Source organism: Lithobates pipiens, unplaced genomic scaffold (assembly GCF_037356315.1).
Source record: "Lithobates pipiens isolate NorthernLeopardFrog02 unplaced genomic scaffold, aLitPip1_a1.2 Scaffold_8, whole genome shotgun sequence".
Lineage (NCBI taxonomy): Eukaryota > Metazoa > Chordata > Amphibia > Anura > Ranidae > Lithobates > Lithobates pipiens.
This window is the reverse complement of record NW_027507903.1, coordinates 614,706,234-614,778,322: the sequence shown is the minus strand read 5'-3', so window position 1 is coordinate 614,778,322 and position 72,089 is coordinate 614,706,234. Positions and strand designations below refer to the sequence as shown.

The 72,089-nt window shown below is 45.1% G+C and overlaps 1 protein-coding gene across 1 annotated transcript; it reads left to right on the top strand.

Moving 5' to 3' along the window:
* The first annotated feature begins 25,480 nt into the window (after window positions 1-25,480).
* Window positions 25,481-64,259, top strand: LOC143961394 (protein mono-ADP-ribosyltransferase TIPARP-like). Its single transcript, XM_077470662.1, has 5 exons — window positions 25,481-26,322; window positions 33,414-33,588; window positions 37,831-38,018; window positions 60,378-60,632; window positions 62,915-64,259. Exons 1-5 carry the CDS (start codon window positions 25,910-25,912, stop codon window positions 63,363-63,365), a joined length of 1,482 nt encoding a protein of 493 aa, XP_077326788.1. The 5' UTR covers window positions 25,481-25,909; the 3' UTR covers window positions 63,366-64,259.
* The last annotated feature ends 7,830 nt before the right edge of the window (window positions 64,260-72,089 follow it).

The following is a 72,089-nucleotide window of genomic DNA, read 5'->3' as shown; positions in this document are numbered from 1 at the left end:
AAGCCGAATTGAATCGACGATCCTACAAGGCCGAGCAGAGGGTACCCCACAGGGACCAAGTGGCTTGGGTAGATCAAAATGCCTATCAACGTCCTAGCTGGGAAACAGGGACACCCTTAAGGGCTAAAGTCGATGTGACACTTGATCATGGTCAAAAGGCCGAGAAGCAATAATGCTGAAATGGAAAAAGATGTAAGTAGGGTGGATCGCATTCTCGTTCCATGTGGGGACTAAGCCTCTAACCCAATAGCAGCAAGTAGGTGAAGCCGAATTGAATCGACGATCCTACAAGGCCGAGCAGAGGGTACCCCACAGGGACCAAGTGACTTGGGTAGATCAAAATGCCTATCAACGTCCCAGCTGGGAAACAGGGACACCCCTAAGGGCTAAAGTCAATGTGACACTTGATCATGGTCAAAAGGCCGAGAAGCAATAATGCTGAAATGGAAAAAGATGTAAGTAGGGTGGATCGCATTCTCGTTCCATGTGGGGCCTAAGCCTCTAACCCAATAGCAGCAAGTAGGTGAAGCCGAATTGAATCGACGATCCTACAAGGCCGAGCAGAGGGTACCCCACAGGGACCAAGTGACTTGGGTAGATCAAAATGCCTATCAACGTCCCAGCTGGGAAATAGGGACACCCCTAAGGGCTAAAGTCGATGTGACACTTGATCATGGTCAAAAGGCCGAGAAGCAATAATGCTGAAATGGAAAAAGATTTAAGAAGGGTGGATCGCATTCTCGTTCCATATGGGGACTAAGCCTCTAACCCAATAGCAGCAAGTAGGTGAAGCCGAATTGAATCGACGATCCTACAAGGCCGAGCAGAGGGTACCCCACAGGGACCAAGTGGCTTGGGTAGATCAAAATGCCTATCAACGTCCTAGCTGGGAAACAGGGACACCCCTAAGGGCTAAAGTCGATGTGACACTTGATCATGGTCAAAAGGCCGAGAAGCAATAATGCTGAAATGGAAAAAGATTTAAGTAGGGTGGATCGCATTCTCGTTCCTTATGGGGACTAAGCCTCTAACCCAATAGCAGCAAGTAGGTGAAGCCGAATTGAATCGACGATCCTACAAGGCCGAGCAGAGGGTACCCCACAGGGACCAAGTGACTTGGGTAGATCAAAATGCCTATCAACGTCCCAGCTGGGAAACAGGGACACCCCTAAGGGCTAAAGTCGATGTGACACTTGATCATGGTCAAAAGGCCGAGAAGCAATAATGCTGAAATGGAAAAAGATGTAAGTAGGGTGGATCGCATTCTCGTTCCATGTGGGGACTAAGCCTCTAACCCAATAGCAGCAAGTAGGTGAAGCCGAATTGAATCGACGATCCTACAAGGCCGAGCAGAGGGTACCCCACAGGGACCAAGTGACTTGGGTAGATCAAAATGCCTATCAACGTCCCAGCTGGGAATCAGGGACACCCCTAAGGGCTAAAGTCGATGTGACACTTGATCATGGTCAAAAGGCCGAGAAGCAATAATGCTGAAATGGAAAAAGATTTAAGTAGGGTGGATCGCATTCTCGTTCCATGTGGGGACTAAGCCTCTAACCCAATAGCAGCAAGTAGGTGAAGCCGAAATGAATCGACGATCCTACAAGGCCGAGCAGAGGGTACCCCACAGGGACCAAGTGACTTGGGTAGATCAAAATGCCTATCAACGTCCCAGCTGGGAAACAGGGACACCCCTAAGGGCTAAAGTCGATGTGACACTTGATCATGGTCAAAAGGCCGAGAAGCAATAATGCTGAAATGGAAAAATATGTAAGTAGGGTGGATCGCATTCTCGTTCCATGTGGGGACTAAGCCTCTAACCCAATAGCAGCAAGTAGGTGAAGCCGAATTGAATCGACGATCCTACAAGGCCGAGCAGAGGGTACCCCACAGGGACCAAGTGACTTGGGTAGATCAAAATGTCTATCAACGTCCTAGCTGGGAAACAGGGACACCCCTAAGGGCTAAAGTCGATGTGACACTTGATCATGGTCAAAATGCCGAGAAGCAATAATGCTGAAATGGAAAAAGATTTAAGTAGGGTGGATCGCATTCTCGTTCCATGTGGGGACTAAGCCTCTAACCCAATAGCAGCAAGTAGGTGAAGCCGAATTGAATCGACGATCCTACAAGGCCGAGCAGAGGGTACCCCACAGGGACCAAGTGACTTGGGTAGATCAAAATGCCTATCAACGTCCCAGCTGGGAAACAGGGACACCCCTCAGGGCTAAAGTCGATGTGACACTTGATCATGGTCAAAAGGCCGAGAAGCAATAATGCTGAAATGGAAAAAGATGTAAGTAGGGTGGATCGCATTCTCGTTCCATGTGGGGCCTAAGCCTCTAACCCAATAGCAGCAAGTAGGTGAAGCCGAATTGAATCGACGATCCTACAAGGCCGAGCAGAGGGTACCCCACAGGGACCAAGTGGCTTGGGTAGATCAAAATGCCTATCAACGTCCTAGCTGGGAAACAGGGACACCCTTAAGGGCTAAAGTCGATGTGACACTTGATCATGGTCAAAAGGCCGAGAAGCAATAATGCTGAAATGGAAAAAGATTTAAGTAGGGTGGATCGCATTCTCGTTCCATATGGGGACTAAGCCTCTAACCCAATAGCAGCAAGTAGGTGAAGCCGAATTGAATCAACGATCCTACAAGGCCGAGCAGAGGGTACCCCACAGGGACCAAGTGACTTGGGTAGATCAAAATGCCTATCAACGTCCCAGCTGGGAAATAGGGACCCCCCTAAGGGCTAAAGTCGATGTGACACTTGATCATGGTCAAAAGGCCGATAAACAATAATGCTGAAATGGAAAAAGATTTAAGTAGGGTGGATCGCATTCTCGTTCCATATGGGGACTAAGCCTCTAACCCAATAGCAGCAAGTAGGTGAAGCCGAATTGAATCAACGATCCTACAAGGCCGAGCAGAGGGTACCCCACAGGGACCAAGTGGCTTGGGTAGATCAAAATGCCTATCAACGTCCCAGCTGGGAAACAGGGACACCCCTAAGGGCTAAAGTCGATGTGACACTTGATCATGGTCAAAAGGCCGAGAAGCAATAATGCTGAAATGGAAAAAGATGTAAGTAGGGTGGATCGCATTCTCGTTCCATGTGGGGACTAAGCCTCTAACCCAATAGCAGCAAGTAGGTGAAGCCGAATTGAATTGACGATCCCATAAGGCCGAGCAGAGGGTACCCCACAGGGACCAAGTGACTTGGGTAGATCAAAATGCCTATCAACGTCCCAGCTGGGAAACAGGGACACCCTTAAGGCCTAAAGTCGATGTGACACTTGATCATGGTCAAAAGGCCGAGAAGCAATAATGCTGAAATGGAAAAAGATTTAAGTAGGGTGGATCGCATTCTCGTTCCATATGGGGACTAAGCCTCTAACCCAATAGCAGCAAGTAGGTGAAGCCGAGCTGAATCAACGATCCTACAAGGCCGAGCAGAGGGTACCCCACAGGGACCAAGTGACTTGGGTAGATCAAAATGCCTATCAACGTCCCAGCTGGGAAATAGGGACACCCCTAAGGGCTAAAGTCGATGTGACACTTGATCATGGTCAAAAGGCCGAGAAGCAATAATGCTGAAATGGAAAAAGATTTAAGTAGGGTGGATCGCATTCTCGTTCCATATGGGGACTAAGCCTCTAACCCAATAGCAGCAAGTAGGTGAAGCCGAATTGAATCAACGATCCTACAAGGCCGAGCAGAGGGTACCCCACAGGGACCAAGTGGCTTGGGTAGATCAAAATGCCTATCAACGTCCCAGCTGGGAAACAGGGACACCCCTAAGGGCTAAAGTCGATGTGACACTTGATCATGGTCAAAAGGCCGAGAAGCAATAATGCTGAAATGGAAAAAGATGTAAGTAGGGTGGATCGCATTCTCGTTCCATGTGGGGACTAAGCCTCTAACCCAATAGCAGCAAGTAGGTGAAGCCGAATTGAATTGACGATCCCATAAGGCCGAGCAGAGGGTACCCCACAGGGACCAAGTGACTTGGGTAGATCAAAATGCCTATCAACGTCCCAGCTGGGAAACAGGGACACCCCTAAGGGCTAAAGTCGATGTGACACTTGATCATGGTCAAAAGGCCGAGAAGCAATAATGCTGAAATGGAAAAAGATTTAAGTAGGGTGGATCGCATTCTCGTTCCATATGGGGACTAAGCCTCTAACCCAATAGCAGCAAGTAGGTGAAGCCGAATTTAATCGACAATCCTACAAGGCCGAGCAGAGGGTACCCCACAGGGACCAAGTGACTTGGGTAGATCAAAATGCCTATCAACGTCCCAGCTGGGAAACAGGGACACCCCTAAGGGCTAAAGTCGATGTGACACTTGATCATGGTCAAAAGGCCGAGAAGCAATAATGCTGAAATGGAAAAAGATTTAAGTAGGGTGGATCGCATTCTCGTTCCATATGGGGACTAAGCCTCTAACCCAATAGCAGCAAGTAGGTGAAGCCGAATTGTATCGACGATCCCATAAGGCCGAGCAGAGGGTACCCCACAGGGACCAAGTGACTTGGGTATATCAAAATGCCTATCAACGTCCCAGCTGGGAAACAGGGACACCCCTAAGGGCTAAAGTCGATGTGACACTTGATCATGGTCAAAAGGCCGAGAAGCAATAATGCTGAAATGGAAAAAGATTTAAGTAGGGTGGATCACATTTTCGTTCCATGTGGGGACTAAGCCTCTAACCCAATAGCAGCAAGTAGGTGAAGCCGAATTGAATCGACGATCCTACAAGGCCGAGCAGAGGGTACCCCACAGGGACCAAGTGACTTGGGTAGATCAAAATGCCTATCAACGTCCCAGCTGGGAAACAGGGACACCCCTAAGGGCTAAAGTCGATGTGACACTTGATCATGGTCAAAAGGCCGAGAAGCAATAATGCTGAAATGGAAAAAGATGTAAGTAGGGTGGATCGCATTCTCGTTCCATGTGGGGACTAAGCCTCTAACCCAATAGCAGCAAGTAGGTGAAGCCGAATTGAATCGACGATCCTACAAGGCCGAGCAGAGGGTACCCCACAGGGACCAAGTGACTTGGGTAGATCAAAATGCCTATCAACGTCCCAGCTGGGAAATAGGGACACCCCTAAGGGCTAAAGTCGATGTGACACTTGATCATGGTCAAAAGGCCGAGAAACAATAATGCTGAAATGGAAAAAGATTTAAGAAGGGTGGATCACATTCTCGTTCCATATGGGGACTAAGCCTCTAACCCAATAGCAGCAAGTAGGTGAAGCCGAATTGAATCGACGATCCTACAAGGCCGAGCAGAGGGTACCCCACAGGGACCAAGTGGCTTGGGTAGATCAAAATGCCTATCAACGTCCCAGCTGGGAAACAGGGACACCCCTAAGGGCTAAAGTCGATGTGACACTTGATTATGGTCAAAAGGCCGAGAAGCAATAATGCTGAAATGGAAAAAGATTTAAGTAGGGTGGATCACATTTTCGTTCCATGTGGGGACTAAGCCTCTAACCCAATAGCAGCAAGTAGGTGAAGCCGAATTGAATCGACGATCCTACAAGGCCGAGCAGAGGGTACCCCACAGGGACCAAGTGACTTGGGTAGATCAAAATGCCTATCAACGTCCCAGCTGGGAAACATGGACACCCCTAAGGGCTAAAGTCGATGTGACACTTGATCATGGTCAAAAGGCCGAGAAGCAATAATGCTGAAATGGAAAAAGATGTAAGTAGGGTGGATCGCATTCTCGTTCCATGTGGGGACTAAGCCTCTAACCCAATAGCAGCAAGTAGGTGAAGCCGAATTGAATCGACGATCCTACAAGGCCGAGCAGAGGGTACCCCACAGGGACCAAGTGACTTGGGTAGATCAAAATGCCTATCAACGTCCCAGCTGGGAAATAGGGACACCCCTAAGGGCTAAAGTCGATGTGACACTTGATCATGGTCAAAAGGCCGAGAAGCAATAATGCTGAAATGGAAAAAGATTTAAGTAGGGTGGATTGCATTCTCGTTCCATATGGGGACTAAGCCTCTAACCCAATAGCAGCAAGTAGGTGAAGCCGAATTGAATCGACGATCCTACAAGGCCGAGCAGAGGGTACCCCACAGGGACCAAGTGACTTGGGTAGATCAAAATGCCTATCAACGTCCCAGCTGGGAAACAGGGACACCCCTAAGGGCTAAAGTCGATGTGACACTTGATCATGGTCAAAAGGCCGAGAAGCAATAATGCTGAAATGGAAAAAGATTTAAGTAGGGTGGATCGCATTCTCGTTCCATGTGGGGACTAAGCCTCTAACCCAATAGCAGCAAGTAGGTGAAGCCGAATTGAATCGACGATCCTACAAGGCCGAGCAGAGGGTACCCCACAGGGACCAAGTGACTTGGGTAGATCAAAATGTCTATCAACGTCCTAGCTGGGAAACAGGGACACCCCTAAGGGCTAAAGTCGATGTGACACTTGATCATGGTCAAAAGGCCGAGAAGCAATAATGCTGAAATGGAAAAAGATGTAAGTAGGGTGGATCGCATTCTCGTTCCATATGGGGACTAAGCCTCTAACCCAATAGCAGCAAGTAGGTGAAGCCGAATTGAATCAACGATCCTACAAGGCCGAGCAGAGGGTACCCCACAGGGACCAAGTGACTTGGGTAGATCAAAATGTCTATCAACGTCCCAGCTGGGAAACAGGGACACCCTTAAGGGCTAAAGTCGATGTGACACTTGATCATGGTCAAAAGGCCGAGAAGCAATAATGCTGAAATGGAAAAAGATTTAAGTAGGGTGGATCGCATTCTCGTTCCATATGGGGACTAAGCCTCTAACCCAATAGCAGCAAGTAGGTGAAGCCGAATTGAATCAACGATCCTACAAGGCCGAGCAGAGGGTACCCCACAGGGACCAAGTGACTTGGGTAGATCAAAATGCCTATCAACGTCCCAGCTGGGAAATTGGGACACCCCTAAGGGCTAAAGTCGATGTGACACTTGATCATGGTCAAAAGGCCGAGAAGCAATAATGCTGAAATGGAAAAAGATTTAAGTAGGGTGGATCGCATTCTCGTTCCATATGGGGACTAAGCCTCTAACCCAATAGCAGCAAGTAGGTGAAGCCGAATTGAATCAACGATCCTACAAGGCCGAGCAGAGGGTACCCCACAGGGACCAAGTGCCTTGGGTAGATCAAAATGCCTATCAACGTCCCAGCTGGGAAACAGGGACACCCCTAAGGGCTAAAGTCGATGTGACACTTGATCATGGTCAAAAGGCCGAGAAGCAATAATGCTGAAATGGAAAAAGATGTAAGTAGGGTGGATCGCATTCTCGTTCCATGTGGGGACTAAGCCTCTAACCCAATAGCAGCAAGTAGGTGAAGCCGAATTGAATTGACGATCCCATAAGGCCGAGCAGAGGGTACCCCACAGGGACCAAGTGACTTGGGTAGATCAAAATGCCTATCAACGTCCCAGCTGGGAAACAGGGACACCCCTAAGGGCTAAAGTCGATGTGACACTTGATCATGGTCAAAAGGCCGAGAAGCAATAAAGCTGAAATGGAAAAAGATTTAAGTAGGGTGGATCGCATTCTCGTTCCATATGGGGACTAAGCCTCTAACCCAATAGCAGCAAGTAGGTGAAGCCGAATTTAATCGACAATCCTACAAGGCCGAGCAGAGGGTACCCCACAGGGACCAAGTGACTTGGGTAGATCAAAATGCCTATCAACGTCCCAGCTGGGAAACAGGGACACCCCTAAGGGCTAAAGTCGATGTGACACTTGATCATGGTCAAAAGGCCGAGAAGCAATAATGCTGAAATGGAAAAAGATTTAAGTAGGGTGGATCGCATTCTCGTTCCATATGGGGACTAAGCCTCTAACCCAATAGCAGCAAGTAGGTGAAGCCGAATTGTATCGACGATCCCATAAGGCCGAGCAGAGGGTACCCCACAGGGACCAAGTGACTTGGGTATATCAAAATGCCTATCAACGTCCCAGCTGGGAAACAGGGACACTCCTAAGGGCTAAAGTCGATGTGACACTTGATCATGGTCAAAAGGCCGAGAAGCAATAATGCTGAAATGGAAAAAGATTTAAGTAGGGTGGATCGCATTCTCGTTCCATATGGGGACTAAGCCTCTAACCCAATAGCAGCAAGTAGGTGAAGCCGAATTGAATTGACGATCCTACAAGGCCGAGCAGAGGGTACCCCGCAGGGACCAAGTGGCTTGGGTAGATCAAAATTCCTATCAACGTCCCAGCTGGGAAACAGGGACACCCCTAAGGGCTAAAGTCGATGTGACACTTGATCATGGTCAAAAGGCCGAGAAGCAATAATGCTGAAATGGAAAAAGATTTAAGTAGGGTGGATCGCATTCTCGTTCCATGTGGGGACTAAGCCTCTAACCCAATAGCAGCAAGTAGGTGAAGCCGAATTGAATCGACGATCCTACAAGGCCGAGCAGAGGGTACCCCACAGGGACCAAGTGGCTTGGGTAGATCAAAATGCCTATCAACGTCCCAGCTGGGAAACAGGGACACCCCTAAGGGCTAAAGTCGATGTGACACTTGATCATGGTCAAAAGGCCGAGAAGCAATAATGCTGCAATGGATAAAGATGTTAGTAGGGTGGATCGCAGTCTCGTTTCATGTGTGGAATAAACCTCTAACCCAATAGCAGCAAGTAGGGGAAGCTGAATTTAATCGACGATCCTACAAGGCCGAGCAGAGGGTACCCCAAAGGGACCAAGTGGCTTGGGTAGATCAAAATGCCTATCAACGTCCCAGCTGGTAAACAGGGACACCCCTAAGGGCTAAAGTTGACGTGACACCTGAGCATGGCTAAAAGGCCGAGAAGCGATTATGCTGGAATGGAAAAAGATGTTAGTATGGTGGATCTCAGTCTCGTTCCATGTGCGGACTAAGCCTCTAACCCAATAGCAGCAAGTAGGTGAAGCCAAATTTAATCGACGATCCTACAAGGCCGAGCAGAGGGTACCCCACAAGGACCAAGTGGCTTGGGTAGATCAAAATGCCTATCAACGTCCCAGCTGGGAAACAGGGATACCCCTAAGGGCTAAAGTCGATGTGACACTTGATCATGGTCAAAAGGCCGAGAATCAATAATGCTGAAATGAAAAAAGATTTAAGTAGGGTGGATCACATTCTTGTTCCATGTGGGGACTAAGCCTCTAACCCAATAGCAGCAAGTAGGTGAAGCCGAATTGAATCGACGATCCTACAAGGCCGAGCATAGGGTACCCCAAAGGGACCAAGTGGCTTGGGTAGATCAAAATGCCTATCAACGTCCCAGCTGGGAAACAGGGACACCCCTAAGGGCTAAAGTCGAAGTAACACTTGATCATGGTCAAAAGGCTGAGAAGCAATAATGCTGAAATGGAAAAAGATTTAAGTAGGGTGGATCGCATTCTCGTTTTATGTGGGGACTAAGCCTCTAACCCAATAGCAGCAAGTAGGTGAAGCCGAATTGAATCGACGATCCTACAAGGCCGAGCAGAGGGTACCCCACAGGGACCAAGTGGCTTGGGTAGATCAAAATGCCTATCAACGTCACAGCTGGGAAACAGGGACACCCCTACGGGCTAAAGTCAATGTGACACTTGATCATGGTCAAAAGGCTGAGAAGCAATAATGCTGAAATGGATAAAGATTTAAGAAGGGTGGATCGCATTCTCGTTCCATGTGGGGACTAAGCCTCTAACCTAATAGCAGCAAGTAGGTGAAGCCGAATTGAATCGATGATCCTACAAAGCTGAGCAGAGGGTACCCCACAGGGACCAAGTGGTTTGGGTAGATCAAAATGCCTATCAACGTCCCAGCTGGGAAATAGGGACACCCCTAAGGGCTAAAGGCAATGTGACACTTAATCATGGCCAGAAGGTTGAGAAGCGATAATGCTGAAATGGAAAAAGATTAAAGTAGGGTGGATAGGATTCTCGTTCCATGTGGGGACAAAGCCTCTAACCCAATAGCAGCAAATAGATGAAGCCAAATTTAATCGACGATCCTACAAGGCAGAGGGTACCCCACAGGGACCAAATGTCTTGGGTAGATCAAAATGCCCATCAACGTCCCAGCTGGGAAACAGGGACACCCCTAAGGGCTAAAGTCGACGTGACACCTGAGCATGGCTAAAAGGCCGAGAAGCGATTAGGCTGGAATTGAAAAAGATGTTAGTAGGGTGGATCTCAGTCTCGTTCCATGTGCGTACTAAGCCTCTAACCCAATAGCAGCAAGTAGGTGAAGCCAAATTTAGATGACAATCCTACAAGGCCGAGCATAGTGTACTAGGGCTGCAATTAACGATTATTTTCATAATCGATTCGTTGGCCGATTATTGTTTCGATTAATCGATTAATCGGTTAATAACCTTTAAAAAAAAAAGTGGGTCAAATCGATGTTCATTTTCAATCACAGTGACAGGAAAATTTAGAAATAATAGAAAACTTCTTAGTCAAAGGAATTTCCAGACAGTGTTTGTGGTTTTCGTTCAGAAATTACATTCATTTTAAAAACAGAATGTTAAAAACAAGTGAAAATTTCAAACAAAATTCTTTCATTTAGCGAATGTACAAAGATTTTTCGTCTGAATATTTTCATCTGAAAACTGATCTGTGTGGTCAGCATAAAGCTCGGTACACATTTTGCTTTTGATCTGTGTCTGCAGTGCTTTTTGCTGTGCATTTTGATTTTTGCGCACGTGATTTTACGGCAGTTTGCAATTTTGCCTTTTCTTTGGGCAGATTAAAAAACACAAATTGCAGCAAAAACGCATTACATGCATTTCTGCAGTTTCTCCATTGAAATATATTGAACCAATAAAGCACCATTTTGCGTTAAAAGTCCCTGACCCTTTCAGATGTGAACGTCTCCCATAGGAAACCATGTAAATGAAATGTAGTGCATTTCTGAAAAAAGCACCAATAAACACAGAGGTGTGAACCAGGTCTAAGAGGTTTAGTAACATAATGGGGTTAAAAAAAAATAGCCCTTTATAGTAGAAAAAAGTAGATACTACTGTAAGGGGTTAATTTTTTTACTGTAGAACAGTGAAAGTAATATTTGCATTAGCGATTATTTGCTCTTTTTCTACTATAAAGGGCTCATTTTAGTTTTTTTTTTAACCCCATTATGTTACTGGCCGATTAATCGATTATGAAAATAGTAATCGATTAATTTCATAATAGATTAGTTGTCGATTAATCGATTAGTTGTTTCAGCCCTAGAGTGTACTATACTATTGTTTGGTTGAACTATATAATCTGATGTATACCTGCCTTTAACATGCTAACGTGCTCCACTTTGAGTGTGAATACTTCCTGACATAGAGACAAACGATTATTGCTCTTACTCAATGCTCTCCTAATTTTTTTTTTCCTCCGGCTAAATGTATTTTTTTTTTTTTTTTTTTTATTACAAATTTCACATTTAAAAAAAAAAGACAGAAAACATATACAGTCCGATTTCCAATCAGTACATGTTATCCCTTTTTCACCCTCCCCTCTTCCCCTCCTACCTCTCGTCATATTAAATTCTATATGTTTTTCTTCTTTAATAGCTTATTAACTCTTCTCTTTTTAAATTATTATTTCAACATACCTCCACATCTTCTTAAATTCTTGCCAGCGTTCTCATTTATCCATCGCTTCTTCCTTTCCCTCTTCTCCGCTAAATCTTAAACTTTCCAAATAATATGTTTCTTCAATAGCCAGGACCCAGTCTATCATTTTGTGGCTTTCTTCTTCCTGCCATCTTTTAAGGATAAGGCTTTTTGCTGCATTGAGCATATAGGGTACTAATGTTTTGTTGTATTGTTTTACGGAGCCCTCTATTCCGTGGAATAAACATCCATGTATTTTGTGGGGAGTTGAAACCCCTCACATTATGGGAAATAATTTGTAGACCCATGCTATCCGGTAAGTATATATGATCCTCTGAAAAAGTAACCAGAGAAGTGCTTTACCCTATGCCAGAGTCCAGTACCCAGGGAGCTACTCCTACTCATGTTATGGCATAGCATTATCAGGATGTGGTCAGAGCCAGGCCTCCACCAGTTAGAAAAGTTATAAGCAGTAAGCATATCTATCCACATTCCAGGGCAATCATTAAGGTCAGTATAACATAAAAACAAATAAACAGCAACAAAAACAAAATAACTGTGGGGTCGGGGTGGAAAACCCATCCGGACCAATAAAGCGTACACATAGGGCCCTACGGCCCCTACATCCACCTGCTCCATCCACTCCCCACTAAAAGACAGTAAAAAATTAAAAAAAAATAACCCCGGTCAAAAGAGGGGCAGAGCAGGGAGTGGAGGACCAGTATGGAGGGGGGGGAACGCGAGGTCGAGAAAAAGATGAGAAAAAAAAAGAGGAAGAACAGGTAAAAAGAGAACATCTCCGGGGACAGGGAGACTCCTGGACATCTTTGTAGACATGCCCGATTGGCTAAAGTGTAGGGGGGGGAAGGAGGTGGGAGAAGAAAAAAAAAAGGGGCGGGGGGGTCAAGGGATCCAGGTAAGTCAACTGAATAAATCTGACTGGATGTCCCAATGATGACAACTGAAATCCCTGTGCATATGTCTGGACATCGGCGAGAAGTCCGGGCAGTCCATTGTGCAATCATATTTCGGGTAGTGGTTGTAGTCTTCGGGAACGTCTATCCCTGTGAGGCGAAGGGGTGGCCCAAATGGGTGACGGGCGAGGTGTTGGTGGGTGCCTGGGCGTTTGTTGTCTCTCCAGTAGTCCTAATTTCATTAAAACTTCTTTACCCTCCGCAACTGTGGTGGCAACCTGTGTGGATCCATTATGTGGAACGATAAGCTTAAATGGAAAGCCCCAACAATAACGTATTTGAGCTGTCTGTAACGCAGAGGTGATTTCTCTCATTTGTCGCCGCTTCTCCAGAGTAGCGGGTGCTATGTCAGGGAAGATTTGAACAGCAATCCCATCCAGATGAATACGCGGGGTATTACGGGAAGCTCTGAGGATTTCCTCCTTAATAAGGAAATCTTTAAGACACATAACAATGTCCCGGTGGGGTTTCTCCGGGGGGGGGCTTAGGTCTCAGAGCCCTATGCCGGCGATCGCAGATAAATGATTCCTTTGGCTGGTTAGGAAGGAGGAGTTGGAACAACTTTATGATCGTAGCTGGGAGGTCGGTCACCGATTCAGGGACCCCCACACTCTAACATTGTTCCTTCTGTTGCGGTTGTCCAGGTCTTCCAAATGATTCTGGAGCTGGACAACCGTGTCTCCCAACACCTTGTGGTCCCTCCGGAGGTCCGCATAAGCTAATTGAAGCTCATCATGTTTCACTTCTAAGAGATCCGTCCTGTTTCCCAGGGCTGCTAACTCTTGAGACAGTGTACTAGTTGATTTTTGTAATTCCGCCTGGAATCTCCTAGCTAGCCTGTCATACATGTTAGCTAGACTGTCTTCCAAGTCTGCTTTCGTTAGTTGGGCATCCCCCGTACCTGTATGAGAGCTCGCCGTACGTAGGGCCTCCGCGTCTGTGGAGGCCTGGGCGCCATCTTGGGACATCTCTTGTCTCTCAGTGACCCGCAGCAGATAGTTCGTAAGAGAGCGTTGAGCGGTTTTCCGCTTGCCCTTCTTAGATGTCGGCATGCACGAATGATCCCTCGGGATGAAGAGGTTAGTTTGGGGTTGATAGGAGAGCAGAATCGTCCCGGGGAGTGTTGTAGAATCTCCGCTGTCTCCGGAGCTCTTGGATTTAGCGTCCTGCCTGTTCCGCGCCGTGCATGCGCCCCCTGGTTTAATTGCTTTTAGAGCTACGTCCCCTGTACATGGGACGTACTGTCCCCTTGTCCCCTGTACATGGGACGTACTGTCTATTCTAGGGTCCATACAGAAGTTTAAAGCGGGAGTCCGCCGGGAGTTCCGCCGTTTTTTTTTTTTTTTTTTAAGCCAGCAGCTACAAATACTGCAGCTGCTGACTTTTAAAATAAGAAAACTTACCCGCCCAGCGCGCCCGCGATGTCGGCACCCGAAGCCGATCTCTCGATCGTCTCTCGGGTGCTGCCGCCGCCATCTTGGGCATGGGAATCAGGAAGTGGAGCCTTTCGGCTTCATTTCCCAGTTCCCTACTGCGCATGCTCGAGTCGCGCTGCGCAATAAGGATGGTCCCGCTGTCTCTGGGATGGGTGTGTTTCCCAGCAGGCAGCGGGGGACTTTCGGAAAGGGGCGTAGATTCTGCAGAATCTACGCCCCTTTCCGCAAATAGCTATGCCGGAAGTGGGTGCAGATACCTGTACTGTACAGGTACCTGCACCCCCCCCCCCCCCGAAAGGTGCCAATTGTGGCGCCGGAGGGGGGGGGGATTCCAATGAGCGGAAGGTCCACTTTAGGGTGGACCTCCGCTTTAAGTCTCTAGCCAGAATAACATTGCATTCCCCTCAGGTAATTTATTGGGTTCTTATTAGGGGCGTATATATTTGCCAATGTACATTCCATTTCCCCTAAGCTGCCCCTCAGAAAGAGGTATCTGCCATCAGGGTCCGTCACACTTTCCTCTAATTTAAACCATATCCCTGCAGCAAATCCATTCGCCACCCCTTTAGCTTTCTTTGTGGCGAGTCCGCGTAGTATCATAATGGAAAATCCCTAGAGAGTAATTTAACATTTGTATCCTGTAGGAGATGTGTCTCCTGTAGGAATACTACTTCTGCCCCATAGCGCTTTAACTCTCTAAGGATTTTATGTCGCTTAGCAGGTGTATTCAATCCGCGGACTTTATATGTCCTCCCTTTTCCGTACCCTCCCCTATTCCTCCTCATCCTTTTTCATCTCCACCCTGTCATCTGAAATGATTCAGTGTGTGTGTCTGCTAGCAATCGTAAGTGAAAGTAAGTTGGCTGTACTTGTGTATTTAGTTTTAGCTATTTTACTGCTCCTCCTCTTTGGTTACAATCAGACAATGAGACAATCAGTCATCATCATCATCACAATCATTTTTATTTTACTTCCTCCACCCAAATCCAGCAGCGATCTTTTCTCCCTATGTCAAATCTTTTCTCCCTATGTCGAATCTTTTTTCCCTATGTCGAATAATCCTGGAATAATAGAGTTAAGGTTAGTCACATTTGATCACAGGTTTGATAGGCACAGATTGTTATTATCAGCATCATGTTGAATCTCCTATTCTATATCGAACTATTGTCATAACGAAAATAAAGCATTTATGTCAGATCTTTCGTTTTACGGATTCTGCACTTTCGTTATCGTTTGTTAAAACGATAACAAAAATACCTGAAATTCGGACAACAATGCATTCGGACGAAAACGAATGCACATGTCCATCAAATAGATTATCAAATAGATGTCCTGCAAATATATATATATATATATAGTGCACTATGGATACTCCTCTTTTCTATATGGATTAACCTGATGAGGTGTCACATGCTGAAATACGAATAAAAATGCCATAAAACTATCCCCTATTTTGTAGACGCTATAACTTTTGCGCAAACCAATCAATAAACACTTATTGCATTTTTTTTTACCAAAAATATGTAGAAGAATACGTATCGGTCTAAACTGAGAAAAAAAAAATTTTTAATTTATTTTTTGGGGATATTTATTATAGCAAAAAGTAAGAAATATTGCATTTTTTTTCAAAATTGACGCTCTATTTTTGTTTATAGTACAAACAAATTAAAACCGCAGAAGTGATCAAATACCGCCAAAAGAGAGCTCTATTTGTGGGAAAAAAAGGACATCAATTTTGTATGGGAGCTACGTCGCACAACCGCGCAATTGTCAGTTAAAGCGATGCAGTGCCGAATCACAAAAAGGGGCCTGGTCCTTTAGCTGGAAAATGGTCCAGGGCTTAAGTGGCTAAAATACAAACAAATTGTTTTTATAATTTTTTTTTTCTTGCAATTTAATGTCATTTCTAGTTACAAACACATCTACACAACAAACTTCCTTTGACTAGAAATAGGACTGAACAAATGTAGTTAACGGCAACTTTCCAAAACATCAATTTAAAGTGGGCGACGAACGATGTTTACTATGAACGAATGAACCCATGAACATGAAAGTGCCCATTTTAAACTGTACAACACTAAATCAAAGCACATGGAGCAGTATGCAAGCAATAATAATAATAATAATAATAATAATAATAATATGAACACATGACAACTACTTACTTTTTTGAAGAATTCGCTTGATTTTTCTGTACTGATCGTTCTCCCTCAGTTTCAGGTCTGACCATCGTTTCCTCAGTTGATCCATGGATCGTCGTACCCCAAAATTCTTCTGAAGACTCTTCACAACTTTAACCATGATCTTGGCCTTTCTGATATTTGGGTAAGGTCCACATCTCTCTCATATATATATATATATTTATGTGAGGGGTGTACTCACTTTTGTAAGATACTGTGTATATATACATATATAAATAAAAGGGTGTTCTATGAGGTTCCCCTCTGTTATAAATATATAAAAGGGTGTTCTATGAGGTGTGTGTGTGTATACAGTATATATATATTTATTCTCTATCAGGGTAGATAGATAGATTCTCTCTCTCTATCATATATATATATATATATATATATATATATATATATATATATATATATATATATATATATATATATATATATATATATATCTTATATCTATTTTTCTTAGATAGATAGATATAAGATAGAGAGATATAAGCTAGATAGATATAAGATAGATAGATATATCTATCTAATATCCATCTATCTTATATCTATTTATCTTAGATAGATCTATCTATCTTTCTATCATATCTATCTCTCTATAGCGAGAAAACTCATAGAATATCACATGTAAGAACACAGAGACAGCTCATTCTCTCTATCATAATAACTACAATACAGAGGAGTCCCTTCATGCAACATACACAGGACCCAATGAACACCGATCACCTCGCCTGGGATCGGCCCTGTGTGTGTGTGTGTGTGTATATATATATATGTATATATATATATATATATATATATATATATATATATATATATATATATATATATATGTATATATGTATATATATATATATATATATATATTTATATATGTATATATGTATATATATATATATATATATTTATATATATATATATATATTTATATATGTATATATATATATATATATATATATTTATATATATATATATACACGGGAGGGGGGCCTCACAGAACACCACGTGATCAGGGATAGCGGTGGATACGACTTGCAACACAGCCTGGAGCTAACCGAGAGAGGTGTTCGGCCCTGTGTGTGTGTGTGTGTATATATATATATGTATATATATATGTATATATATATATATATATATATATATATATATATTTATATATGTATATATGTATATATATATATATATATATATTTATATATGTATATATGTATATATATATATATATATATTTATATATATATATATATATATATACACGGGAGGGGGGCCTCACAGAACACCACGTGATCAGGGATAGCGGTGGATACGACTTGCAACACAGCCTGGAGCTAACCGAGAGAGGTGTTCAACGATAAAGAGCCAGGGAAAGACTGAGTGTGCCGTTAGCTGGTGTCTCTATTTATATCCCTGCGGGCCCTTGTGACTCCTCCTACTATCGTGACATCACGTGTAACTGTCCGCTGAGTTGTAGCTGGTCACCATGGCGATGCTGGCTGAACGTGAGTGCGGGGTGACCGTTGTTCATTGGGTCCTGTGTATGTTGGATGAAGGGACTCCTCCTACTATTTTGACGTCACGTGTAACGGTCCGCTGAGTTGTAGCTGGTCACCATGGCGATGCTGGCTGTGAGTGCGGGGTGACCATTGTTCATTGGGTCCTGTTTATGTTGGGTGAAGGGACTCCTCTGTATTGTAGTTATTATGACGGAGAGAATAAGCTGTCCCTGCGTTCTTATATGTGATATTCTATGACTTCTCTCACTATATATATATATATATATATATATATATATATATATATATATATATATAAATAAAATAGTGTCCTATAAGGTCTCCCCCCCCCACCCCCCCTCTCTGATAGAGAATATATATATCTATAGATATATATATATATGTATGTACATTATTATTATTATTATTCAGGATTTATATAGCGCCAACAGTTTGCGCCGAGCTTTACACTATGAGGGCAGAGGGTACACTTACAATACAAATCAATACAGGAGGGATCGGAGGGCCCTGCTCCTTAGAGCTTACAATCTAGAAGGGAGGGTTAGAAGGTCAGAATGTTTGTTTTGGATGGAAGACAAATACTAAACAATGCTGCGTGGGAAACTTATGCTATGATGTTTTTTTCTGAATTGTCTTTTAATAAAATTGGGTAAGAAAAGCCCTTTAAAAGGAGAAGTAAGGCTCGGTTCACACAGGGGCGACTTGTCCAGGCGACTTCGCCGCCTGACAAGTCGCCCCCGTTCTGTACAACGGAACCGTTCTAATAGGAGCGACTCGAGACGCTCCGACTTAGAAAAAAGGTTCCTGTACTACTTTTGCGGCGACTTCGGGCGACTTGCATTGACTTCTATACAGAAGTCGTTTTGCAAGTCGCCGCTGAGGTCGCGGCAGGTCGCGGCGCTGCAAGTCGTGCCACGTCCTGTGTGAACCGAGCCTAAGTGGCTGAGTCCTTAAAGCTTTATCTTTGATGCTAGTTCTCATACTGGATATAGGAGGGTGGTTTAGAGCTGGTCACTGTCTGCACTAGGTGCTTGCAACCTGATAATTCTGAAGAGCCCATTCACATTTGTGCGTTGTGGCAATGCACACTTAAACACACACCACAGTAAGATGGCAAAACAGCTGCTCCATGCGCGGGACCATTCTTTGTGACCATTCTTTCTAGACCCCAATGAACAATGCACTGCAGCACGCCACAACATGTATACAGCTCGCTGTGTTGTTAAAAAGAGTCATGCATGTTTTTTGTTCCATTGTGATGTGTCACCAGCTCACTCTTAGTGGATAGGAAGCCTAATGGAAACACGTGTACAGGCTGAGCTTTCCAACAAAAGTGACAGTTGGAGGGGTTCAGGATAACAAAAAGTGCCTCCTCTGATTCTCATCTGTCAATGAAGGGTAACAGACAAGTTACCTCCAAGTCCCTCTTTCCTTGCCCCATGGGCCTTGCCATATTTTAAGAAAATGAGAGAGGGGAGTTCATAGTTCTGGTCAGCTGGATTCTAGGATTTGTCAGGGATGCAATCCAAGAAGTTCATCTCTGGTACCAGAGAAGCATCTCCTAAAATGATTTCTCTTTATACTGTACATACTAGTATATTACTACCCCTGCAGGAGCTGCCGTATTTCTGGTCCCCCTATTCCTGCACAGCCAGGCAACATGCATTTTTGACTCCCATTCAAAGACAAGAAAACAGTCCAAGAACTTGTTTCTGTTGTTTTATTGGGGAAAACAACTTGGATAGGGTATGGGATTTATGATGCCCAACTTGACTTGATCAACAACGATGAGGGCAACTTCCTTCTCTATGGAATCCAAAAACGTAACATACACTTGACTATATTCCCTCTGGAACCGCAACAGTGTCTAAGAACTTGCTTAGTGAAATGTCCCAGAACAAGAGATTAGGTCATAGCTTGCTAGCAAAGCCCCAGAAAGCTTGCTTGATATTACATCTGGCAGCTTTAACCCTTTCTGGCCTTGGGAAAATCAGGAGTATTCACATTGTCCTTGGAAATCCTGTTACCCAGAACAGACGAATGTTCGGGCCTTCTACTGTAAGGTCCTTCTCCGCAAGCCAGGGTGTCACCCAACCAAGACCATGGGATAGTGCGGATCCCTCAGTACTTCCTTCTCTCTCAGCTGCCAGCCTGGAGGCAGAGTCCCCCTCAGCCTGGAGTCCCCACCTAGGCCACACGACACAGCTTCCTCACTCCATCTTCCACCCGATATATATATATATATATACACTGCATCCAGTGTAGCCTATATCTGACTGCAGGCCATTGGTATACTTTTTCTAATATACTTCTGGTGGTGTACACAGTACACAATACAGTGCACCCCTAGTGCAGTTGCTATTACTTTTCTGGTGGTGTACATAGGGTTATCACCTGTCCAGGATTCACCCGGACAGTTCGGGTTTGAAATCATGTGTCCAGGTTTCGGACTGTCTGAAACCCGGACACATTATTTAGACTGGACTATGGCTTCCCAGCAGGGTTGCTGGCTGCAGTTGTTGCAGCTGAGAGTGTCTGTTACACTCTCTTTCACACTGCCCAAAGCCAGCACTAACAAACCATACCCCCCCCCCCAAATACATACAGGTGGGAGAGGAGAAAGGGCCTGATCTGCACCTCTTCCCCTCATCCCTACCCCTCTGTGTCTGCCCACACTCCAATCCCTGGTGCTGTGCCTCAGAATAGGAAGTGGGGGCTGAAAATTTGAAGCCTTAGATCCATCTGAATGAGAGGTGCTGACTGCCAAGGGGTGAGTGAGCTCACCATCCATCCCTATTTCTGACTGAAGTTCTCCCCCTTCCCCCTCCTGCCTCTGAGTGAGTACACTAAGGCAAATCCAGGGTTCTCAGAGTATCCCTTACATCAGAGTTACCCTTTACAGCAGAGGCCACAGTGTTTCCCCTTACAGCAGAGTCCTCTCCGTACATCAGAGTTCTCAGTGTTCCCCCATAAATCAGGGTTCCCAGAGCATCCCTTATGTCAGACTCCCCAGAGTTCTCCCTTATATCAGAGCCCCCCCTTACAGTGAAAGAGAACTCTGCGAGTTCAGATGTAAAGGAGGAACTCTGTGAACTCTGATGTAAAGGGGGACTCTTGTTATTAAGTTCATATGATTAGAAATGTTATTTAGTAGCAAAATATATGTATACCGTATATACTCGAGTATAAGCCGAGATTTTCAGCCTCTTTTTTGAGGCTGAAAGTGCCCCCCTCGGCTTATACTCGAGTCATCGCTGTCTGCCCGCTCGATCAGCGTGTCGAGCAGACAGACAGCGGCCATTCTATAATTCAAAAGCCGCGCCTCCGGCTCCGCCTTCGCCTGTGATAGGCGGAACACTGAATTTCCCAGCAGCCTGTGTTCCGCCTATCACGGACATCGTATCATCCTCGTACTACGGACGAGGATGATACGATGTACGTGATAGGCGGAACACAGGCTGCTGGGAAATTCAGTGTTCCGCCTATCACAGGCGAAGGCGGCGGCGCAGCTTTTGAATTTTACAATGGCCGCCGAGGCGCCGACGAAGAGGGCACGGGACGGAGGCAAGGCAAGGCACGGCACGGGACGGGACGGGACGGGACGGAGGCAAGGCACGGCGGCGAGGCACGGAGGCAAGGAGGCAAGGCACGGGACGGAGGCTCGGGACAAAGGCTCGGGACACAGGTAGGCTGGACACACACACACACACACACACACACACACACACACACACACACACACACACGGATGGATACACACACACACAGGGATGGATGGATGGATGGAGACACACACACACAGGGATGGATGGATGGATGGATGGAGACACACACACACAGGGATGGATGGATGGATGGACACACACACACACAGGGATGGATGGACGGACACACAGGGATGGACGGACACACAGGGATGGACGGACACACAGGGATGGACGGACACACACACAGGGATGGACAGGCATGTCTTACCCTCGGCTTATACACGAGTCAATAAGTTTGCCAGTTTTTTTGGGGGTAAATTGGGGGCCTCGGCTTATATTCGGGTCGGCCTATACTCGAGTATATACGGTAGTTTATACTATAAAAAAAAATTGCTGTGCGCCGCAAAACTGTTCGGGTTTGACTTGAAGAAAAGGTGGCAACCCTAGGTGTACACAGTACACAATACAGTGCAGCCCTAGTGCAGTTGCTATTACTTTTCTGGTGGTGTACACAGTACACAATACAGTGCAGCCCTAGTGCAGTTGCTATTACTTTTCTGGTGGTGTACACAGTACACAATACAGTGCAGCCCTAGTTGCTATTACCCTTCCGGTGGTGTACACAATAACGTGCAACCATAGTGCAGTTTCTACTACTTTTCTGATGGTGTACACAATACAGTGCAGTGTGGTTTTGCTAAACAAAATTTACATCATGTCCGGAAGGTCACCAAGGAGAGGCAAACACTCACAGGCCACTAAAAGAGGGCAAGCAGGCTCTGTGTCTACAGTCAACAGTGCTGGTCGTGGACACGGTGCATCCTCTGCACGTGGCCGTGAGGCACGCTTGTCCTTTTTTTCTGTAGCTGGCCGTGTTATTGAGTCACAACATACAGAAGAGTTGGTGGAATGAATAACAAAGCCATCCTCATCCTCTGTCACCCAGGCTCAGAGTAGTTTGCCTGCCAATGCAGATACCAAAGTGGCCTATTCCATCGGCTCCTTGTCAAAAGTCAGTCCTTCCCTAGCCCCACCATCATGCACAGAAGAGTCCCCCGAATTATTCGACCACCACCAAAGGCCCAATTTTTCTGCCCCTGTTTAATAGGGGTGTGTAATTACAATTTTTGTTCTAATATTTCACAGCAGGGCCCGTTCCTGTGCCCACCAAGAGTAACTTTGAGGCTTTACAGTGTTGTGTCACCACCACCACCTAAGACCCAATTTTTCTGCCCCTGTTTAACAGTGACATGTAATTAAAATTTTTGGTCTAATATTTCACAGCAGGGCACATCCCTGCACCCACCAAGAGTAACTATGAGGCTTTACAGTGTTGTGCCACCACCACCACTGCCTAAGGCACAATTTTTCTGCCCCTGTTTAACAGGGGTGTGTAATTACAATTTTTAATTTAATATTTCACAGCAGGGGCCGTTCCTGCACTCAACAAGAATATCTGTGAGGGTTTACAGTGTTGTGGCACCACCACCACTGCCTAAGACCCAATTCTTCTGCCCCTGTTTAACAGGGGCATGTAATTATGATTTTTGATCTAATAGTTCTGAGCAGGGCCTATTCCAGCGCCCACCAAGAGTAACTGTGAGGGCTTACAGTGTTCTGGTACCACCAACACCTAAGACAACATTTTCTGCAGAGTATATAGGGCAGGCCATATAGTATATACAGGCAGTCCCCTACTTTCATACCTCCGGCTTACAAACGACTCCTACTTATAAACGGAGGGAGACAACAGAAAGTGAGAGAAAATGTACCCGTAGGAAGGGAAATTCTCTTCTGTAAGGGTTAGTATGGGAAAAATGTATCTCCACTCATGTTTTATCATCAATCCTTGTTTCCCTGATAACCCAAAATTTTCAAAATCAAATTGTCATTGTGACAGAAAGCCAGGTGAAATCTTCTGAGCAGGGGCACAGACAGCAAAACAAATGTTACCGGGATGATAACCCTTCCCTATGCTATCCAAAAAGCATAAAAATAAATTTTTTGGCTGGAGCTACACTTAAAAAATGTACCTGTTCCAAATTACAAGCATATTCAACCTAAGAGCAAACCTAAAGTCTCTATCTTGTTTGTAACCCGGGGACCGCCTGTATACTGCTATTCAGAGTATATAGGGCCTGGGGGCCCCACGCCTTTTTTTTTTTAAACGGGTAATTTTTGTCCACCATTGATGTACGCTGATAAGGTGGCACTGATGGGCACCGATGGGTGGCAGTGATGGGCACTGATCGGTTACATTGATAGGTGGTACTTGTGGGCATCGATAGGTGGCACTTGTGGGCACTGTTACTGTTATAAATGAGGCAGAATTGCCTCCTCCTTTTCGAGACTGATGTCCCTTTAAGATAAGCCGGTGATTGGCTTTTTTTTTTCCTCCTCCGCTGTCAGCATGAGAAAAAAAAACGATCACCGAGCTTTTGTTTACATCATGTGATCAGCTGTCATTGGCTGACAGCTGATCACATGGTAAGGGGCCGGGACCGGCCCTTTACTCGGATCGGTGATCACCTGAGTCTCAGTGACTCGGTGATCACAGCGCGCTCCGCGCGTGCCCTGCATGGGGCGTGTGCAGTGGAGGCTGTCATATGACGGCCTCCCGGAAATTCACATCCGCTCTGTGGCCGTCATTCACCCATAGCGCGCATGCCAGGAGGTTAAACTTGCTTGCGGCTGTAATGTATTGTCGACTCCCGGCAATACAGATTGGTGGGATTCTTTGGTAGAGACAAGGGCCTCTTCCCGACAACCCTGGCCTGCAGGTGGGGCGCTTATGGGAATCTGGAAGCCCACTTTAACAAGGGGACCCCCAGATACTGGCCCCCCTATGTGAATGGGTATCGGGTACTTCGTATCCCTACCCATTTACCAAAAAATGCCAGAGACAGTTTTTGACAAATCCTTTATAAAAAAAAAAAAAAGTGTCCCTCAATGTAAATCCACTGTCAATCACGACGCCCGACGGACCCGAAAAATAGAAAACTGTCAAAAATGCTCCGCCTCCATAGGAGGCTGCCCGCCATAAGTGCTCTTTGAGCTTTGACGGCTCTTATACAGGGAAGGGTGGGGCCACCCAGTTACGTCACACGGTGGCCCCGCCCCCCTGACAGCAAGTGATGTCATGTGGCCAATGTACCCGATAACCATTCACATGGGAGGGGGCCCGACAACCACAGCCCGTTTAGTCGGTAAGAGGGCTTTGTTCCCATCAACATGAGGACAAGGTGCTTTGGGGTGGGGTGGCACAGAGCCCCCCTGCCCCAAAGCACCCACCCCCCCATGTTGAGGGCATATGGCCTGTTATTGTTCAGGGGGACGGCGCTCGATCGCCCCTCCTTTCCTGGCTTTTCAGGCTGCATGCTCGGATAAGGGTCTGGTATGGATTTTGGGGAGGACTCCATAACATTTTCCCCCTTAAAATCCATACCAGACCCTATGCCGTTTTTTTCAAATCTGTATTACCTAAAGCCAGGAATACATAACAGCTGCAAGCAAGTCTAGATTCAATTTTTTCGTTTAGGAATGTCACTATTGCTGCGGCAATGTTCTACACATCGCACAGATGCGCCACTTTACAGGCAGACTAAGGAGACCCACCACGCACTGTATTTAAAGGAATTTTTCATTTTTATTGTTTCACTTTAAGGAAAAAATATAAATTGTTTCACTTTAAGCAAAAAATATATTTTTTTATAAAAAAAAATGTATTCATACATGTCCCCCAGGGCAGTACCCAGACCCCCATACCTTTTTTATGGCCTATTAGTTGCATATAAGCCTTCAAAATGGGTACTTCATTTGGGTTCGCTGTGCGGGTAAGAACACTTGCCCTGTTTGAAGTTCTTCTGCGAACTGAACGGGACGTGTTTGGTCCATCCCTGCTCCCCATCACTAAACAAGGTCTATTTTCTTATTAGTCCCCTTTTTCATAAGATTCCCTTAGTGAAGAAAATAATGTTTGTTACAAAAAGGCCAAGACCAACTAATCACTTATGTTACCAAATTGACCAAAGTCTTTTTCTTTTTCACAGAAATCAAAGCTCACCCAGCAAGACCCTGCAGCTGATCCAAAGACGCATGGACTTCAGCCTGAAGACTGAGTTATGGTAGAAAAAAAAAAACAGAACCCCAAGAACTCATCTTCTCAAGTGGAAAGAGCCATACCAGATGCTCATTGTCACATCCACTGTGTCCAAGCTTGCTAGCAAAGGTTTCTGGATAAATGGTATCCGCTAAAAGTGATTGTGATAGAGCCAAAGGACAACCCCTCTGCCCTTAAAGATCTACCCCACCAAACTTAGGAGCATTAAAAAGAAACGCTCTATGCAACTAGCTCACCACAACATTTCCAGAAAAGTTTCTTGGATATGTATCAATATACAATCAAGAGGATGCATCACCCTCTATATATTTAACTCAGAATAAATAGTAGTTCCAAAGTAGGCCACCAGCTGTTCAATGGGACATGGATCTAATTAAAGGGAAGAGGAGGAAGATATCATCATCAGAAGAGATCATTGGACTGGATCCCATAGAAGAAGAAATAGCTTTAGAAAAATTGGAATTTTGCACTGAGAATACTTTTAGAACAGTTAACTTGCCCAGTGAGGTCACACTGTATAATGGAGAACTGGTGCCATTAAATTATAATAACTACAATATCCACCTAGACGATGACATAGATATATGTTCAAACTTTTTGATTGGTCAATGCTTTCAGGGTTTGTTGTGCCCAAAGCACCACACTGCATGGCCCTATGTATGGCAGCTGAGGTATAAAGCCACAGTGGGTTGGTTTAACATTGACCTAGGAGCTCAACTGGTCCTGGAGAGGCTATACAGTGACCCAGCTACGTGCCAAGTCACCGGATTCCACCAGTAAGTAGGAGAAGCAAAGAAAAGCAATACATTTTTACATTAATACTGCAAACTTTATTGTCAATTCTACGTAAAAAACTTAGGTACAGTGTTTTCTTATCCAGATCTCAAGTATTTGTGCCAAAAGCCTTTTTAAAATACTGATAGTCTTTACACTGGTACAACATACGCTCCGACTTTGGGAGCACATGACGTGTATAAATGAATGGTTCCCTACGAGAGCCGTCTTAACTGGTCTGACACAAGTCGGTCCGACGTTAAAAAAAGATTCCTGCACTTCTTTGGTCCAACTTCAGCCCATTCAATATCATTGAAGTCAGATCATCATCCTAACTTTGGCAAACGACTTGTGCGCTGAGGATCTTAAAGGGGGACATCACGCTAAAATTAAATTAAAAAAACGTTATTCAGCCCCTCCTCTCCAATTCCATACCAGGCCCTTTGGGTCTAGTATGGATCTTGAGGGGAAACCCCACGCCAAAATAAAAAAAAAATTGCGTGTGGCCCACACCAAAATCGATATCAGACCCATATCTGAGCATCCAGCCCCGCAGGTCAGGAAAGGGGGGGGGGGGAGGAGGAGCAAGCGTCCCACCTTCCTGGACCCTACCAGGCCACATGCCCTCAACATGGGGTGGTGGGTGCTTTGGGGCAGGGGGGGCTTTGCGCACCACACCCACCCCCAAAGCACCGTGTCCCCATGTGGATGGGGACAAGGGCTCTTCCTGAAAAACCCTGGGTGGTGTTTAGATACAGTGCCAATGTATAAGCAGTAAAAAGGGAGTACATACGTCCTATCAAAATGGAAAGGTTTGTATTTGAGGCTGACTGAGTGAGGTTGACCAAATCTCAATTATGCTGACATGCTCGACATGTTATGTGGAAATCCACCGCTTCTTCAGGAGCTTTCGTTTGCATTATACGCTGTCTCTGTTCCTTTAATACATTATTATGCAAACAAAAGTTCCTGAAGAAGCAGTGAATTTCCTCAAAACATGTCGAGCTTGTCAGCATAATTGAGATTTGGTAAACTGGAATTACCACCTCTTTCAGTTGCACCTCTTCTGTTTAGATAGACAGAGCTGCTCTCTTAAATTTGTTTGTTTTAAATTTGTTGATGTAAATTCAATAAAACATTATTTGTTTATATACGTGTATCGTAATTGTTACAGCACCATTAAAGTCCACCAGCCTTAAATACAAACCTTTCCAACCTTGGGTGGTGGTTGTGGGGGTCTACGTGCGGGTGGCTTATTGGAATCTGAAAGCCCCTTTAACAAGGGCTCCCCCATATCCTGGCCCTCTCACCCTATGTGAAAGAGTATGGGGTACATAGTACCCCTACTCATTCACCCCAAAAAAGAAAGTGTCAGAAATAAATCAAACCAGTACACAGGTTTTTGACAAAGTCCTTTATTAAAGTAACTCCAACGTGTCTTCTCCCTCCGATCATGTCTTCATCCTTTAGTTCTTCTCGCTGCGCTGCTGTCTTCTTCTGCTGTTTTTTCCTCTGGTGCTTCTCTCTCCGCAGTCTTCTTCCTCTGCTGGTTCTTCCTCCAGTATGTGCCATTACTTATATAGCCATGGGGCATGGCCACCTGGTGACGTAATCAGATGGTCCCACCTCTTGTGACTTCCCATGATGGGGCAGTGATGTCACAAGAGGTGGGGTCACAAGGTGCCATCACCGGATGGCCACATCCCATGGCTATGTAAGTAATGGCACACGGCGGAGCTAACACTACAGCGGGAGCTAGTGTTGGGAGAAGAACTGGAGGAAGAACCGCAGAGGAAGAAGACAGCGGAGAGAGAAGAACCAGGAGGAAGAACCAATGGAAGAAGACATCAGTGCAGCAAGAAAGAACTGGGGGAAGAATCAGAAGAAGAAGACATCAGTGCAGTGAGAAGACCTGGAGGATGAAGACATCACCGGAGAGAGAACTGGAAGGATAATTAATCGGAGGGAGAGACACATTGGAGCTACTTTAATAAAGGACCTTGTGTACTGGTTTTATTTATTATTGACACATTTTTGGCACCCAACAATGTTGAGGGCATGTGACCTGGTATTGTCCAGGAGGAGGGCGCTTGTCCATGTTGGATCAGTGTGAACCCGGCCTTAAACCGTTGAGATGACTACAATTTAAAAACAAGAAACACAAACAGACTAATGGGCATAACACATCATGCATTTGAGACTGTCCTTGCCAATTCAGTTTAACTACCTTCCGACCACACACAGTAAATATACTGCGAGTAGGCAGCAGGTACAGGCACCAGGTCTGCTGTTAGAAATTGTGGAGCCCCATGATTTCTAACATACATTTGGTGGAGGGGGGATTATGGGTTGGGGTTGTTTTTCAAGGGTTGGCCTTGGCCCCTTTGTTCCAGTGAAGGGAACTCTTAAAGTATGTCAGCATACCAAGCCATTTTGGACTATTTCATGCTCCCAACTTTGTGGGAACGGTTTGGGGATGGCCCCTTCCTGTTTCAACATGACTGCGCACCAGTGCACAAAGCAAAGTCCATAAGGACATGGATGAGCGAGTTTGGGGTGGAGCAACTTGACTGGCCTGCACAGAGTCCTAACTTCAACCTGATAGAACACCTTTGGGATGAATTAGAGAGGAGACTGCGAGCCAGGCCTTCTTGTCCACATTAGTGTCTGAACTCAAAAATACGCTTCTGGAAGAATGGCCAAACATTCCCATAGACACACTCCTAAACCTTGTGGACAGCCTTCCCAGAAGAGTTGAAACTGTTATAGCTGCAAAGGGTGGGCCAACTCAATTTTGAACCCTACGGACGCCATTAAAGTTCATATGCGTGTAAAGGCAGGCATCCCAATATTTTTGACAATACAGTATACCAAGGGTGGCCAACCAGACAAAGACCAAGAGCCACATTTTTTACCGAGTTACCGCAGAGAGCCACATCATACGCATGGGCACACATGAACATCACCCCATCCCTTCCTCATACACACATACTTTTGCTCAGCTGGATTTATTGTAAATGTCACACACTGTTTTAACACTACAAAGACCACAGGCCAGTCATTTTCATCAAGTCAGTAATCTTCCTTTGAAAGTACATCCATGTGACAGAAGACAGCAGCTCATCTAATTTCCAAAATACAAATTGTCTTATGCCGCGTACACACGGGCGGACTGTATGGCCTACTTAGTCCGCTCGTGTGTGGGCTTCAGCTGACTTTTTCAGCGTGCAGTCTGGCGTACTAAGTATTTCGGATTTTTCGAAATTCTGTCCGTCATACTTTGGTTTCAGCGGACAATCCACTCGTCAGTAGGCTAGTTCGACAGACTAAGAATGGCGCATGCTCAGAAAGGATTTACACGGCGGAAGGGTGCATTGCTGTGTATTGGACTTCCTATTTCTAGTCCCGTCGTACGTGCTGTACACGTCATCGCGCAAGCTTTCGACGGACTGTTTGTGCATCCGTGTGTGGTCAAGTCCGTTCATTCGAAAGTATGACGGACTGTCCGTCGGATTGTATGACGGACTAAGTAGGCCATACAGTCCGCCCGTGTGTACGCGGCTTTACAAACAGTGAACTGGTCAGGATAACAATAAACAGTTAATGGGTCTTCTAGCCTGAACTAGCAGTAAATTCTTCAAAAAAACATCACAGAAAGCATGCAGCACACACAGAGCGTAGCGTTTTCAAGCAGAAAATCACGCAATTTTGCTGCGTTTTTTACCGCGATTCATTTTTTGTGCAGGGCAAAAGGTCAATGTTAAAAGAAGAAAAACGCCCAAATCTGCTCAATTCGAGCGACAAAAAAGGGTACGGAACTTGTCTGAGCGTCAGGCGTTTGGCTTCAGGCGACATGGAGTGGAGATGTGAACCATCTCCATTGAGAATACATTTTTTCCCCTCCAGCGTTTTGTAGCTTCAGGCTTCAAGCTACAAAACGCTCAGGTGTGAATGGGGTCTAAGAGCCACATGGAACCGGGCAAAGAGCCGCATGCGGCTCGAGAGCCACGGGTTGGCCACCCCTGCAGTATACACTTATTGTGATTTTTTTTTTTTTTTACCAAAAACATGTAGCAGAATACATTTTTGCCTTAATGTATAAAGAAATTAGATGTTTTTATTTTATTGGATATGTTTTATAACAGAATGTAGAAAATATCCTTTTTTTTTTTCAAGATCTTTGGTCTTTTTTCCTTTAGATGATAAAAAAATAAAACAGTGATCAAATTTCCACAAAAGAAAGCTCTATCTGTGTGAACAAAATGATAAGATCGATTTGGGTACAGTGTTGCATAAAAAAGAAAATAAGCTGCGCTAAAGTGCACTATATAATAAGGCAAAAGCCTACTATGTGAATATGAATAGTGTAACAATACAAACGATTCTATTGTATCTCCAACCAAATGGAAAAAATAAACCAAAATGCATAAACAAATAATGTAAAATTCTTTCTATCCTACCCTCAAGTGGGCAGGAGACCACCTAAGTGAAGAGTGATACAAACAGCGTGTTTTAATTAATTCAATTGGGAAAACACCCCGTGAAACACAAAAAAGTCTCTATAAAAAAATTGATAAACAGAAAAATTGATGAACAGAAAAAAAGTCCTGCTGTAATAGATTACACAAAATCCTCCATAGAGGAACAATATTCAATCCACCACCATATATCTGAATTCACTTCTTACCAGAAATTAATGACCCCCCCAATACAGAGGGTCACAATGAGCATCTAGGTATGTGATTGTCCCCCACTCCAAAGGAATACTTTATTGATCGTCTGGATCACCATTTTCAGGTATAAAAGGCTGGATACATTATCTGCACCCACTTCCGGCGTAAATTTTGCAGAAGGTACGCCCCTTTCCGCAGAATCTACGCCCCTTTCCGAAAGTCCCCCGCTGCCTGCTGGGAAACACACGGATCCCAGAGACAGCGGGGACCATCCTTATTGCGCAGCGCGACTCGCGCATGCGCAGTAGGGAACCGGGAAATGAAGCCGAAAGGCTCCACTTCCTGATTCCCATACCCAAGATGGCGGCGGCAGCACCCGAGAGACGATTGAGAGATCGGCTTCGGGTGCTGACATCGCGGGCGTGCTGGGTGGGTAAGTGTCACTATTTTAAAAGTAAGCAGCTGCAGTATTTGTAGCTGCTGGCTTTTAAAAAAAACAAAAAACGGCGGAACTCCCGGCGGACTCCCGCTTTAAGGGTTTTTTACATTATTTGTTTATGCATTTTGGTTTATTTTTTCCATTTGGTTGGAGATACAATAGAATCGTTTGTATTGTTACACTATTCATATTCACATAGTAGGCTTTTGCCTTGAGGTCTCTGGTCTTCTGATGACTCTGCTGTACCCCCTCTTTTTCTTCCTCCTCATCCTCCTCTCCTTGTTTCTTAGCAATTTCGTTTATACCACTGGTTTTCCCACTTTTAGATTTCTTACTATTTGAGGTCTCATTGCTGCCTTTCTTTGTACTGCCTTTAGGGCAACCACCTGGACGTTTTGTGTGGTGGTGGAAAAACCACTTGGCTGTTGCATTAGTTTGTGCTTGTGGCCTCTTCCATAGACGACCTCTACCGTACTTCTCAGTCTCCTCTGTGGAAGCCCTCTTTGCTGCTGCCTTATCTTTTGAGTCACTCATTTTGAAATAACCCCTCATTTTTTTCCTGTAGGAAAGGACAATTACCCCCTTCCCTTTCCCGCTGCTATATTTTTACTACCAGCCCAGGCTAAAGGCTTGGGGGGGCGTATTTGTATTCCACAGATGTCATCTGGTGGGAGGGGACTACAATTAATAGGGAACAAAGGCGTGGCCACTTAACCCTTCCAGCCCAGCATATTGTTAGCGCCCTGTTCTCCCTTTCCGTGAGCTACATCCAGGGCTGGTGCAAGAATTTTTGGCACCCTAATCGAAAACCTAATTTTGCCGCCCCCCCCCCCCCCCCCCCCCCACTGGCTCCACCCCTGACTCCACTCTCTTTGACCTGCCCATGTATACCCCACCTTTTTAATGAAGTGCCCATCAAATTCAGCCTCACCAGTGCCCATCAAATGCAGCCTCACCAGCACCCCTCAATTCAGCCTCACCAGTGTCCATCAAATGCAGCCTACCAGCGTTCCTCAATGCAGTCTCACCAGTGTCCATCAAATGCAGCCTCACTAGCACACATCAAATGCAGCCTACCAGCGCCCCTCAATTCAGCATCACCAGTGTCCATAAAATGCAGCCTCACCAGCACCCCTTAATGCAGCCTACCAGCGCCCCTCAATGCAGCCTCACCAGTTTCCATCAAATGCAGCCTCACCAACACACATCAAATGCAGCCTACCAGCGCCCCTCAATGCAGCCTCAACAGTGTTCATCAAATGCAGCCTCACCAGTGCCCATCAAATGCAGTCTCGCCAGCGCCCATCAATGCAGCCTCACCAACACCCATCAATGAATGTTTGCTGGCTTCCATTCATTTAGGAGTCGGGACCCAGACACAGTCCTCCGCTGCGCCTCTGACACTATGTGTGAATGGAGCGGCGGCTGCCTGCTGATGCTGAGACTTAGTTGCTTGCTGCAGAGAGAAGAGAGTAGGAACACCAGTGTCCGGGCACCCTAGGAAGCAGTGCGCCCTAGGCGGCTGCCTATTTTTTCTCGTGGAAGCACCGGCCCTCAGCTACATCCTCCTATGATAGAGGCCAGACTGCTTGCAATTTCTTTTTAATGCTGTTTGCGTATATCTACTGGGGAGATTTACCTTCACTTCCTGACTTATTGACCACCATCAGTGGGACAGAAAGTGAGGGTCATTCAATAGGGGCATAGAAGATGAACAAAAAAAAATATTTTATTGCGGCCTGTGTCCTTGTTGGGATGATGCACAGTCTTTACGTGACATCAATGGGCCTAAAATAAAAAAAATAAAAATTTGCTCATTGAGGGAGGGGAAGGAAAGCACGGAAGGCAAAAAAAGAAGCAGATGAAATTTCAGTTTTATAGCTTTTATATGATTATACGATTGGGATCACATCTACTTTTTACTTTGATTTCATTTTTGTCTGCTCTCTTGTCAATCTCACGCTGATCTTCTTTCTCCTAGCAATGGTTTTGAAATGCCAATTCGAATTGACGTCACCACCATGTCCATCCAAGAGAGCCAAGTGTTTGATCGTATCCGACGTCTCTCTACCTCAGCCTGTCCCACCACCGAGTTCCACACTAACTACAAATATTACTATGAAGAAGGAGAGAACAAATGGGTGGAATATAGTCCGGTAAGGGAGACTGGAAAATGGTTAAAAATGGTTGTAAAGGCTGAAGGTTTTTTTTACCTACATGCATTCTATGTACCTACTGTGTGCAGCATCAACCCCAGACTCCCCCAATACTTACCCGAGACCCATCTCTATCCAGCAATGTACACAAGAGCAATTTCTCTCCTGGGTCTCTCCCTCCTAATTGGCTGAGACACAGCAGTGGGTGCCATTGGATTTTGCTACTGTCAATTGTGGCCAGTGAGAAGGGAGTGGGGGCGGGCGGAGACGCTCTTTGTGTGTCTTATGGACTCCCAGAGCCCGTTCTGTAGTGAGCTGCGCACTTAAGTGCTCCCATAGCAAGCAGCTTGCTATGGGGCCACTCGTTAACAAGGAGGGGCCAGGAGCGCCTGCGGGGGACACGAGAAGAGGAGGATTGGGGCTGCTCTGTGCAAAAACCATTACAAAGAGCAGGTGAGTATAAAATTTTTGTTATTTAAAAAAAACAATAACCCCCAGCACTGATGTCAGTGGATACAGCAATAATAACCCCCAGCACTGATGTCAGTGGATACAGTAATAATAACCCCCAGCACTGATGTCAGTGGATACAGTAATAATAACCCCCAGCACTGATGTCAGTGGATACAGTAATAATAACCCCCAGCACTGATGTCAGTGGATACACTAATAATAACCCTCAGCACTGATGTCAGTGGATACACTAATAATAACCCCCAGCACTGATGTCAGTGGATACAGTAATAATAACCCCCAGCACTGATGTCAGTGGATACAGTAATAATAACCCCCAGCACTGATGTCAGTGGATACACTAATAATAACCCTCAGCACTGATGTCAGTGGATACACTAATAATAACCCCCAGCACTGATGTCAGTGGATACAGTAATAATAACCCCCAGCACTGATGTCAGTGGATACAGTAATAATAACCCCCAGCACTGATGTCAGTAGATACAGTAATAATAACCCCCAGCACTGATGTCAGTGGATACAGTAATAATAACCCCCAGCACTGATGTCAGTGGATACACTAATAATAACCCTCAGCACTGATGTCAGTGGATACACTAATAATAACCCCCAGCACTGATGTCAGTGGATACAGTAATAATAACCCCCAGCACTGATGTCAGTGGATACAGTAATAATAACACTCAGCACTGATGTCAGTGGATACAGTAATAATAACACTCAGCACTGATGTCAGTGGATACAGTAATAATAACCCCCAGCACTGATGTCAGTGGATACAGTAATAATAACCCCCAGCACCGATGTCAGTGGATACAGTAATAATAACCCCCAGCACCGATGTCAGTGGATACAGTAATAATAACCCCCAGCACCGATGTCAGTGGATACAGTAATAATAACCCCCAGCACCGATGTCAGTGGATACAGTAATAATAACCCCCAGCACCGATGTCAGTGGATACAGTAATAATAACCCCCAGCACTGATGTCAGTGGATACAGTAATACTAACCCCCAGCACCGATGTCAGTGGATACAGTAATAATAACCCCCAGCACCGATGTCAGTGGATACAGTAATAATAACCCCCAGCACCGATGTCAGTGGATACAGTAATAATAACCCCCAGCACTGATGTCAGTGGATACAGTAATAATAACCCCCAGCACTGATGTCAGTGGATACAGTAATAATAACACTCAGCACTGATGTCAGTGGATACAGTAATAATAACACTCAGCACTGATGTCAGTGGATACAGTAATAATAACACTCAGAACTGATGTCAGTGGATACAGTAATAATAACCCCCAGCACCGATGTCAGTGGATACAGTAATAATAACCCCCAGCACCGATGTCAGTGGATACAGTAATAATAACCCCCAGCACTGATGTCAGTGGATACAGTAATACTAACCCCCAGCACCGATGTCAGTGGATACAGTAATAATAACCCCCAGCACCGATGTCAGTGGATACAGTAATAATAACCCCCAGCATTGGTGTCAGTACTAATAAAATGACCACACATTGGTTGTCAGTGGCAGTGAAAGGTACACCCCCCATCCCTATCCTGCATTGGTGGTCAGTGACAGTGAAATTTAACCACACTCACCCTAAATTGATAGTCAATGGCAGTGAAACTTAAGCCTCCCCCACACTGGTGGTCATGGCAGTTAACCCTCCCATTCCCCCTATATTTTTGGTCATGGCGGTCAAAATGTTAACCCCCCCCCCCTGTATTGGTGGTCGTGACAGTGAAAGTGTTAACCCCCCTCTCCCATCCTCCCTGTATTCATGTTCAAGACAGTAATATTTTACCACCTTTACTTTGGTGGTCCTAGCAGGGTAAGTTAACCCCCCCCATTTTGGTGGTCATGCCAGTGACAGTGTTACCACTCCCCATCCTCTATTATGGCGGTCATGGCAATTAAAGTGTTAGCCCCTCCATCCCTTCCCAGTATTGGTGGCCATGGCAGTGAAAGTGTTAACCCCACCTCCCATCTCTGTATTGGTGGTCATGGCAGTATAGGTTTTAACAACCACCCCCATATTGGTGGTCATGGCTGAAAAAGGTGTTAACCCCCCCCCCCCCCCTCCTGTATTGAAAATGTTAATGCCTACTCCATTGGTGATCAGTTAACCCTCACATGCTCCCATGCCACTATCTCTCCCTCTTCCCAGGACGGGGCTTTACCCAGCTTCATATGCATCGCTGTATTGTTCTAAGATGTACTCCATCGGCACCCCCAGAACAGGGACCAAGCTGTCACCTTTAACTCACAGTTAACTTTTGATGATGGGAAGCTGGTAGCAATAGGCTCCCGATGACATCAGCACTCTTCAGCCAATAACAGTCCTGCATGATCAGAAGCCCCTGCTAACGGCATCTGGCATTACAGCCCAATTAAAGGCCCACGATTTTTCGAAACCTTCTATCAATGAGTTTCCAAGTTTACCCTGTTGCTGCCTGTGTAACACATATGTGCAGCAGAAAAGGGGCCGGCTTTAATGTCCAAACGCCAAAAGGTGGCTGATGTTTCTGTGCTGAGAATGTGTTTAATGTGCGTTCCCAGCACAGAGACCTTGCTCTCAAAGACAGCTGATGACCCCACTAAACATTAGTAGCCAGTGTCAGAAATATTGAGACACTTGCCTTTACACATACACATGAACTTTAATGGCATCCCAGTCTTAGTCCGTAGGGTTCAATATTGAGTTGGCCCACCCTTTGCAGCTAAAACAGCTTCAACTCTTCTGGGAAGGCTGTCCACAAGGTTTAGGAGTATCTATGGGAATGTTTGACCATTCTTCCAGAACCGCATTTGTGAAGTCAGGCACTGATGTGGACAAGAAGGCCTGGCTCGCAGTCTCCACTCTAATTCATCCCAAAGATGTTCTATCGGGTTGAGGTTAGGACTCTGTGCAGGCCAGTCAAGTTTCACCACCCCAAACCCGCTCATCCATGTCTTTATGAACCTTGCTTTGTGCACTGGTGCGCAGTCATGTTTGAACAGGAAGGGGCCGTCCCCAAACTGTTACCACAAGGTTGGGAGCATGAAATAGTCCAAAAATGTCTTGGTATGCTGACGTCTTAAGAGTTCCTTTCACTGGAACTAAGGGGTCAAGCCCAACTCCTGAAAAAACAACCCCACACCATAATCCCCCCCTCCACCAAATGTTTTGGACCAGTGCACAAAGCAAAACCTTGTGGACAGCCTTCCCAGAAGAGTTGAAGCTGTTATAGCTGTAAAGGGTGGGCCAACTCAATATTGAACCCTATGGACTAAGACTGGGATGCCATTAAAGTTCATGTGTGTGTAAAGGCAGGCGTCACAATACTTTTGGTAATCTAGTGTATATACAATGCTGCGTTGTTCTAGAATGTGCTCCATCAGCACTCCTAGAACCATGACCAACTTGTCTCCAACTTGCAGACAACTTTCAACAATGAGGAGGACACAGGATGGGCTACCGATGATGTCAGCACTAATCAAAAGACCCTGCTACTGGCCTTGGGCATCACAACAAACTTGAATGCCCAGCTTCAGACGTCTACAACTGGTTAAGGTGGCTAATGTTTAATGCTTACATTTTGGTACAGCAAATCGTTAAATAAGAAGTGCAATTGTGAAAATTAAAAATATTATTAAAAGATTATATTAAATAAAAGAATGAATAGCTCATTTAAATATCGTGAACATAAAAAAATTACTGGGATTTGGTTGAGCGTTTTTTTTTTTTTCACTGTTTCCATGCAGGAGTTTGTGAAATGCATAGAAGAAGGCCTCCGGGAGCATCAAGAAGAGGTCTTTTGCAAAAACGCCCAGTTTGTTTACTCCCTTCACCTGGTCAACATGGTGCAAACTAACATGGATACCAAAACCAAGAGGAGGATGAGAAAACGGCCAGTGTTCCAATCTCCCATCGTAATCGGTCATAAGCTGCGGTAAGAGGATCACACATGATGTAGCAGACTTCAGTAAAGTATATAGTGGTGATGAACAACAAAGAGAAATATTAAATTCTCAATAGCATTGCCAGCTAGGGATGAGCCAAACACCCCCTTGGTTCGGTTCGCACCAGAACTTTTGTGCGAACTTTAGAACCCCATTAAAGTCTATGGGACTCAAACGTTCAAAATAAAAAGTGCTAATTTTAATGGCTAATATGCAAGATATTGTCCTAAAAAGTGTTTGCGGACCTGGCTCCTGCCCCAGGGGACATGGGTCAATGCCTACATTGTTTTTTAAACTTCTGTTTTTTCAGGAGCACTGATTTTAATGACGATTAAAGTGAAAAAAAGTGAAATATTCCTTTAAATATCGTGCCTGGGGGTGTCTATAGTATGCCTGTGAAGTGCTACGTGTTTCCCATGTTTAGAATAATCCCTACACAAAATGACATTTAACGTAAAAAAAAGTAATTTAAAACTGCTTGCGGTTTTAATGTAATATCTGGTTCTGGCAATACAGATGAAAATCATTGAGAAAAATGGCATGGGTAGCCCCCCCCTGCCCATTACCAGCCCCTTTGGGTCTTGTACGGATATTAAGGGGAACCCCGTACCCAAATTAAAAAAAAGAAAGGCGTGGGGCTCCCAGGCCCTATATACTCAGAACAGCAGTATACAGGCGTTGCAAACAAGACAGGGACTGTGTAGGTTTGTTGTGTTAAGTAGAATCTGTTTGTAATTTTGAACTGGTACATTTTTAAAGTGTAGCTCCAGTCAAAAAATCTTTTTTTAAGCTTTTTGGGAAACATAGGGAAGGGTTATCACCCCTGTATAATTTTTTTGGCCGTCCGTCTTTTTTCATCTCACTTCCTGTTGTCTCCTTCTGTTTGCAAGCAGGAGACGTTTGTAAGTTGGATTTTTGAAAGTAGGGGCCCGCCCTATATGCTCTGCGCTCTGCTGTGAACGATTATATCAAGAATTGTAATTACATGCCATTGTTGAACAGTGGTAGAAATATTGGGCCTTTGGTGGTTGCGGTATTGGTGCTGGTGCCACAACACTATAACTCCTCACAGTTACTCTCGGTGGGCGCAGGAACGGGCCCTGCTGTGAAATATTATATCAAGAATTGTAATTACATGCCCCTGTGAAACAAGGTCAGAAAAATTGGGCTTTAGACACTGGTGCTGGTGCCACGACACTGCAATCTCTCCCATATACTGTAGTTGGAGTGCAGGAATGAGCCCTGCTGCAAAGCATTGCATCAAAAATTGTATTAGATGCCCCTGATAAACAGGGGCTGAAAAATTGGGCTGGTGGCATCACCCAGAACCAAAAATGTTCTTCCAAGATATCAGCAGGATCATTGAGGAGGAAGAGGATAGTCAGTCAACATAACAGGACAGTCACTCAGCATCAGCATAGGCAGTCTTGAAGGGATGTGACATTTCCAAAAAAATTATTCAGCTTCAGATGCTTGGTAGCTGGTGGTGATCCAAGACTGATTCATCTTTATGAAGGTCAGTCGATCAACCAAGTCGGTGGACAGATGCACCAGCAGCACTGAAGGTGCGTTCCCATAGAACGCTGGATGCAGGACAGGCCGGTAGCTCAATTGCATACTGTGCAAGCTCTGGCCAGTGATCCATCCTCAAGACCCAGTAAGCCAGAGGATTTTCGGTGGGAAAGGTGTCCAAGTCTGACCTTGTCCCTATGTATTCCTGCACTATGTGAATCAGACGCTGGCGATGGTTGCTGTAACCGATCATACCTTGGGGCTGCTGACTAAAAAAATTTCTGAATGCATCGGTCAGATGGCCACCTTCTCCACCGCTTCTTGTGTGACTGACCAAAGCCTCAGCAAAACGTTGTCCAGGACCAGGAGTTTGTAACCTCCCAGTCTCTGGGAAAACTTTGCACAGACTAGACATGTGCAGAGTAAAATATTTCGTTTCGGAATTTCGTTTTCGTCCATTCAAAAAAAAAAAAAAAAAAGCGTGGGGGTTCCCCTAAATTCAATTACCAGGCCCTTCAGGTCTGCTATGAATATTAAGGGGAACCCTGTGTCAATTTTTTTCAAAAAATTGACGTGGGGGTCCCCCTAAATATCCATACCAGACCCTTTATTCGAGCACGCAACCTGGCAGGCTGCAGGAAAAGAGGGGGGGACGAGAGAGCGGCCCCCCCTCCTTCCTGAACCGTACCAGGCCACATACCCTCAACATTGGGAGGATGCTTTGGGGGTCTGTGACCCCCTCAAAGCACCTTGTCCCCATGTTGATGAGGACAAGGGCCTCATCCTCACAACCCTGGCCGGTGGTTGTGAGGGTCTGCGGGCGGGGGGCTTATCAGAATCTGGAAGCCCCCTTTAACAAGGGGACCCCCAGATCCCGGCCCCCCCCTGTTTGAAATGATAAGGGGGTACAAAAGTACCCCTATCATTTCCCAAAGAAAGTGTAAAAATGGTTAAATAAGACAAACACACTTTTGAAAAATTCCTTTATTAAAAATAAAAAAAATAAAAAAAGATTCCAGCGATGTAATCCACTCTTGCTATCCAGCGATGGATGATCATATCCAACGACGGGGGATCTCTCAGTCCAGCGCTGTCCATACATCCGTCTTCTGTCTCCACTCCGGAGACACTGCATGGATCCCAGCGCTGACGTTTCTTATATTAGGAGGGCGGGGCCACCCATCACCTGACCCCGCCACCTCTGACGCTGGTGAGGGGAGCCAGGGGTTCCCCAGTGACGTATGGGTGACCCCGCCCCCTCTGATGTAACGCAGGTTTCCGTTACATCAGAGGGGGCGGGGTCACCCATACGTCACTGGGGAACCCTTGGCTCCCCTCACCAGCGTCAGAGGGGGCGGGGTCAGGTGACGCCCTTGGGGTCCCCTTGTTAAAGGGGGCTTCCAGATTCTGATAAGCCCCCCGCCCGCAGACCTTCAAAACCACCGGCCAGGGTTGTGAGGATGAGGCCCTTGTCCTCATCAACATGGGGACAAGGTGCTTTGAGGGGTCACAGACCCCCAAAGCATCCTCCCAATGTTGAGGGTATGTGGCCTGGTACGGTTCAGGAAGGAGGGGGGCGCTCTCTCGTCCCCCCTTCTTTTCCTGCGGCCGGCCAGGTTGCGTGCTCGGATAAAGGGTCTGGTATGGATATTTAGGGGGATCCCACGTCAAATTTTTTTTAAAATTTGACACGGGGTTCCCCTTAATATCCATAGCAGACCTGAAGGGCCTGGTAATTGAATTTAGGGGAATCCCCACACTTTTTTTTTTTTTTTTTTATCAATGAATGAATGAATTGTCGGCTAATACAGAGAACACTCATTGAGTGTTCTCTGTATTACGGGAGCCGACAATTTAGCCGCAAGTGATTTTAAAAGACTTTTTTTCCTGCACAAATGACACTTTGTGCAGGGACAGTTCTAAGCACCAGAAACATGCGCCCCTTTACAGGCATACTATAGATACCCCCAGGTACCACATTTAAAGGAATATTACACTTTTATTGTTTCACTTTAATCATTATTAACCCTTTCATGACTAAGCCTATTTTTGGAATTTGGTGTTTACAAGTTAAAATCCATATTTTTTGCTAGGAAATTACTTGGAACCCCCAAACATTATATATATTTTTTTAGCAGAGGCTCTAGAGAATAAAACGGCGACCGTTGCAATATTTTATGTCACACGGTATTTGCGCAGTGGTGTTTTAAACGCAACTTTTTGGGAAAAGGGACACTTTCATGAATAAAAAAAAAACAAAACAGTAAAATTAGCCCAATTTTTTTGCGAAATGTGAAAGATAATGTTACGCCGAGTAAATAGATACCAAACATGTCACACTTTATAATTGCACGCACTTGTAGATTGACGACAAAGTACGGTACCTAAAAATCTCAATAGGCGACGCTTTAAAATTTTTTTACGGTTACCAGGTTAGCGTTACAGAGGAGGTCTACTGCTAGAATTATTGCTCTCGCTCTGACGATCGCGGCGATACCTCACATGTGTGACTTGAACACCGTTTACGTACGCGGGCGCGACTTCCGTATGCGTTTTCTTTGCTTCGCGAGCTCGCGGGGACGGCGGGCGCTTTGAAATTTTTTTTTTTATTTTTTTATTTATTTTATTTATTTTTAAATGACTAAATTGTTTAAAAAAAAAAAATAAAATTTGATCACTTTTATTGCTGTCACAAGGAATGTAAACATCCCTTGTGACAGTAATAGGTGGTGACAGGTACTCTTTATGGAGGGATCGGGGGTCTAAAAGACCCCCCACCCCTCCTTTACACTTCAATGTATTCAGATCGCCGAAAACGGCGATTCTGAATACCGGATATTTTTTTAAAACCGGCGCCATTGGCAGCCGAGTAAACGGGAAGTGATGTCATGACGTCGCTTCCGTGTTTACGATGAGGAGACTGGAACGAAGCCGATTACGGCTTCGTTCCAGTTCCTCCCCAGCAGCCAGAGCCGACGGATGTTTAATCGGTGCTCCCGATCGAGCGGGAGCACCGGTAACAGCGGCGAGAGGCGGCGGGAGGGGGGGACGTCCCCTCCCGCTCCTCCGGCATAACAGCCGAGCGGCTTTTAGCCGCATCGGTTGTTATGCCTGGATAGCCAATCGCCTGCTGTAAAAAACGGTACCGGGATGATGCCTGCAGGTGCGGGCATCATCCCGGTATAACCCCCGGAAGCCGAGTACGCAGATGTGCGTACGCTCGGCGGGAAAGGGTTAAAATCACTGCTCCTGAAAAAACGGCCGTTTTTAAAACTTTTTTTTGCATTGATCCATGTCCCCTGGGGCAGGACCCGGGTCCCCAAACACTTTTTAGGACAGTAACCTGCATATTACCCTTTAAAATTAGCACTTTAATTTTCTCCCATAGACTTGTACAGGGTGTTCCCGGCTTTTCGAATTTGCCGCGAACAGCCCAAATTGTTCACTGTTCGCTGAACAGGCGAACAGACAATGTTCGAGTCGAACATGAGTTCGACTCGAACTCGAAGCTCATCCCTACTTGGGGCTGCTGACTAAAAAATTGTCTGAATGCATCGGTCAGATGGCCACCTTCTCCACCGCTCCTTGTGTGACTGACCGAAGCCTCAGCAAAACGTTGTCCAGGACCAGGAGTTTGTAACTCTCAGTCTCTGGGAAAACTTTGCACAGACCTTTCTGCAAGGCCTCCTGGAGATGTCTCATCCTCTGCTCCCTCTGTGGCTGCAAGATATGGTCGGCAACCTTACCCTTGTACCGTGGATCAAGGAGAGTGGCCAGCCAGTAATGGTCCCTCTCCTTGATCCAAAGAATACGAGGATCCTTCCGCAGGCTTTGCAGGATCAGGGAGACCATGCAGCGTAGGTTAGCTGAGGCATTCGGTCCAGAGTCCTCTGGGTCACTAAGGACAACATGATCCACAGCCACGTCCTCCCAGCCATGTACAAGTCCACGGGTTTCTTGGGACTGTAAATCATCCCTAAAAGACTGCTGCTGCTGATGCTGAGTGCCAGGCTCCACCTCCATGCTGACACAAGCCTCCTCCTCCTCCTTCTCTTCTTGTGTGATGGGTGGGACAGCAGGAACACTGTCTGGATAAAGGGGGCCTTGAGAGGCAAGGAAGTCCTCCTCTTCCTGCCTCTGTTCTGCCTCAGGTGCCCTGTCAATTATTCCACACAGCGTATGCTCCAACAGGTGGACAAGAGGTACAGTGTCACTGACGCATGCACTGTCACTACTCACCATCCTCGTGGCCTCCTCAAATGGTGACAATACAGTGCATGCATCCCTGATCATGCCCCACTGGCGTGGTGAAACGAAAACAAGCTCCCCTGACCCTGTTCTGGTGCCATAGTCGCACAGGAACTCATTGATGGCCCTCTGCTGCATGTGCAGCCGCTGCAGCATGGCCAATGTTGAGTTCCACCTGGTGGGCATGTCACATATAAGGCTCCACCTCCATGCTGACACAAGCCTCCTCCTCCTCCTTATCCCCTTGCTGTGTGATGGGTGGGACAGCAGGAACACTGTCTGGATAAAGGGGACCTTGAGAGGCAAGGAAGTCCTCCTCTTCCTGCCTCTGTTCTGCCTCAAGTGCCCTGTCTATTATTCCACGCAGCGTATGCTCCAAGAGGTGGACAAGAGGTACAGTGTCACTGATGCATACACTGTCACTGCTCACCATCCTCGTGGCTTCCTGAAATGGTGACAATACAGTGCATGGATCCCTGATCATGCCCCACTGGTGTGGTGAAAAAAAATGAGCTCCCCTGACCTTGTCCTGGTGCCGTAGTCGCACAGGTACTCATTGATGGCCCTCTGCTGCATGTGCAGCCGCTGCAGCATGGCCAACGTTGAGTTCCACCTGGTGGGCATGTCACATATAAGGAGGTTCTTGGGCAGGTTCAACTCCTTTTGGAGCTCAGCCAGTCGAGCACTGCCATTAAATGATCGGCGGAAATGCACGCAGACTTTCCTGGCCTGTCTCAGGACATCCTGTAAGCCCAGGTACCTGCCCAAGAACCGCTGCACCACCAGGTTAAGGACGTGAGCCACACAGGGCACATGAGTCATTTGAAGAGAAGGGGAAATTGAGAAAAGGGACTGGAGGGTAACCAACCCCCGGGACTTTTACGATGGCACCAAATATATTTAAACGGTAAGTAAAATCAATAAAGTTTTATTTAGTGTACAGAGAACATTTTTCAGACAAAAAAGACAATTTCATCCATTTACATACAGAATAAAAAATGCGGGTATTCAAAAGTTGGTATATAAGCCTACAAGACTCCAAAGATTACCACATTCATATACGACTTAAACTGCATTGTTTCTTTCCTACATGTTTCGCTCTTCTGAGCTTCCTCAGGACAATTGCAGCATACAGCAATCAATAAAAAACTGAAATTATACAAAAAGATTTTTTTTTTTTTTTTTAAATACATATACACAAATGGTTCTGTACATACAAAACCCCTGGGGGGCACAGAAAGTATCCACCCACACAGGTTGACACAACCAGTTAAGTAAGTCTGGTGGTAGATTCATTCGGGTCCAACGTATTGGTCAGAGAGGAATGAAACAACTATCTTTAAAGTATTGAAACACAAGGACATAATTTTCATATCAGTATTCAATAGCAAATTAATTCCCTAGAAGGGAGCAACCGACTCATTCACATGAGTGGCATCCCAAAAAACAATTAAATACACAAAATATAGAATATAATTCTTCATCATGGAGATTGCAGATAGAATTATAAACAAAAAAAAAAAAAACAAGATAAAAAGACAAAAAAATAAAACAAACAAAAACGAGAAAAACATCTTACCCCAAATAACTGATGAATTTATATAAATGTATATCGTTGTTTCCAAATATTATACCCATCAATTTGTGCTTAGGCGAGGATAAATTATCTTCTCCTTCTTTACCATCAAACAGGCGGACTGCGGCGAGAGCACCATTAGGGATCCCCCATTCCTACCCCCATGAATCTGCAGAGGCATGAGAGACATATATATAGTGTATCTGGGCCATTTAAATGTAATCTTAACATGGCACAATCAATGTTATACAGTGGTGTGAAAAAGTGTTATCCCCCTTCCTCATTTCCTGTTCCTTTGCATGTTTGTCACACTTAAGTGTTTCGGAACATCAAACCAATTTAAACAATAGTCAAGGACAACACAAGTAAACACAAAATGCAATTTGTAAATGAAGGTGTTTATTATTAAAGGTGAAAGAAAATCCAAACCATCATGGCCCTGTGTGAAAAAGTGATTGCCCCCTAAACCTAATAACTGGTTGGGCCACCCTTAGCAGCAACAACTGCAACCAAGCGTTTGCGATAATGTGCAATGAGGCTTTTACAGCGTCCTGGAGGAATTTTGGCCCACTCATCTTTGCAGAATTGTCCTAATTCAGTTACATTAGAGGGTTTTCGAGCATGAACGGCCTTTTTAAGGTCATACCACAACATCTCAATAGGATTCAGGTCAGGACTTTGGCTAGGCCACTCCAAAGTCTTCATTTTGTTTTTCTTCAGCCATTCGGTGGTGGACTTGCTGGTGTGTTTAGGATCATTGTCCTCCTGCAGAACCCAAGTTCGTTTCAGCTTGAGTACACGAACAGATGGTCGGACATTCTCCTTCAGGATCTCTTGGTAGACAGCAGAATTCATAGTTCCTTTTATCACGGCAAGTCTTCCAGGTCCTGAAGCAGCAAAACAGCCCCAGACCATCACACTACCACCACCATATTTTACTGTTGGTATAATGTTCTTTTTATGAAATGCAGTGTTCCTTCTACGCCAGATATACTTGGACACACACCTTCCAAAGAGTTCCACTTTTGTCTCATCGGTCCACAGAATGTTGTCCCAAAAGTCTTGGGGATCATCAAGATGTGTTGTGGAGAAATTGAGACGAGCTTTGATGTTCTTTTTGCTCAGCAGTGGTTTTCTCCTTGGAACTCTGCCATGCAGGCCATTTTTGCCCAGTCTTTTCCTGATGGTGGAGGCATGAACGCTGACCTTAACTGAGGCAAGTGAGGCCTGCAGTTCCTTGGACGTTGTTGTGGGGTCTTTTGTGACCTCTTGGATGAGTCGTCGCTGCGCTCTTGGGGTAATTTTGGGCGGCCGGCCACTCCTGGGAAGGTTCACCACTGTTCCATGTCTTCGCCATTTGTGGATAATGGCTCTCACTGTGATTCGCTGGATTCCCAAAGCTTTGGAAATGGCTTTATAACCCTTTCCAGACTGATAGATCTCAATTACTTTCTTTCTCAATTGTTCCTGAATTTCTTTGAGTCTCGGCATGATGTGTAGCTTTTAAGGATCTTCTGGTGGACCTTACTGTGTCAAGCAGCTCCTATTTAAGTGATGCCTTGATTGTGAACAGGTGTGGCAATAATCAGGCCTGGGTGTGGCTATAGAAATTGAACTCAGGTGTGGACAACCACAGTTATAGTATGTTTTAACAAGGGGGGCAATCACTTTTTCACACAGGGCCATGATGGTTTGGATTTTTTTTCACCTTTAATAATAAACACCTTCATTTACAAATTGCATTTTGTGTTTACTTGTGTTGTCCTTGACTATTGTTTAAATTGGTTTGATGTTCCGAAACACTTAAGTGACAAACATGCAAAGGAACAGGAAATGAGGAAGGGGGCAAACACTTTTTCACACCACTGTAGACATACCTGGTGATACCAAGAAGGTGACTAAACTAGAACCAGTTGAACGTGCCCGGTAACAGCGAACCCCATATATTGTCAGATGGAAATTGAACAGAATATGTTTTTGAACACGAGAAATTTCTCTGTGCTAATCTATGAAACGAAAGAGTAAAAAGAAGAAAAGCCATATCCCCATCAGTATTATGTATCCATCTCAAGAGTATAGAATGCATAGTTCTGATTTGGACTTCAGGAACATCCGTCAAGTCCCATCAAAGCCATTCTATTCCTACCTGTTTAGTAGAGCAGTAGTAGTGTAGTCAGGAAGATTTAAGTGCTTCTCCGTCTGTGAGCGGCTCCACGTGTCTGCTTCTGTCACCTGTTTGGGTGACACTGCCGGGACCCGCGTTTTTAACTCGTGCCTCCAGCCCGGCGGCATCTGACCTCACCGCCGGGCTGCGGGCACACCTGTAGGGAGGCACACCTGTAGGGAGGCACTCCTGCGTGCGCGTGCGGATCTCAACTGCGCATGCGTGGAGGACGTACATCACGTCCATACAGAGCATCGGCCATTTTGGATTCTGGCCAAAGTCAGGAAGTTTGCCAGTAACGATCTGTCGATACCTGCACTCCGACTTAACCTGACATTTAGTCAAAGGCAGGCGACCATGATGGTTAAGGGCAATATGCCCTGGTCTTCCTCTCAGACAGATCGAGGTGCAAATAAACAGGGATGGAAATGGCGCGACACGAATGCCACTCACCATACATCCCTGGTTTCAAAAGATGGTAAGAAAGAATTATTTGCAGCAAACAAGCAAAAAAAGAGGGGGATCTGATGCACTGGTCTCAAAAAAGGCCCACACCAAAGAACTTTTGGAATAACGAGCAGAGGCAGCGCCCTGCACAGGCAGAGCTCTGTGGTGTGATTCAGTCGGTGTGCTGCCCCTAAGCTGGCCCCCGGAGGGCATCCTGCCTCGTTGGAGATGTGCCTCCTCCTCCTCTCTCCTATCAGGCACCGACGTGGAGTTAGTGACCTCATCATCCCCTCCCTCTTCATCAATGGAGCAAACCTGGCAGTATATTGCAGCTGGTGGAACATGACTGCCAGACTGCTGTCCTTCTTGAGCATCCCCTCTCTCTGCACTCACGCTACGGCCTTCCTCTAGCTGGGTATCATCATCAGAGCCTTCAAAACGCTGGGCATCCGCCTGGAGCATGTACCCAACACTGTGCTCAAACAATTTGGGGGACTCCTCAGGAGGACATGGTGGGTATAGGGAAGGAGTGACTGATGACATTGAGACGAGGGAAGAGGACACGATGGCAGCTGCTTTGCTAGTACCCTGAGCCTGGGTGAGAGAGGATGAGGAGGGCTTGGTCATCCACTCTACCAAGTCTTCGGCTTGATGTGGCTCAACATGTCCAGCTGCCGAAAATAAGGACAAGCGTGTCCCATGGCCACGTGCTGATGACGATGCACCGCGTCCACGACCAGCACTGATGTCTCTTGACACAGAGCCTGCTTGCCCTCTTTTATTGGCTCGTGACTGTCTGCCTCTCCTTGTTGGCCTTCCAGACATAGTAATGGCCTTCAGGGAGATAGGAAAACCAGCAATTGGGTAGTATAAATTGTGCTGAAGGCACACAACACCCACTGTAAAGGCTGCAGATGCCTGTATTAGAGAACACCAGCAAAAAAGGGTAGATACAGGTGTATACTGTGCTTGAGGCACGCAACACCCACTAACTCCTGCAGATGTCTGTATTAGAGAACACCAGCAATAAAGGGTAGATACAGGTGTATACTGTGCTGGAGGCACACAACACCCACTAACTCCTGCAGATGCCTGTATTAGAGAACACTAGCAATAAAGGATAGATACAGGTGTATACTGTGCTGTGCTGGAGGCACACAACACCCACTAACTCCTGCAGATGCCTGTATTAGAGAACACCAGCAATAAAGGGTAGATACGGGTGTATACTGTGCTGGAGGCACACAACACCCACTAACTCCTGCAGATGCCTGTATTAGAGAACACCAGCAATAAAGGGTAGATACAGGTGAATACTGTGCTGTGCTGGAGGCACACAACACCTACTAACTCCTGCAGATGCCTGTATTAGAGAACATCAGCAATAAAGGGTAGATACAGGTGTATACTGTGCTGTGCTGGAGGCATGCAACACCCACTAACTCCTGCAGATGCCTGTATTAGAGAACACCAGCAATAAAGGGTAGATACAGGTGTATAGTGTGCTGGAGGCACAGAACACCCACTAACTCCTGCAGATGCCTGTATTAGAGAACACCTGCAATAAAGGGTAGATACAGGTGTATACTGTGCTGTACTGGAGGCACACAACATCCACTAACTCATGCAGATGCCTGCATTAGAGAACACCAGCAATAAAGGGTAGCTACAGGTGTATACTGTGCTGGAGGCACACAACACCCACTTTAACTCCTGAAGATGGCTGTATTAGAGAACCCCAGCAATAAAGGGTAGATGCAGGTGTATACTGTGTTGTGCTGGAGGCACACAACTCCCACTAACTCCTGTAGATGCCTGTATTAGAGAACACCAGCAATAAAGGGTAGCTACAGGTGTATACTGTGCTGGAGGCACACAACACCCACTTTAACTCCTGCAGATGCCTGTATTAGAGAACACCAGCAATAAAGGGTAGATACAGGTGTATACTGTGCTGTGCTGGAGTCACACAACACCCACTAACTCCCGTAGATGCCTGTATTAGAGAACCCCAGCAATAAAGGGAAGATACAGGTGTATACTGTGCTGGAGGCACACAACACCCACTAACTCCTGCAGATGCCTGTATTAGAGAACACCAGCAATAAAGAGTAGATACAGGTGTATACTGTGCTGGAGGCACACAACACCCACTTAAACTCCTGCAGATGCCTGTATTAGAGAACACTAGCCATAAAGGATAGCTACAGGTGTATACTGAGCTGTGCTGGAGGCACACAGCACCCACTAACTCCTGCAGATGCCTGTATTAGAGAACACCAGCAATAAAGGGTAGATACAGGTGTATACTGTGCTGGAGGCACACAACACCCACTAACTCCTGCAGATGCCTGTATTAGAGAACAACAGCAATAAAGGGTAGATACAGGTGTATACTGTGCTGGAGACACAGAACACCCACTAACTCCTGCAGATGGCTGTATTAGAGAACACCAGCAATAAAGGGTAGCTACAGGTGTATACTGTGCTGGAGGCACACAACACCCACTTTAACTCCTGCAGATGCCTGTATTAGAGAACAACAGCAATAAAGGGTAGATACAGGTGTATACTATGCTGTGCTGGGGGCACACAACACCCACGACCTCCTGCAGATGCCTGTATTAGAGAACACCAGCAATAAAGGGTAGATGCAGGTGTATACTGTGCTGTACTGGAGGCACACAACATCCACTAACTCATGCAGATGCCTGCATTAGAGAACACCAGCAATAAAGGGTAGCTACAGGTGTATACTGTGCTGGAGGCACACAACACCCACTTTAACTCCTGAAGATGGCTGTATTAGAGAACCCCAGCAATAAAGGGTAGATGCAGGTGTATACTGTGCTGTGCTGGAGGCACACAACTCCCACTAACTCCTGTAGATGCCTGTATTAGAGAACACCAGCAATAAAGGGTAGCTACAGGTGTATACTGTGCTGGAGGCACACAACACCCACTTTAACTCCTGCAGATGCCTGTATTAGAGAACACCAGCAATAAAGGGTAGATACAGGTGTATACTGTGCTGTGCTGGAGTCACACAACACCCACTAACTCCCGTAGATGCCTGTATTAGAGAACCCCAGCAATAAAGGGAAGATACAGGTGTATACTGTGCTGTGCTGGAGGCACACAACACCCACTAACTCCTGCAGATGCCTGTATTAGAGAACACCAGCAATAAAGAGTAGATACAGGTGTATACTGTGCTGGAGGCACACAACACCCACTTAAACTCCTGCAGATGCCTGTATTAGAGAACACTAGCCATAAAGGATAGCTACAGGTGTATACTGAGCTGTGCTGGAGGCACACAGCACCCACTAACTCCTGCAGATGCCTGTATTAGAGAACACCAGCAATAAAGGGTAGATACAGGTGTATACTGTGCTGGAGGCACACAACACCCACTAACTCCTGCAGATGCCTGTATTAGAGAACAACAGCAATAAAGGGTAGATACAGGTGTATACTGTGCTGGAGACACAGAACACCCACTAACTCCTGCAGATGGCTGTATTAGAGAACACCAGCAATAAAGGGTAGCTACAGGTGTATACTGTGCTGGAGGCACACAACACCCACTTTAACTCCTGCAGATGCCTGTATTAGAGAACAACTGCAATAAAGGGTAGATACAGGTGTATACTGTGCTGTGCTGGGGGCACACAACACCCACGACCTCCTGCAAATGCCTGTATTAGAGAACACCAGCAATAAAGGGTAGATGCAGGTGTATACTGTGCTGGAGGCACAGAACACCCACTACCTCCTGCAGATGCCTGTATTAGAGAACACCAGCAATAAAGGGAAGATACAGGTGTATACTGTGCCGGAGGCACACAACACCCACTTTAACTCCTGCAGATGCCTGTATTAGAGAACACCAGCAATAAAGGGTAGATACAGATGTATACTGTGCTGTGCTGGAGGCACACAACACCCACTAACTCCTGCAGATGCCTGTATTAGAGAACACCAGCAATAAAGGATAGATACAGGTGTATACTGTGCTGTGCTGGAGGCACACAACACCCACTAACTCCTGCAGATGCCTGTATTAGAGAACACTAGCAATAAAGGATAGATACAGGTGTATACTGTGCTGTGCTGGAGGCACACAACACCCACTAACTCCTGCAGATGCCTGTATTAGAGAACACAAGCAATAAAGGGTAGATACAAGTGTATACTATGCTGGAGGCACACAGCACCCACTTTAACTCCTACGGATGCCTGTATTAGAGAACACCAGCAATAAAGGGTAGATACAGGTATATACTGTGCTGTGCTGGAGGCACACAACACCCACTTTAACTCCTGCAGATGCCTGTATTAGAGAACACCAGCAATAAAGGGTAGATACAGGTGTATACTGTGCTGGAGGCACAGAACACTCACTAACTCCTGCAGATTCCTGTATTAGAGAACACCAGCAATAAAGGGAAGATACAGGTGTATACTGTGCTGTGCTGGAGGCACACAACACCCACTACCTCCTGCAGATGCCTGTATTAGAGAACACCAGAAATAAAGGGTAGATACAGGTGTATACTGTGCTGGAGGCACACACACCCACTAACTCCTGCGGATGCCTGTATTAGAGAACACCAGCAATAAAGGGTAGATACAGGTATATACTGTGCTGTGCTGGAGGCACACAACACCCACTTTAACTCCTGCAGATGCCTGTATTAGAGAACACCAGCAAAAGAGGGTAGATACAGGTGTATACTGTGCTGGAGGCACAGAACATCCACTAACTCCTGCAGATGCCTATATTAGAGAACACCTGCAATAAAGGGTAGATACAGGTGTATACTGTGCTGTACTGGAGGCACACAACATCCACTAACTCATGCAGATGCCTGCATTAGAGAACACCAGCAATAAAGGGTAGCTACAGGTGTATACTGTGCTGGAGGCACACAACACCCACTTTAACTCCTGAAGATCGCTGTATTAGAGAACCCCAGCAATAAAGGGTAGATGCAGGTGTATACTGTGCTGTGCTGGAGGCACACAACACCCACTAACTCCTGTAGATGCCTGTATTAGAGAACACCAGCAATAAAGGGTAGCTACAGGTGTATACTGTGCTGGAGGCACACAACACCCACTTTAACTCCTGCAGATGCCTGTATTAGAGAACACCAGCAATAAAGGGTAGATACAGGTGTATACTGTGCTGTGCTGGAGTCACACAACACCCACTAACTCCCGTAGATGCCTGTATTAGAGAACCCCAGCAATAAAGGGAAGATACAGGTGTATACTGTGCTGGAGGCACACAACACCCACTAACTCCTGCAGATGCTTGTATTAGAGAACACCAGCAATAAAGGGTAGATACAGGTGTATACTGTGCTGGAGGCACACAACACCCACTTAAACTCCTGCAGATGCCTGTATTAGAGAACACTAGCAATAAAGGATAGCTACAGGTGTATACTGAGCTGTGCTGGAGGCACACAGCACCCACTAACTCCTGCAGATGCCTGTATTAGAGAACACCAGCAATAAAGGGTAGATACAGGTGTATACTGTGCTGGAGGCACACAACACCCACTAACTCCTACAGATGCCTGTATTAGAGAACACTAGCAATAAAGGATAGATACAGGTGTATACTGTGCTGGAGACACAGAACACCCACTAACTCCTGCAGATGGCTGTATTAGAGAACACCAGCAATAAAGGGTAGTTACAGGTGTATACTGTGCTGGAGGCACACAACACCCACTTTAACTCCTGCAGATGCCTGTATTAGAGAACAACAGCAATAAAGGGTAGATACAGGTGTATACTGTGCTGTGCTGGGGGCACACAACACCCATGACCTCCTGCAGATGCCTGTATTAGAGAACACCAGCAATAAAGGGTAGATACAGGTGTATACTGTGCTGGAGGCACAGAACACCCACTACCTCCTGCAGATGCCTGTATTAGAGAACACCAGCAATAAAGGGAAGATACAGGTGTATACTGTGCCGGAGGCACACAAAACCCACTTTAACTCCTGCAGATGCCTGTATTAGAGAACACCAGCAATAAAGGGTAGATACAGGTGTATACTGTGCTGTGCTGGAGGCACACAACACCCACTAACTCCTGCAGATGCCTGTATTAGAGAACACTAGCAATAATGGATAGATACAGGTGTATACTGTGCTGGAGGCACACAACACCCACTAACTCCTGCAGATGCCTGTATTAGAGAACACAAGCAATAAAGGGTAGATACAAGTGTATACTGTGCCGGAGGCACACAGCACCCACTTTAAGTCCTGCGGATGCCTGTATTAGAGAACACCAGCAATAAAGGGTAGATACAGGTGTATACTGTGCTGTGCTGGAGGCACACAACACCCACTTTAACTCCTGCAGATGCCTGTATTAGAGAACACCAGCAATAAAGGGTAGATACAGGTGTATACTGTGCTGGAGGCACACACACCCACTAACTCCTGCAGATGCCTGTATTAGAGAACACCAGCAATAAAGGGTAGATACAGGTATATACTGTGCTGTGCTGGAGGCACACAACACCCACTTTAACTCCTGCAGATGCCTGTATTAGAGAACACCAGCAATAAAGGGTAGATACAGGTGTATACTGTGCTGGAGGCACAGAACACCCACTAACTCCTGCAGATGCCTGTATTAGAGAACACCAGCAATAAAGGGAAGATACAGGTGTATACTGTGCTGTGCTGGAGGCACACAACACCCACTACCTCCTGCAGATGCCTGTATTAGAGAACACCAGAAATAAAGGGTAGATACAGGTGTATACTGTGCTGGAGGCACACACACCCACTAACTCCTGCAGATGCCTGTATTAGAGAACACCAGCAATAAAGGGTAGATACAGGTGTATACTGTGCTGTGCTGGAGGCACACAACACCCACTAACTCCTGCAGATGCCTGTATTGTAGAACACCAGCAATAAACCTTTAGATGGAGATAGAGGTAACAAATCGGTGGGACATTATTGCTCCTAACAGGCATAGTGGGCAAACTATAGAATAGAACATGTTACAATTTTTTCTGCCGGAACTCCACCTGACCCAGTTCCTATCGAGAAATCCGTTCGTCATGTGCTAGTCCAAGGGACAAAAACCAACGCTAGGTCAGCTATTGGCTACTGGCTTTGAACTTCCTTATTCTAGTTCGGTCGTACGTCATCATGTTCAAATCCATCGGACTTTGGTGTGATTGTGTGTGGCCAAGTCCGTTCATTTGGAAAGTCTGTCGGAACTCCACCGAAAGTCCGTCGGGATGACCGTCAGACCTAGTCCATCGAAAAAGTCCGGTCATGAGTACGCGGGATAAGTCCTCAGATCTCACCTCCATGCTGGGAAGCATGAGATAAAAAAAAAAAAACGATCTCGGCTTCCCAGCCGAAGAAGTGTCAGTGTTTACTGTGCTGGAGGCACACAACACCCACTAACTCCTGCAGATGAGGAGATGAGATGAGATGCAGATGCTGAGGCCAGATGTGAAGCATACCTGCCAACTTTTTGAGATGGGAACGAGGGAGACCTATTAGCAAAAGCAGTGCTGGGACAAGGTCATCTAGAGCCCAGGGCAAAACAGCGCCCCTCCAATATGTATGAACATCTCCCCACAAACACTAACCTGCATGCTTACCGCTTAAACTCCCCCTCCTCCCAGTACAAATCCTCCCTCTTAGCACAAGTCTTTGCTCCCATCCTCCCAGCTCAAATGTCACCCCTCCTAGCATAAAACTTCTACCCTTAACATGTCCCCTCCTAGGACATATCTTCTCCCCCACTTCAAATCCCCCCTCCTAGCACAAATCTTCTTTCTCCCATCACCCCTTCCTTTTCCTACAACAATACATACCCCCTGTCGCCCCTAAATTCTCCCTCCCAGCACAACCCCCCCAATCTCCTTGTGGCACCTCCCCTCCTTATATGATACTACAGTGCCCACGGCAGCCACCCCTCCTGCCCTCCCCCCCCCCGTCTCGGCCCTGAGAAAAAGTACTGTATGTAAGCATAGGACACATCCCTCGGCCCCTTAAAGGGGAATAATACAAATAAAAATTATTAGTTATACCCACAAATGTATATATTTTTTTTTTACCACTGCTATTCCTTTATACTGGGTTTTACAAATGCAACAATTTAGAAATTAAATGAAAGGTTTAGCACTGGGAAACCCTTTTTGAATGATAAAAAGTGCATTTTATATACTTTCATATACAACTATATAGATCAGACCAAAATGAGGGTCAAATGAAGAGTAAAGAGGGACTTTGTTCCAAACCAGTAAATCAGGGACAGTTGGGAGCTATGTGTGATGTCATAACATCGCGCTGGCCCCCGAAGATCATAGAGACTGCTGGGCACCATCTGGTCCTCAGTCTTCTCTATGGTAAACGGCCCCTGCCAGCCGTTTCATTCTCCGTCTCACCGATCGCACGGTCGAGATGGTAGAAGCACTAGAGGGTGGTGGTAGGGGGGAGTCCCCTCCCACCACCTGTAAAAACAAGCAGCCGGCTAAACAGTTACTATGATTGTTTTTACGGTGTAGAGAAATGCCGGCAGAAAAAAGAAGATATCTGAATGATGCTTACAGCTGCACCCATCATACTGGTATCTCCACTCAAATTCCAAAATGTCATATGGCGGCCTTGGGTGGGAAGTTGCCAATGCGTGTTAAAGTTGAAGCAAGTGTAAATGGGCCCTTAGGGTGAAAACACACATCAAAACAATTTTTTCCTTGATAGTGTCTCCTTTTGTAACATACAAACTTCACAATGTACATTGGAACCTTGGTTAATGAGTAATGCGGTTAACGAGCATTTTGAAAGACGAGCAACTTTTTTTATTTTTTTTATTCTGACTCGGTTTGCGAGTGTTGTCTCGGGAAACAAGCAGAATTCAAGCTAATGTGGTGTGCAGTTATGCATTTGGCCAGAGGTTCGGAGCCATTCAGAAATGCTCCATTCCTGAGTGTTTCTGAGCCTTTCCGAGGGTTTCCAAGTTCAGCCAAGCTGTCCCCGAGTATTTCCGAGGTTCTCTGTCGCCCCCCCCTCACCTCTGGCCACATGTGGTATTGCATGCAATAGAAGTCAATGCGGAATGTTTTCATTGACTTCTATGGGGGAATTCGCTTTGATATGCGAGTGCTTTGGATTACAAGCATTCTACTGGAATGGATTATGCTTGTAATCCAAGGTTCCACTATATGTAAACGCTAAAAAAGGAGCTTCCATTATTTGCTTCCTTTTGGTCTGTTAAATATACCACTGAAAGCATTTTGTTATGTTTGTTTAATAAATGCAAAAAATATACCTGTTGATCTTGCCCGACATCTTGTCAGCTAATAACCTCCTGTGCTGACCATTATCAGCTACAATGTACTCAGTGCTAGGACAAGGTCATCTAGAGCCCAGGGAGAACATGTGAAACTGCCGCCCCCCTCAAGATGTATGGGCATTATACCACTTCCAAGGACAAATCCGCCCCCATGCTGAAATCCCCCCTCTCAGCAAAATTTTTTGCCCCCCCATCCCCGCTTCCAGCTTAAATCTTCTCTCTCCTCAAATCCCCCCAGCACAAATTTCACCCCCCCTCCAAAAAAAAACAAATCACTCCTTCTAGCATGAACTCCAAATCCCCCCCCCAGCACAAATTTCCCCCCATCCTCCTTCCTAGCACAAATCCTCCCCCACCCCCCAGCACAAATTTCCCCCATCCTCCTTCCTAGCCTCTACCACATCTCCTCTTCGAGCACAACACCCCCCCCCCCCCAAGTGATACAAAAGGTAGTTGGGGGGGGGGGGTGAGCTGATGGAGAAAATGAAAGTACAGTTGTCAGGTGAAGGCAGAATAGGCTGAACAGAGGGGTTTTGAGGGATCGTCTAATAGTAAACAGAGTAGGAAATAGTCTGACAGACTGGGGTAGGGAGTTCCATAGGATAGGAGAGGCTCTGGAGAAGTCTTGGAGGCGGGCATGGGAGGTGGTGATGAGGGAACTAGAGAGCAGAAGGTCTTGGGAGAAACAAAGAGAACAAGTAGGTTGATATTTTGAGACACGGTTAGTGTTGTAGCTGGGGGCCGAGTTGTGGATGGCTTAGTAAGTTGTTGTTAGTGCTAAACACAATTTCAGGGATTTCTAAAATATAAAATATAATATATAAAATATAAACCTGAACCCAGCGCACCTATGGGTTCAGCTGAACTTGCAAACTCTAAACAATTAGCACCATAAGGTGCTCTCTCCTCTTTAGTGCTTAGCAGCTGTTATAAATACAAAGACAATACTATACAATGTGGTTGACCCTACGAGTCAAACACTAACAGCGCTCCATTACACAATCCGAGTGGTTACTCAGATCTCTAAAAGAGCTTACAACTAAAAAACTCTTGTTATACCAATATACATCACATGCCAAACATGATTATCATATTTCAATTAAAAAAAGTCCTACACCAGGGATATGCAATTAGCGGACCTCCAGCTGTTGCAAAACTAAAAGTTCCATCATGCTTCTGCCTCTGGGTGTCATGCTTGTGGCTATCAGAGTCTTGCTATGCCTCATGGGACTTGTAGTTCTGCAACAGCTGGAGGTCCGCTAATTGCATATCCCTGTCCTACACCATCACCGTTTCCACCAGCGTGCGTTCCCACATAGATGGCCGCTTACCAGAACGCCTCTGCAAATGGACCTGTATATACTGGGTCTTTCAGTATGACTGATTCTTCAATGCTCCTTACTCCTCCACTCTCTAGCATAATCTCCTCATTACTCGTGAGCATGTAGAAATACAAGGGGACTGGTATAGTGTCATACCTTTTATTTAAATTACCCTCTCCCCCCTTTTACATAATGCGCTTACATATGCAAATAATAAAATGACTTTAAAATCATGTCAGCACAGCATTGCGAACATCTCACCGCCGACCGCTCTTTCCTCTTTGTGACTTCTGAAGGCAATTGGTTCCACCATATTTTAGTTAGGGGTGTCAGAGTAAAAAGGGGCTGAATACAAATGCACGCCACACTTTTCACATGTTTATTTGTTAAAAAAAAAAAAAAAATGGGAAGAAAAGATACAATAAATCGATAGCTATGTATATGATAAACGCAGCTAGGCTGTGCCTACAGGTTCATTGGAAGTCTAGGTTGCCTCCTTCAATGAAAGAATGGGCATCACGTATTAATCATTTGTCAGAGATAGAGGAGCTGATATACATCTCCCAAGATAGGGCTTCCAACTTTACAATGACCTGGGACTCTTGGTTTAAATACCGCAACACCCGAGAATACCAAATTCTACTTCGAGAAACTGGCTAGGAGTACTACATTTATTGTTATTATCATATGCTTTTATACCTGTACCTTCGCTTAACTGTTTTATACTCTGACCTTACAAATAATAAAAATCGTTTGTAAACGAGAAACTGGCTAGGAGCGCTCACTGTTCAAGAACTGACATAATGATATCCGAACTGTTTGGGTGAACGCCTCTGATGATGGGCTATGGGCTATGAGGAGCAGATGGGGAGGGTAGTTGGTGGCCTTTCCACCCCCTCCCCCAATAACTGTTTCCCTTCCATGTACCCCCCCCCCTCCCCCCAGCTTCTCTATCTGTTTCCCTCATCCCCCTTTCTTCTCTTCCTTTCTACTTTCTTCCCCGTCTCCCCCCCCCCCTTTTTTTTCTTCTTTTTTTTTTTCTTCCCTCTCTTACATTAACCTTTAAGGGTCGGGGGCATGGACTGAGGGGAGGCCCTTGGGGCCGGCTCCCTTAGTGCATGCCACCTTCTAAAATAAACATACGGAATGCATATTTTACTATAGAGCAGAGACCCATCCTGGGGGAGCAGTAGTCAACTAGGCAGGAAGAACTGTGATCATACACAACCCTCATGATGGGAGAATTTTGAAGACACCACATAAACATAACTGTTGGAGAATGCTCTCGACCTTACAGAACTGGTGGTTTTTGAATCCGCATGTTAAAGTGTAATCTGTATTGGCGCTCCAAATGGAGCCGTTTTGTCTTGGAATGCCGTGTCTGTATTGTTTTACATTTTCATAAATAAAAGAAAATTCTTTATGGAAAAAAAAAAAATGGGAAAACCATTTATCATTTTCCTTCCACTTCACAATTATGTGCCACCATGTGTTGGCTTATCACATAAAATCCCAATAAAATACATTTACGTTTTTGGTGGTAATATGACAAAATGTGGAAAATATCAAGGGTATGAATACTTTTTTTAAGGCACTGTATATTGCTCATAAAAAAATCATTCAGGTTGGTTTATTTTTTTGGTCCTACAATATGACCAGCTGAACGAAGAAGAAAACAGGTATTTCCATGTCTCAGCACGTTTTTTTTATTGTTCTTTTATAGAAACTTATCTCATTCTCTCTGGCCTCGAAATCCGCTGGAAATGTTTAGAAGTCATCCTGATGAAGCTAATGACTACCCCAAGACCTGGATCATTACCAATCGAAACATTATCTACGAAAAGAGCCTTGTAACCCACACAGATAGTGAGTACGCATACATCTACACCTACTTCCACAAGACCATGGCAGAATCCAAGTACGTCATCCTGGAGGTCTTCCGAATACAGAACTACTTCCAGTGGATAAAATACTCACAGTATGTCCGTCTTATCATTTCTTATCAGTCTGATATTGGTCACTATACAAGGAGAACTATTATGCCCTGTACACACAGTCGGACATTCCGATGACAAAATCCGTCGGATTTTTTCCTACGGATTTTGGCCCAAACTGATCGTTCAGAACAAGGTGACGTAAACCAAGTATGTCGGGACTATAAACAGGCTAGTAGCCAATAGCTTTAGTCTCGTAATTTATTCTGAGCATGCGTGGCCCTTTGTCCGTCAGAATTGTCCGTCGGAATTGTCTACACACGATCGGAATTTAAACGATTGGATTTTGTTGTCAGACAATTTTAGATCCAGCTTTTAAACTTTGTGTGTCAGAAATTCCGACAGAAAAAGTCAGATGGAGCCCATCACGATCGGATTTTCCGACAACACGATCCGATCGCACAACGAATAGAATAGTGCTGCGCTATACGGGAAAATAGGGTGTGGGAGTGGGTAAAGGAGGTATTGGACTATTTAACAAGAGTCAATAGTGCACATAAATCACATAAATAGAATTGACTGCAGTGTTTCATGAAATAAATATGAATAAATGAGGTCACGGTCTGTGTGAAAGAACCACTTATAGATAATGTATAGGTATGTGATTTTGCCTGTAGGAGCTGCCGCCCCACAGTACATATGCATGGGGTGGTCGGCAAGCAGTTAAAGCAACCTGTCAATTAAAAAAATATTTTTTTTCTTATTTTTTTCTTAAATTGTTCCTTTGTTTAACCCCTTATTAACACTTAATTTACTTGAAGTAGCCGAATTAACTCCTTATTCTCCTTCTCCATTTAATTATTATTTTGCTGCTGATTTATTTTTTGTTCACTTCTATTTCATAAACTATTAATAATTAATAATAATGTATTTTTTTTGTTTGCTTTGTTAATATTTTTAAACCTTTAAAGTGGCTGTAAAACCTATATTTAATCTTTATGCTACAGGTAAACCTATAATAAGGCTTACCTGTAGCTACCCAGGATATCTCCTACACCTGCACGGTTTAGGAGATATCCCCTGTCCCCTGCATGTGCCGATGACATCGGCACATGCGCACTAGAGCAAAGTTACACAATGGCACCTATGTGCCGCTGCATCAGTCTGCGTGCCGTTACCGTTATCTCCCACAAGCATGTGCAGGAGTGACATCATTGTGGCTCCAGCGCTGTGATTGGCCGGAAGTAACTCCGGGGTGACATGTCAGCAGCAGGAGGGGGAGACGAGGACAGCTTTGGGGGCTTCAATCTGAGGTAAGAAATACATAATGAGCTAATATGCTATGCATACTAGCTCATTATGTTTTTGTTGTCTTTACTTACTTCCTTTTTTAACATATATTTACATGTTTCACATGTAAAAAGTGCAAAATTAACAAAAAATTAAATTTATTTAAATTGTAAATAAGTTTTCAACGCTTTTCTCCATTGTTGACAGCTGAAGTGTAAACAAAAAAGTGTCGGTAGGTATCGGTAATTGGTATTCTTTAACCACTTCAGCCCCGGAAAGATTTGCCCCCTTAATGGGCAGGCCATTTTTTGCAGTTCAGCACTGCGTCGCTTTAACTGAGAATTGCGCATTCGTGCAACGCTGTACCCAATCAAAATTTATGTACTTTTTTCCACATATAGAGCTTTCTTTTGGTGGTATTTGATCACCTCTGCGTTTTTTATTTTTTGCGCTATAAACAAGCAAATACTTTTTTTTTCCTTTTTGCTATAATACACATCTAAAAAAAACAAATAAAAAAAACAAATGTATTCATCAGTTTATGCCGATATTAATTCTACATATTTATGGTAAAAAAAATTGCAATAGGTGTTTATTGCGGCGATTTTCACAGGAGTGCCGGCCTGCTGCCGTATAACGAACGCTATACGGCGGCTGGTTGGCAAGCGGCTATTCATGTTAGGGAGTCTTCAATCAAGTCCTTTCAGATTAGACAGTGAGTACAAATTGATAACAAGAAAGAGGTTCTTTTTATTCCATACACTGCAGTGGAGAAAATAGTACACAAAACACAGTTAACTCAGCTAATGAAGTGAGCAAAAGTGAAAGTGCTTCTCTATCGGCAGGAGGACAAAGATAGCAATTTAAAACCTTACCACCAGAAACAACACTAACATAGAAATGTCTGCCGTAATTAAAATCCGCAGCATCTACCAAAAATTGAAATGTAGTTTTTGGGCAGTTTCGTTAGAGAATACATTGTTCGTAAAATTCATTAATACAAACAGTCATATGCTTATCTTTTTAAATTTTACAGGAAGAAAAAATTCATGCAAAGCATGCTTAGAGAAACCAAAGACGGTTGCTTGGAGCGCTACCTGTTCCACGGCACAAAATCAAACCACATAGAGGCCATTTTTAATCAGAACTTTGATCCACGTGTGTCAGGCAAGAACGGAACCCTTTACGGTAAAGGGAGCTACTTTGCCAAGGATGCCAGTTACTCTCACACTTATGCTCCCGCCTCCCCCGAAGGTCACCACTTTATGTTTCTTGCCAAGGTATTGGTGGGACGTACAACATTGGGTAATAACTCTTACACCCGACCACCACCGTTAGATGAAGAGTGTGCTTCAAGCCTTCTCTATGACTCTTGCGTGAACAAAGCTAAAGACCCAACAATATTCATTATTTTTGACAATGACCAGTTCTACCCATATTTTATCATTAAATACCAGAAGTTGCATGATGTAATCCTTCTGGATTAAAGAAGACCTTAACACGAATACTTCTTTTCTGTAGACTCATAGTGAATTACAGGACTCGGCTTGTCAACTTTTATGGAAGAGCTGTGAAAATGTGTACAGTTTGAGGTCTTATCCAGGACAGACTGGTTCTTGCCTTTCATGGATGAGCTGTAGTATGAATAAAACCTAAAGTATTGTCTGAAAATAGTTCCTAGTGAAAATCACCAGCACTATACGTAACTCATTATTTTTGACAATGACCAGGGGTACTAATATTTAATTGTCTTATATCTAAAAGTGCAAAACGTGTTTTTCGAATTATAAAGGCCTCAATGTAATTACTTATTTTCTTTCCATTTACACACTGCGGTTTACGGAGGTGGTTCTCAACCTCAGTCCTCAAGTACCCCCAAGTTTTGGGAACTTCCCTTAGATAAAATAGCTCTTATCAATACCATGTCATTGATATTGATTTAAAGCAGCCGTGCAAAGTAAAGAAATACCTGAAAACATGGCCCGTTGCGGGTACTTGAGAACTGAGGTTGCAAACCACTGGTTTATGGGACTTAGCTCCTCAACCTTTATGAAAGAGCTATGGAAATGTTTAAAGTTTGAGGTTTTATCTGAGACAAACTGGTTATTAGAGAAGGTATGGCCTTGATGCTCATTGAACTGAATAGGCAGTCCGGGAGATATCCCCCAATGTTTTTTTTTTCTCAGCACAGTTTATTCTAGAGATGAGTTTAGACTTCAAAATAGCAAGAGGAAAAAATGTGCCCATGGGACTTTTTAGAGTTGCGCCTAGGAAAAAAAAAAGTTAATACCACTTTCCATAAAATTCTAAATATTCAAATATTCAAGTTAAAAATTGACACAATGAACATAACATATGTCATGATATTAAACATTTTTACTTTGGGCTGCTGACACACTATTCTTGTGTCACTTCTCAATTGTTACTTGTACTACAGGCTCTTACACAGCCCTTTACCTACTTCAGTCCTGTCTTCTTGGGTCCCCCTTTGCGCCCGGACTGGCTGGCCCACCCTATCTTCAACACCCGAACTGAGCGTGTCCTTGGGTGCCCCTCTATGCCTCTGCCCTATCTGGGAACAATCCTATGGATCTTGTTACCCCCTTGATTCCTATGTTGGTGTATATACTGGATTTGACTATCTCCTGAAGAAGTGAACATTGCTTTACGAAATGTGTTGAAATATAGTCCAACCCGCTTATCTCTGAAATGCTGCTTATATTTTAAAATATACATCCAAGTTTATATGTAAATTTTTCACCACTTGCTTATTGGGCGCTTAAAGCTCCCTCCTGTCCAGACCAATTTTCAGCTTTCAGTGCTGATGCATTTTAAATGACAAGTACGCGATCATGCTAAACTGTACCCAAATTAAAATTTTTATCATTTTTTTCCCACAAATAGAGCTTTCTTTTGGTGCGGTATTTGATCACCTCTGCGGTTTTTCTTTTTTGTTAAAAAATTAAAATCATTGAATTTAAAAAAATAAAATATATATATATATATATATATATATATATATATATATATTTTTTTTTTATATATATTTTGTTATAAAATTTTCCTCCTTCATTAATGTATGCTGATGAGACGGCACTGATGGGCACCGATAGGTGGCAGTGATGGGCACTGATGGGTGGCAGTGATGGGCACTGATCGATTACACTGATAGGCAGGACTGGTGGGCATTGATAGGTGGAACTTGTGGGCACTGATAGGTGGGACTCATGGGCATTGATAGGTGGCACTGGTGGGCACTGGCAGGTGGCAATGGCAGGTGGCACTGGCAGGGGGTAGTGATGGACACATCATATGCTGGTGATCTGCTTTTTTTTTCTCCTCACTGAGTTCCGCCAACTTCTCTGCACTTTCGGACACTCAGTTTAGGAGTTTGGACTTCACACAGGTCTTTTATGAAAGTTAAAGCGCTGATTATCACCGAACAAAGCTCCTTTCCCTCTTTGAGTTATTGGAAAAGCTAAAGAAAGATAATTAAATTTTTCAGAAATCTTCAGATCTTTCAGAAATCTTCAGAAATTTTTTTCAGTTTCAGAAAATAAAAACAGTTTAAAAGAGATGAAAAGTTCAAAGGGAATTTTGGTGCTTAATCTGAAGCATCAAAATTCACTCATCACTACTGCTGAGATGACACTGCTGTTTTCATTGTGATGCCTTGCGGCATCCTGTGTCACCTCTTCATCTTCGGTAGCAGCTAGCCATTTTCTATTTGTTGTTCGATGGGCTAGGTGCCAAAGAAAATGGTTATCTGCCTGAAGTTCTGCTTGAGGACTAAATTCTGGTGGGTGGTGGCTCTTTCTTTTTTTTTCTATTAGTTATTGGTAGATCTACTTTACATTTTTAGTTCTTTTGTGAAGTAAGTAGAGGGTTTACAACTTGACCTTTGTCATGCTGATTCCCCCACTTCATTTTGGCATTATAGAGCTTGCTAAACTTCTAAAACCGACTTCTTCTTGGATTGTTCAACGTTGGTGGCCATATGAGAGGTCAACCCTGTTCCATCCCAAGCCGTTGCTGCATATTTCTGTCTGCCTCCAAAGGCATTGTCCTTCAATTATGGCAGCTCCACAACAAACGTTTTCAAAGGAACTCATAGGTTTTGGGGGAAGGGATCGGGGCACAAGGGGCATTAATATAATTTAACCGCCTGAGCCTTTTTCTCTCTGTAATGTGCCAAGCATTTTTTATTTGGGAGACATTTTGGTTCTGAATAATACAATGGGCCCAGGATTGTTTAGTGGGACGTCAATGGGGGCTGAATCAATTCTGGCCATTTTCAAGTGCCAAAAGGGATATGTGCCAATGCAATAAAAAAAAAACATTCCATTCAACAGGATGAAGGGATTTTAATAATGTTTCAAGTGAAACATTAACCACTTGCCGCCCGCCCTATAGGGAATTGACGGTGGCAAAGTGGTTTCATAATCCTGATCGGACATCATATGACGTGATCAGGATTATGAGCCGCTGCGCGCCCCCGGGGGCGCGCATCGCGGCGATCGTTGTTGCAGGGTGTCAGCCTGACACCCGGCAACTACGATCTCGGTAAAGAGTCTCCGACGGAGACTCTTTACCACGTGATCAGCCGTGTCCAATCACGGCTGATCACAGTGTAAATGGGAAGAGCCGGTGATCGGCTTTTCCTCACTCGCGTCTGTCAGATGCGAGTAGAGGAGAGCCGATCGGCTGCTCCTCTGACAGGGGGGGTCTGTGCTGATCGATAATCAGCACAGACCCCCCCGAGGATGCCCACACTGGACCACCAGGGATGCCACCAGACCACCAGGGAAAAGGTAATCCTCCCTAGACCACCAGGGATGCCAGTCAGCACAATGGATGCCAATCAATGCCCATAATGGATGCCAATCAGTGCCCACAGTGGGCATCACTGATTGGCATGCATTATTGTTTGGCACTAATTGGCATCCATTAGTACAGTATAACACCAATGCCACCTATGAGTGCCCACCTGTGCCGCCTATGAGTGCCCACCTGTGCCGCCTATCAGTGCCCACCCATGCCCATCTGTGCCGCCTATCCATGCCCATCTGTGCTGCCTATCCATGCCCATCTGTGCCGCCTATCCATGCCCATCTGTGCCGCCAATCCGTGCCGCCCATCCATGCCAACCCGTGCCAGCTATCAGTGCCAATTTATGCCACCTATCAGTGTCCATCCGTGTCGCCCATCCGTGTCGCCCATCCGTGTCACCCATCAGTGCCACCTATCAGTGCCGCCTATCAGTGCCACATATCAGTGTCCATCAATGCCACCTCATCAGTGCCACTCCATTGGTGCCACATCATTGGTGCCCATCAGTGCCGCCTTATCAGTGCCCATCAGTGTAGCCCCATTAGTGCCCATCAGTGAAGGAGAAACGTACTTATTTACAAAGTTTTGAAACTGAAACAAAAAAAACATTTTTTTTTTCAAAATTTTTGGTATTTTTTTATTTGTAGTGCAAAAAATAAAAACCGTAGAGGTGATCAAATACCACCAAAAGAAAGCTCTATTTGTGGGAAAAAAATGATAAAAATTTCGTTTGGGTACAGTGTAGCATGACCGCGCAATTGTCATTCAAAGTGCGACAGCGCTGAAAGCTCAAAATTGGTCTGGGCAGGAAGGTGTTTAAGTGCCCAGTATTGAAGTGGTTAAAAAAGCAAAATTCTTTTAATAAGGATGATTGGGGGGATGCACTAAACCTGCCAGTGAAGTGGTGCACCCCCTAGCATGTGTTGAGTGTACTGCAGCAAAAACTGACATTTTGTGAATAGAAAATGCCATTTGTGGCCCCGTACACACGAGCAGATTTTACACCTGAAAAATCTTGGATGGTTTTTCTGACGGAATTCCACTCAAGCCTGGCTTGCATACACACGGTCACACAAAAGTTCGCTGAACTTTTGACCGTCAAGAACGCGGTGACTCACAACACTACGACAAGCCGAGAAAATTAAGTTCAATGCTCCCGAGCATGCGTCGAATCGTTTACGAGCTTGCTACAGACGATCGGAATTTCTGATCGAAACTTTTTTCGACCAAAAAATTGAGAACATGCTCTCAATCTTTTACTGGTGAGAATTCAGCAAAAATCCAAATCTCGTTGGTCTTTTGCTGGCCGAATTTCCGATCGTGTGTACGCGACATTACTGGATAACATTTAGTAGTAGCTATGTTCTTGTAGTAACTCCTGATGTTCTGATATGGCTCATACTCCTTCTACACTCTCATTACCACTGCTTCACTTGGAGGCTTCTTTCAGCACTTACTGTCTACATACACTTGCTCCAGGGTCCGCTGCACTTCACTAAAAAGTGGACCATATCTGTGACAAGTGTGTGACATCAAAGCCGCTTGTAGTCACCCCAGGAGCTTCATTTTTAGGAAGTTGTCAACCAGTTGAAGGAAGTCCCCCAACAAGGCTTTCATGGCTATAGTGGTGTTCTGAAGTCTTAGCCCTTGTACACCGACGGAAAATGTCCGATCGGACCGTGTTGTCGGATAATCCGACCGTGTGTGGGCTCAATCTGACTTTTTCCGTCGTAACATCCGACCGACAAAGTTTTAGAGCTGGGCTATAAAATTTTCCGACAACATGATCCGATCGTTTGTAGAAAATTCCGATCGGACAAAGTGCCACGCATGCTCAGATCAAATTCCTAGACCAAAGCTATTGGCTACTAGCCTGAACGCAGTCCCGTCGTAACGAAATAATGTCATCACGTTACGTACGATCGGATTTTCCGACAACTTTGTCCGACCGTGTGTATGCAACACCAGTTTCGGACAAAATCCGACGGATTTTGTTGTCGGAATGTCTGACCGTGTGTACAAGGGCTTAAATGCATCCTGTCCTAGGAAGACAACATTGCATAAATGCAGTACAAACAAGTTAGCATTGTCACCTTAGGACATGAAGTGTGTTTCTGGAAGAATCACCAAGTGAAATTCAAGGTGGAAATGCCTGGAAAAAAAAGAAAATAAATGCGGCCATCACATCCAGGGACTAATGACCTGCTCTACTGTACTGTACTGCATTTTTGTTCTTCAGTTTAGGTCCGCTTCAAATAAGTGTTTTGTGACTGCTTTAGATGTCTACCAGCAGCGGGAAATCCCATAACCGTTATCATTTTCTTGTAACCAACAAGACGAGACTGGACATTGTTTTGAATATATTCTTTGTGAAATTAAATACGTTGTACTAAAATGAAACTGCAGGAAAAGGAATGAGACTTTCTCGTAATGGTCATGTTTGGAATTTTAACCTGCTTTATAAGAAGCCTGTGAATGAACTGCCAAGGGTGTTTTGTTGATCCGTCGTCTGGAATTACTTGAAAGTTGCTTTATATTTTTATATGAAATATAAAATCTATCTATTTATGGGAGAAAATCTGAAGGTTATTTATATTTACTGCTGTTTGTATTCTGAATTAAACTTTGCTGGTTTTAGATCCGTTTTTTATTTTTTATTTTTTTTAATGTATACATGTTTAAACTTTTTTTTTTTCACTTTAACCACTTGCCCAATGGTGGCTACAGTTCAGTTCCTGGGAGGGCATCATATGTCCTGTCCTCCAGACACTGCTGATCACAGATTGAGGTAAAGAGCCAATCGGCGGCTCCTTACCACGTGATCAGCTGTGTCCGATCACATCTGATCACGATGTAAACCGAAGCTGGTTATGGGCATTCCATTTCTCACACTGACAGTGTGAGGAGAGGAGAGCTGATAACCAGCTTGTGTAAAAGGGACATGTACACTGATTATCAGTGTCCTGATTATCAGTACAGTACCCACCAGTGCTGCTAATTAGTGCCCATCAGTGCCTCCTCATGAGTGTCACCTATCAATGTCACCTATCAGTGCCCATCAGTGCCTCTTCATCAGCATCACCTATCAGTACCGCCTACCAGTGCCCATCAGTGCTGCCTACCATTGCCCATCAGTGACACCTACTAGTGCCCATCAGTGCCACCTATCAGTGCCCACCAGTACTGCCAATCAGTTCCTATCGGTGCCTCTTCATCAGTGTCACCTATCAGTGCTGCCTACCAGTGCCCATGGGTGCTGTCTACCATTGCCCATCAGTGCCCACCAGTGCGTCAATCAGTGCCCATCAGTGCCTCCTCATCAGTGTCACCTATCAGTGCCACCTACCATTGCCCATCAGCAGGGCAGGACTTAGGGTGGTGGGGGCCCCTGGGCTTGAGTCACTTTCGGGCCCTACCTACTATACATTACCGTATTTATCGGCGTATAACATGCGCCGATGTATAACACGCACCCCAAGTTTAGGAGGGAATTTTAAGGAAAAAAACGTACATTTAAATGCCCATCAATGCACCCTTATCAGTGTCCATCTGCAGCCTTGTCCAGTGTCACTGCAGCCTTGTCCAGTGTCACTGCAGCCTTGTCAGTGTAGCCTTATCATTTGCAGCTTTCCCCCAGTGTCATTTGCCGCCTTGTCATTGCAGTATTGAAGTTTAAAAATGGTGCAGATGAGATACAGAGTCCTGTGTATCTCGGCAGCTCTCGGGGGCTCTCGGGTCCTCTCGCAGACCCGAGCAGAGCCAAGAGTGGCCAAGTGTACGCGGCTCACAGTCACGCCCAGTCCCTGTGTTATGTCCATCATAGGGTGGGACTGGGCGTGACTGTGAGTGGAGTCAAGCCGAGTACACTCGGCTATGAATCTCAGCGGGGCCCCCTATTGGGTGGGCCCATGGGCTTGAGCCCAGTCAAGCCCAATGGTAAGTCCTGCCCTGCCCATCAGGGCCACCTACCAGTGTAAATCAGTGCTGCCTATCAATACCACCTATCAGTGGCCGTCAGTGTCCCCTATCAGTGTAGCCTCATCAGTGCCTCTTCATCAGTGCCACCTATCAATGCCACCTATCAGTGCCACCTATCAGTACCCATCAGTAATCCTATCAGTGCAACCTCATCAGTGTCTCCCTATCAGTGCCACCTATCAGTACCCATAGTTTTTTCAATTTTCTCTTTTGGATAAGGGGAGTGGAAGCACAAGCACAGTTTGTGTAGTGGAAGATTACAATCAGATCAATCACCTGTTTTTTTTCGCTACGCCATTCATCGGACTGTTTATAATAGTTTTTCATATTTAATTTTTCAATAAGAGACTGGAATATTGTCACTTGCCATTCACAGGGTGTCTTTACTAGTTTATTGACACATTGTTTTGTTGTTATACAGGACTGAACTGGGACAAAAATTTGGCCCTGGGCTTCATCCAGACCAGCCCACTTTAATTTTTCAAACAAGCGCAAAAACTTTATATAAAACTATACGCTATTGTGCAAAATAACATAAGTAGCATAACATAAGGAGTCCTCACTAACCTCTTATATTATTTCACTTATTCTTCTCTGTATTTTTCTCATCTTTCTCACATCACTGCGTGAAGTTGAGGGCGAGCCGCGCAGCCATTACTTTGTCATTGAAACCGGCCCACTGAGCCATCGGCCCACCGGGAAACTCCCTGTAGTCCCAATGGCCAGTACTAGGGATGAGCCGAACACCCCCCGGTTCGGTTCGCACCAGAACTTGCGAACGACCCCCGCGTTCGGTACGAATGTTAGAACCCCATTGAAGTCTATGGGACTCGAACGTTCGAATTGGAAAGTGCTAATTTTAACGGCTAATATGCAAGATAGTGTGCTAAAAAGGGTTTGGCGATCTGCCTCCTGCCTCAGGCGACATGGGTCACTGCAAAAAAAAGTTTTAAAAACTACCGTTTTGGCGGGAGCAGTGATTTTAATGACGATTAAAGTGAAAAAAAAAAGTGAAATATTCCTTTAAATATGGTGCCTGGGGGGTGTCTATAGTATGCTTGTGAAGTGCCACGTGTTTCCCGTGTTTACAACAGTCCCTGCACAAAATGACATTAAACGGAAATAACACCATTTAAAACTGCTTGCGGTTTTAATGTTATATCTGGTTCCTGCAATATGGTTGAAAATCATTGAGAAAAATGGCATGGGTAGCCCTCCCTGCCCATTACCAGCCTATTTGGGTCTTGTACACATATTAAGGGGAACCCCGTACCCATATTAAAAAAAGGAAATGCGTGTGGCCCCCAGGCCCTATATACTCAGAACAGCAGTATACAGTCGGTGCAAACAAGACAGGGACTGTGTAGGTTTGTTGTGTTAAGTTGAATCTGTTTGTCATTTTC

Bases quoted from the DNA above. Each gene is read 5' to 3' on its own strand.
- LOC143961394 (XM_077470662.1), top strand. From the start codon at position 25,910: ATGGATCTAATTAAAGGGAAGAGGAGGAAGATATCATCATCAGAAGAG. The intron at 38,019-60,377 runs GTAAGAGGATCA...GTTCTTTTATAG, and splicing joins GTAATCGGTCATAAGCTGCG to AAACTTATCTCATTCTCTCT. The intron at 60,633-62,914 runs GTATGTCCGTCT...TAAATTTTACAG, and splicing joins CAGTGGATAAAATACTCACA to GAAGAAAAAATTCATGCAAA.